The following is a 72,089-nucleotide window of genomic DNA, read 5'->3' as shown; positions in this document are numbered from 1 at the left end:
CAGCAATGGCAAATGTAAAGAACCTCTGATTCTTTCATATAGAAAAAGACCATGAAACCAGAAACCAATGGTTCATCCTAACAGTGGGATCTATGGAGTTCTAGCACTAGTGCAAGGAAATCAAAAGTATTAGAGCAGTGTTCTTCCTAAGCCTACACTACAAGGAAAGTGACAAAGTAGAGGAGTCAACCCTCAGAGGAAGGAGCATTTTTAAGAGTAATCTGATCTCTCCTCCTTTCAAAAATCTGAGGACTCCTGATCCAACTAGTAGGCAGAGGTAGAGAGAACCAGGATCACTTTTCCTGCACTGTTTTGAATCTGTAAACCAATCTTCTCATAAATTAAGTGGGTATATAAGTATATCTGCCATGAAGTTTACTTATGCATAAACTGCAGGTGGAAGAAAATAAGAACCTTCAAGGGAAACTCCTTCTGGCTAGGACCTGATACCCTTTACTCTTGTGAAAGACTTTCTTGATCCTTATTAGATCTCTTGTTGTATGTAATGAGGGCAGTGGGTGTAGCTTAGTGGTTGAGTACCTGTGTCCCATGTATAAGTTCCTGGGTTCAATCTCTGGTATGTCATGAAAAAAAAAAAAAAAAAAAAGAACAAGGGAAAATTTACTTCTCCTAAGAAAAAAAGAGATAAAAATATTGCTGGTGTCCACAACTGAATGGAATAATTGATTAAAGAAAAGTGGATATGTGGTGTGTAGGGAGGATAAGAGTAAAACCTGTTAAAGTGAAAGGGTGACATATTAAAAGAGCTTAATCATGCTTTTTTCCCAAAAAAGTTAGAACTTGGCTAAAGAGTTAAAAAGAGAACATCAAAAAACTATTGATTCATATAAGGCACTAAAGATCATTGGATTGTAATGATAAAATTTAAAACTTCAATAAAAAAGAGTTTAGGGGAAAGGTTTATCATAAGGATTCTATTTTGTTCATTAAATAAATGCTCTTGGAGGTCCTTTCAAGTCTATAGTTCTATGGACTTTATCTACCTTGATCTCTTACAACCATTACTCTACACATTTGCTATGATTCAAAAATAAATGGGGGAAGCAGATGTGGCTCAAGGATAGGGACTCTGCCTACCATATGGGAGTACCTGGGTTTGAACCCTGGAGCATCCTGGAGAAAAAGAAGTGAAAGTGTGCCTGCATGGTGAGCCAGTCCCCACCTGGTGAGCTGAGTGCATGCACGGTGAGTCAAATGGCCATGCGGTGAGCCAAGTGCCAGCGTGGCCAGTCGAGAGCCCATGTGGGTGCCTGCACAGCAACCCAAGTGCCCACATGGCAAGCTGAGTGCCCATGTGGGCACCCACACAGCAAGGCAAGAAGCCAAATGCCCACATGATGAGCAGAGTGCCCACGCAAGTGCCCTTGTGGTGAGCCAGTGCCCATGCAGTGAGCCAGTGACCACATAGTGAGCCGACTGCCTGGGCAAGTGCCAGCATGGTGAGTTAAGTGCCTGCATGAGTGCCCGCATGGTGAGCTGGTGCCTGCACAGTAAGCCAGTGCCCATGTGGCAATCCGAGTGCCTGCACAGTGAGCCAGTGCTGGCACAAATGAGTCATGCAGCAAGATGATGATGCAACAGAAGAGAGATGAAGGGTAGAGTCAAGGTAAAGTGCAGCACAGACCAGGAACAGAGGTGGCTTGAGGTGGTGCAATTGACAGGGAACTTCTCTTCATATCAGAGCTCCCCAGGATCAAATTCTGGGAAATACTAGAGGAGAAAAAGGAGAAGACAAGGCAAAAAGAGAAATAGATACAGAAGATTACACAGTGAATGGACACAGACAGGAAAAAGAGCAGGGCAGTGGGGGGAGGGGGCGGGGAAGAAAAATAAATAAATAAATCTTTAAAAAATAGTAAATGGGAGAAAAAGCAAACCAAATCTATCAATGTGGATTTTCTCATTGTAATTTCTGTGTTTCCAATTAAGCAGGCCTCAGTAAGGATTTAATTCCTTCACTGTCTTTAGAGCTTTCTTATTCAAGCACAAGGTTCTATAAAGCACAAGATATTTTATCTAATGGGGCATTTTTGGGACTTGCAATTGGCCTGAATGACATTGCAAAGACAGAGAGAGGACACTAAAATCCTGCTATAACCTACAGAATTGAGTGGGAGAGAGTGTAAACTACAATGTAAACTAAAATTCACGCTGAGTGGCAATGTTCCAAAATGTGTTCATCAACTGCAAAGAATGTACCATGCTAAAGAAAGAAGTTGCTAATGGGGGAAAAGTGGGAGGTGTGGGGAGTGGGGCACATGGGAATCCCCTATATATTTTTAATGTAACATTTTATGTAATCTATGTATCTTTTAAAAATAAACTAAAAGGATATTTTTAAAAAAGATATTTTATCTAAAGTTATTGTAATGTTGAAAAACAACTGAAAGAGATAGAATAATCCAGGAAGTGGAAGGGTCTCTGCTCCTCAGGACAGAATAGAATCATATCATGATAAATATGATTGTATGAATGTGTGCAATCACAGCATCATTTATCGGTGGGTCAGAAAACAAAACTCATCAGAATTGAGTTCTCTGATCAGATGCCAAATGAGCACACACAATTGTTAGATGAGGAAACCCTCTAAAGGCAGCACTGCTTTCAAGCCTCATTCCAGCTATCAAGACCAGAAAGTTAGCACCAGATTTTAGTCACATCTACGGTATCAAGGTCAAACTCATATCCTTTGCCACTACATTTACTTAATTTTATGATATGCTTCCTAAGGATCAACACCAAAGGCAAGTAACTACAGCAAAAGACAGTCTGTCTTTTCAGGGTTCAAATTATGATCAGAATTCACATACTTTTTTCCTGATCTCTCTTGATACTTTTTCTATACAAGATTGAGTTTATTACTCATCCAACTACATTGATATTATATGTTTAACATTTACCAACACTTCAAGATAACAAGGGACAGTCTTACTCCTATTGGAGGTTGATAGAAACAGGAGTAGTAATTAACATAAATTACTGTATTTGTTTGTGCCAATATGCTTAAGAGTCACCCATGATTGAATCTTAACAGAGACTTAGAGAGCTTCCTTGGTCTATTAGTAAAAATAGGACCTTGTAGTAACACTTAATTTAGTGTTACAATGGTGGCAGGGGAGGATTGGCATTGCTGTGGGGTGTCAGAGATGGGGGATGCCTGGGAGGAGGTTCCCCTGGGGCATAGAAATAAGGAATATGAATGAGTTTATGGGTTCATGGGGCATTGTCTCTTTGGGTGGAGATCCATACCATAAGCCAAAGAATTTTAAATTCCCATTATGGGGAGTTCTGCCACATTCTCTGATGGGACAGCAAGAATCCCCAGAGTACAGTGGCAGTGACTCATGGAGGAGCATGGACCACTGATGACTGTACTTATGAACCTTTTCTTTAGAAATTAAAACTTAGACTATTAGTATAAGTTGCCTAAGAGTAATGTCCTCAGAGCCTCCTTGTTGCTCAAATGTGGCCTATTTCTAAACCAAACTCAACATATAAATGCATTACCTTCGCCAGGCATGGGACATGACTGAATGGGAGGAGCCTCTCTGACACTGAGGGATTACTACCAAGCACCACCTAGCAATGCAACAGAAAAAAGACCTTGACCAAAAGGGGGAAATGGTAAAGAAAAATGAGTGTATATGGCTAAGAGACTTCAAAGTTAGTCGGGAGATCATTCCAGATGTTACACTTATGCACACCTCAGCAGGATCTCAGTCTCAGTTGTCATTTCCCTATGCACGGCTCTTCTGCCCCTTTATTTCAACTACTAGAGTTGATGGATGGATGTCCAAGAGACCTAAATCTTTGGGCTGTCCATGTTCCAACTGGGCCCCAAATCTCAACAGAGTTGAAACACTACTTTCCAGTTCATTGGACTCACCCAGACAACTAATAAGGGAGTGCTGGTGGACAACATCAATTCCAATGAACAGAAAGTGTCCACAACGGCAAGCAAGATAATCCCATCCATCTAAGGGATCTAAGGGATCTAAGCCCACTCTCAATTAGAGGTAGAGTGGGCAGCACCATCCCAGAATACTCAGGATTGGGGAATGAATGAAGGATTACAATAGACTTACTGTTATTCTACAGGTCGCCCCTGGAACTCCCAGCTCCCCAGTGGACTGATGCCTTAGGGCCTGAAAACACAGCCACACTCCACTTTTCACCGTGCTCTCTGCCAACACTCATGAATAGTATACTTTAAAGGAGCTTACCTTCTGTCTGCTGTCATTTCCCCCATCTCCACTTGGACTTGCTTGAACCACATTGTTCCACAAGAGTTGAGCCAGCTCAGAAGTACCCATTAACCTAGAGAGGAGGTCAAGGAGTAGCACAAAGAAGGCTGTGTGGAAGTGTGTCAAATGTTAGCCTTAATTTGGCTACATGGTGTGATATCATAACCCATTCTAAAGTCCCATGAGGAATATACACAGTCAAACTTGATGGTGTAGATTTGGTGTCTTCTCAATTGATGTCGAAGGTTTTGGTACAAATATGTTTAGTCCTGGGTCAGGGATGATGGGATCAGAAAAAATGAAATATTGTGTGCACAGGGAAAGCTAAGAAATGATCCAAGTTACATTGCATTGTATAATTGCATTTTCCTTTGCACAATTTTCCACTTCCTAAATGTAGAAAACATTCCAGTAGAGACTTGGCTTAAATGACATAAATTCAATCTGAAGAGACATTAATTTAAACTCATCATCTAGCCTTACACTTTTTTCCCCATACACTACTTGATTATCACATGTTTTAATTAATCATTCATATTTTAAGCAAGACTGCTCTAGTGAGGGTGTAAGTAATATGGCATGTCTGTGTAGTAGGGCTCCTGGTTTATTTGTGTACTCAGAGTATCACTATTGGTGTGCTTGTCTCCCTTCATCACACACAGGAAACCCAACAAACCTCAGTAACGTATGGTCTCTGGGTTAGGAACATTCAACCAACCTTCAAAAGCATCTCAGGAATTCAGACTGGTTTTTTTCCTTCCCCCTTCTCCCACCCTAATTTGGCTCCCTCCTCTGCCTGCTCATTGTGCCAGCTTGCTGTGTCAGCTTGTTGTCTGCTCATCTTCTTTAGGAAGCACCAGTAACTGAACCCAGTATGTCCCATGTGGGAGGTGGTTCCCCAACTGCTTGGCCATCTCTGCTTCCCCTGGACTGGCTCTTGATCTGCCAAGATCCTTTGTGGTCAAATACCCCTATTTCCTTTGCCATTGTAATTCTAGGTTATTGATACAGATACATTGTGATAGCCAAGGAAAAAACAAAACACCACTATTTTCCTGTTGGCAAAATGATTACTAATCTATGTAATGCCCTGAATCTGCTATGCCTCCAGACATAGGTTTACTGATTTCCAGCTGTGTGCAAACTTTCCTTTCCATCCTTCCCAGAAAGAGACCCTCTACGAGCTCAAGTAGATCAGCTGGGGTCCTTTTACCCTCTGGCCATCTTCCCCTGTTTGGGGTCTGTTTTTGCTGCTGAGGATTCTGAGTTTAGACTATGGGACTCACTTTGCTTTACATCATGCAGAATAACCTGGGATGGTGTGACCACCAATCCCCATGTAGTCCAATCCCCAACAATCACTAACAGGGGCAGAAATAGGAAATCTCCTTTCCCCAACCTGGAGCAGAATGACTCTTAGACAGAACTTACCCTCCACCTTCTCCTGCAGGATTAGCCTCCCCTGAAGGACTTGGCTTGAAACCACACCATAGCCAGCAAGTAATTCAAAATGGCTCAGAGACCTAAATGTAAGAGTTAAAAGTTTAAAACTGGAAGGAGACTAGATAGGATAAAATCTCTGGGACTCTGGATTAGGCAAGAGTTGTAAGACATCACATTCAAAGCATGAGCCATAAAAAAATGAATATATTGTACTTCATTAAAATTCAACCATTTGAGCTTCAAAAGACACCACTAAGAAAATAAAAACACAATCTACAGATTGGGAGATAATATTTGCAAAGTTCATTTCAGATAGTGGTCTTGCATTCACACTGTATAAAGAACTCTTTCAATTCAACAATAAAAGCACCCCAACTTTAAAATTCAGGAAAAAGCTTAAATGGGCAGTTACCAGAGAATACATATAAATGATTAACAATCATATGAAAAGGTGCTCAGGAATTACAAAGTAAAACTATAGTGAGGTGCCACTTTACAACCATTCCTTTAGCTGTGTGCAAACGGAGAGATACATACCGAGAGTTGCTGAGGATTTGGAAAATGGAGCACCCCTCTAATACTGGTGGGAATGTCAAATGGTGCATCCATTTTGGAAATTAGCTTGACAGTTTCCTATAATGTTAAATATAACCTTTCTACATGAACTAGTGACTCCACTCCTAGAAATCAAGAGAAATGGAAAAATATGTCCAAAGAAGATGTGTGCAACAATGTTCATGGCTTCGTTATTTGTAATAGTGAAAAGATGGAGGTTCTGAGGGGAGGGAGGGGGAAAAATAGGTGTAAAATGAGGGCATTTTGGGGACATTAGAATTGTCCTGCATGACATTGCAATGACGGATACAGGTCATATATAGTCATACTTTACATAATTTCTTGGGACAGAGTGTAAACTATAATCCACGGTTCATAGCAATGCTTCATCAATTGTAACAAATGTTCATCACAACACAGGATGTTGCTCATGTGGGGGAAGGTGTGGGAGGGGGAGAGAGCGACGGACATGGGAATCCACTATATTGCTTAGGTAATCTAAATTTTCTTTAAAAAAATAAAAGTAAAAAAAGAATTGCATTCGTAGTATATTCTTTGACTACAGCAGAATTAAGTTAGAAAGCAACAATAAAATCTCCAAATATTGTGAAACCATATAGTTTAAAAAACAAAAACAAAACCAGCAAAACACACCATATGGGTCAAAGAAGAAGTCGAATGAAAACATACAAAATATTTTGAGCTGAAGTGAGAAATAACTGAAAACCAACATATCAAAAAGTATAGGATGCACCTGAGGAAATCCTTAGAGGACTGTTTATATCACTAAGTAATTACATTAAATTTGATATGCCCTTGGCAAGGGGGGGAGAGAGCAGGGGGGGGGGGAGAGAGAGAGAGAGAGAGAGAGAGAGAGAGAGAGAGAGAGAGAGAGAGGGAGGGAGGGAGGGAGGGAGGGAGGGAGAGAGAGAGAGAGAGAGAGAGAGAGAGGGAGGGAGGGAGGGAGGGAGGGAGGGAGAGAGGGAGAGAGATTGAAATTAACAATGTCAGGATATAGAGGGCAGTGTCCAAAACTTAGCTATGGAAATTAAACGCCAGACCTCCCTTGCCTCCTGCCCTCTCCTTTTCTTTCCTACCTCCATTCTCTCTCTTCTCGCTGCTCTTTCCCATTTCTCCTCTGTCTTCGGCTACCTCTCTGGCCCTCAACTTCCTTTTATTCAGGTCCTGGAAAGAAAGCCTGTGAAAAAACAGTTGATTCGACAATGGTTTGTAACCACTAAAAGTTCCAAAACCTAAAAACTAAAGAAGGATGTTCTCTTTAGCACCTGTTAGAAAACATTTTAATTGCATAAGAGGGTCCCTCAAAATCATCTAAATTTTCCTTTCAGCAGAAGGGAAACCTTTCTTCTGGCCATGACCTTCCCTCCTAAACACAGCTTCTCCTGGGAGCAGAGTCCTGGCAGGACTGACAGGGGGCCCCGCGGTTCCGGACTCGCCCCTCGGGCTGCTCAGGCCCGTCTCCCCTTCGCCCCTGGAGGAACCCGTGGGTCGCGCCTGGAGGTCCGGCTGTCTGGTCTCTGTGGACACTCATCCCCTGCCCTGATTCCTCTTTAGGGCTGAGTTTAGGACAAACCCCTGAGGCGATTCCCCAGACGCAGGTACAAGGTCAGCACTGCTGCGGCCCTAGTGGCCCCCTAGCTCAGGATCCCATGAAACCTCGCTGGGCTCCTTGCCGAGGGGCAGAGCTGCACCCAGGAGGGCTCGGCAGGACGGGGCGCCCCAGGCTCGGTCACCCCTAAGGGCCCGCGGTTTCCTGCGGACTAGAAACCCCCCTGGGAAGGGGGAAGGACTGGGGACAAGGGGGAGGAGCGCTGAGACCTGGAGCAGCTCCTGCTCCCGGGAGCTTGGGGCTGAGCTGGACCTGGTTTCCCTGTAGGAACTTCTCCTCGCCCTGGACCTGGAGCCGCAGGCTGCAGCAGGGGTGGGAATTCGCACACACTGTTTCTTTCCCGCCCGCGTTTGGCTAGAGAAGGACTCTCTGGGCTGCTGGAGTAAGAGTCGTTTCCTTCCCTTAAAGGGATAAGTCTCCCGGGATTTGAACTCAGCTCGCTGGACGCAGAGTCCAGGGTGCTCACCGGGACACCCTAGAACCGCCAGCAAGGGTTAACCCCTGAGGCCTTGGAGGCTTGTGAGCCTCTTCCCAGCCTGTCCCCTCCTCAAGGACGTCCTTCCCGGTCACTTCCTGGGCACACAGGGCTCCCGTGGGCTCATCTTTAATGGGGGGGCGGGGGGTGTCACTGCGGGACGATGTTGTGCGGGGCCGGGGTCACCCATGTAAGGAAACGCCGGTCCAGAATGACTAATGTCAGACCCAGGGAGTCCAGCGAAATTGAGACCTGGGAAAACCCTTGACTTTGCAACCGGAATTCCAGGTGGAAGGACAGGCGCCCCCGCGTGGTCCCCGGAAGGGACCTCACCCAGGGATCGGCCCCCTAGGCCGGGGGCTGCGATCAGAGAAAACCTCCCTCAAGCCCTAGTTAGGCCTGGGGGAGCCTCACGCGGCCCCTGCCCTGCAGCGTCTCTCTCAGCGCCTTTCTGTCCTCCCGGCCAGGCCTGGAGTCTCAGCTCCGCGCGCTCTTGAGGGCGCCGCCACCGTCCCGACTCCCGGGCCCCCGGGGCCCCCGGCTGAGTCTCGGCGTCAGGGAAGAACTTGTCCTCTGTGCGCAGGATGTGCAGGGAGCCAGGTCCTAGGGTGAGACTGCAGGCAGTGCTGGCCTCAGTCAGGGGCAGAGGGGCTCTGCTATGATTGGGATTGAACAGCAACTGCCGCGGCCCTGAGGCAGGCGCCTATTCACACCATGATCACGGCTGGAACCAGTGTGGTCGGCTGTAAGTTATCATTTCATGTAAGTAGACAACGTTTTCTTCGGGGCTTTTTCCTCAATGACTAGATGGCACGTCAGGCTCTCTGTCTGTCCCCTTTCAGATTTCCCAGTTCACCCTCCTCCGCCCTTGCTTGAAGGGTTGAAGCCTCTGCCCCATCCTGGGTGAGGAGCTTAGAGCAGTTCTCGGCAGTGCCTGCTAGATGTTTCCATGATCAGGACACATGCCTGGTTATAAAACAGTAGTGGGTGTAAATTTTTAAAAGAAAGCTGAGGACTACAACAATGTAGAAAAAGAATTATACACAAAAATGTATTCCAGGTATGCAAGCTAGATCAATATGAGAAAATCAATTAATGTAATTCATCATGTCAACAGGCTATAAGGAAAACATCTGACAAAATTCAAATACTCATTTATGATGAAAAAAATTCTCAGCAATCTAGAAATAGGAACTTCCTCAAATGGATGAAGAACACCTACAAAAATCCTATAGCTAGCATCATACTTAATGCTGAGAAACTAGATGCTTTTTCCTCTGAGGTTAGGAACGAGGCAAAGGCTGTTCCCTCTTACCACACCTATTCAACATTGCACTTGAAATCCCAGCTAATGCAGGAAGACAAGAAGAGGAAATAAAGGTATACAGAATGAGGAGGAAGAAATAAAAAAAACTCTTTGAGGATGATATGATTTTCTGTATAGAAAAATCCAAAAGAATGGACAAGAAGAAAAAAAATTCCTGGATCTAATCAGTGATTGCGCCAAGGTCATAGGCTATAAGGATAATATTGACACATCAGTTGCTCTCCTAATACCAGCAATGGGCAACTGAAATTTGAAATAAAAAATGCAATGCAATACTATTTACATTAACACAACCAAAAAGTAAATACTTAGGCATAAATCAAACAAAATATGTACAGGATCTACAGATGGAATACCAGAAAACTCTAATGAAAAAATTTTTAAAATACCTAAATAAATGGGAGATGTTCTGTGTTCATGACTAGGAGGATTTAGTATTATTAGGAGGTCAGTTCTTCCCAATTTGATCTATAGAGTCAATGCAATCTCAATCAAAATCCCAGCAAGTCATTTGTGGATAGTGACAAACTCATTCAAAAATTTATAAGGAAAGGCTAAAGAATTCCCACTTTTGAAAACCTTTAACATCCTTCCGTTCTGGGGTAAGTTTAGTGCTAAACACTTAGAGTATACAGTTAAATTTTTGGCCTACCCCTCACCCAGGATCCTGGGACAGTATCCCTTCATTCAGAGTACTTATTGGGTACTTACTAGGTGCCAGGCCCAGTTGTTGGCAAACGGCTGCATCCTGAGCAAATTCAGGGTTCCCGAGAAGGGAACTCAATGTCCAAGAAGGAAAGGAGGGGCTAAAAGGAAAAAGACATCTCCAAACCCTTCAAGTTAAGTAGCACTAACGAGGGGCGATGTGTTCCCCTAACAGATCCTGAGGACTTTCCATGAGCACGTTCCATGGGGCAGGACTAGTGTTTGTCATGATCTTATTTGTACATGATATGAGTCTTTTCTTCATTTCAGAGAAGAAGGCATCCTTATACAGCTGAGCACCTAGTGATTGACAAAGCCCAGATAAAACAAATGTGATGGCAGAATGCTGAGTGTCACAAAAATTTGAGAAAAAGTAGAACCTGATGTGAATGAAACTAAAGGCATTGCCAATGAAGGTGAGTGGAGATGACTAATTAGATGGACTGCCATAAAGGAAGCTGCTTTGCAAACTTTATTTTATGAAACTATTTTAAAATAAAGGAGTGGGAGTAAACAGTGAACAGACACAAAACAGGCTTTATGAATCAGAAGACAGGATTGTGGGGCCTGGATTTACACCTTTACACAATGTACCTAACTGGGGAGAATGGCTTGATGAGGAATCCTCAGAGAAGAGGAATAGAACAGACAAATGTGGCCTTCTGAGAAGCAGGGAAGGGGGGTCCAGTCCTAAAAACTGCATTACTTCAGATGTAATAATGCGTGTGAAATCACATTGTAAATGTTAACGGACCAGAAAAATACAGTGGTTAGATACTACATATTCATAGTGTTTATTAAGTAATTCTGATTGAATTAGGCATTCTGAATATATCTTGTTTAATGATCCTAAAAAATATAGGAGGTGCCTATTATTTTACATGTCTCCCAGATGAAGGAATTAAGATGGAGGCACCTAAAAACATAAATAACTTGGAAAAGTAAAAAAACTAGCACATGGCCAACCCATTTGTGATCCTCAATCCCATCATCTTACTGACCTCCCAGTTTTAGGGAACTGTGGGTTTCAACCAGAGCTTAAGCGAGCAAGGGAGAGGTCCCATTCTTCCACCCAGACCACTGTCATGAAGTACAGGCCGACTGGAGCTTCCTATTCTTCTCTTCTTTCCTACCTTGCCAAGATGACCACTGGTTTCCAGAATCAGTGTTGGCTGTGAAGCTCCAGATGGCGGAGAAAGGGCCAAACCTAGGTCTGTAATCCCCATTATCCCACTGGTGCTGCAGCTACAATTGGAGGCAATTGTCCACCAGAGGGCTTGGCATCAGCTGCAGTTGCAAGACTTGCACGTATGACATGGGGTGGCTCATGTGTCCAGTCAGGGTTCTTGGGTGACAGGCATAGCATTTGAGAGCTGAAAGCAGAAGATGAGTTCAGGATGATCAATCTAAGCTCTTTACCACTCTCTAAACACCCTCTTATTCCTTCCTTATTCAGCACCCTGACCCTGTGATGTAGGCAACAATTGCAGGCACCACTGTGTACAGAAGGTGTCACCTTTCAGGTGGTACCTAGACATACTGAAATGAATGGTGCCCAGGCTGAATACAGTGGTGTAGAAAATCTCCTAATTGAATCTAGAGGGCCTTTTATTTGCAGGTGAAGACATACCTATTTTTCTGTTATTTTGAAACCTAGGCTCCTATTCTAGAGAGAATGTTCAAGACAGGCTGCAAATGATTTAAGAGAAGGAACTGTGGATTTCTACCTACAGGAATAAAAGAAAAGGGAAAAAGATGTTGGACATCCAGGCTTTTTTTTTTTTTTTTAATGCAGCTATGGGGGATTGAACCCAGGAGCTCATCCGTGTGAAGTAGGCACTCAACCACTGAGCTACTCCTGTTCTACCCTCCAGGCTTATTTTTTTTTATCCTCCCCTTGCAGCCTTTTCCTTGCTGTCTGCTCTCTGTGTCCATTTGCTGTGTGTTCTCCTGTGTCTGTATTTATTTATTTAATTCCCCTTCCCCTTGTGGCTTTGCTTGCTGTCTGCTCTCTGTGTCCATTTGCTGTGCGCTGTTCTGTGTTTTTGCTTGTCTCCCTTTCTGCGCATCATCTCGCTGAGTCGGCTCTCTGTGGTGCTTGCAGGCCGGGCGGCACTCCACGGCAAGCAGGCACTCCTGCCTTCACAAGGAGGCCCCGGATGTGAAGCCAGGGCCTCCCAGATGGTAGACGGGAGCCCAACTGATTGCGCCTCACCTGCTTCCCCCTCCAGGCTTTTTGAATCCTCGAACTTTGAGTTGGGCATTACTAGACCTTCACGTGAATTTTTCACACTTCTGGAATGTTTGGAACTTCCTCTTTTGTGGAACTTGTGACCACCCCTCCAACTACTCCCCCACATACATTCTTTGCTAGTTGGTGGTTACCAGCCCTGTAAAATAGCCATATGGATCTGCTTCCTTATTGGGTCCATAGGGGCTGTATTTGTTTTGGAAGCAGAATCTGTGGTTCATTACAGGTTAACACAAGGTACAGTTCTTATATTGCACACACATCCAGTGAGGTCTGCAGCCTTAACCCCTAATCAAATTGTTTATTCTTCTACAGAGAAATGAAAGCACAGTCTCAGCAAATGGACAAATAGTCTCACATCACATCAGACCAGGTTCAGAGGGAGCCTGGTCCCATGGGAGTGTACCCCATTGCCGTAAAAGGATGCTTCTCTCCTCCCCTCCACATCCCCCATTCTCATTAAGATTTCTTGAATGTTTTCTTAGAATTGTTTGTTATGATTTCATCTTCCTGGTAGCACCTTATATTATATCAGACTCTCATCATTCACACCTGGGTTCACACAATCTTCTTTTGCTTTCTCAGAACCTATGCTCTCCACACTATCAAATGCCTCTCCAGTCTTATTACCCTAAGGTCTGATTCTTACGTTGCTGTGCTACTTCTGAAAGCTCACCTCCACTGCCTGCTACACAAACCCTGAACTCTCCATGCTTCCTTTATAGTTCTTCCTAATTCTGCCCCCACTTGTCTTAATCCCAATCACTTCTCATGATGCTTGTATACAAATCCTCCCCTATAATCAATGCCTTCTAGCTTCCCTTCCTTTGTACATAAGCTCTTCTCTTGGCCTGCTGTACCCTCCATATTTCCTCAAGGCACTGTTTTTTAATTTTTATTCCTCTGCAATTTAATATCCTTGGTAAGCTTTTATGATAATTCACATTGAGCTGAATACTATAACATATTAAAAGAACAAACCTGTTTGGTGAAGGATTTGCTAACCACAGAACAGATGCCCTTAAAATTGGAAGCTGTGAGAGGGTCACTAGTGCAAGAATGTTTTCCTAGACACCTGAGACACATCCTGCAGTTTCTGCTCAAATGTCCAGTGAGGGGAGCTCACCCTTCCCATGAGCAGCCTTTGTACCTTTAGACAACTCTGGTGGTCAGAAACGGACCTGTACGTATGGCTGCCACCTGATGTCTCCTACTCTTCCTGCATTGTTCTTCAGTCAGCCCAGGAGTGTCACCAAACAAATCTGTGTCCCTCCCTCTTCTAAGTCCTTCAAATATTTGAAACTGGTTGCCATCCCACTGTGGTCTTTCATTTTGATATTGTGATCTGGATATTTAGAATCAAGATCTAAGACTGTTCTTAATTTATCACTACTTAATTTCATTTTGTCACTTTTAATCCTCTCTTCTCCTTTGCTGATACTTATTCAAATTATGTATTGAAGAGACTCTACATTTGTAGGAGAAAAGGGAAATATTTTCATCAAATTTCTTACATACTCTATCATACTGGTTTTTTTTTTTTTATGTATTAGGGAAAATCCCCTAATAAAATAATGTGTTGTACTGTAGGCTGTACTTGTGCTGTTTCCACAGGTTTTCTCTGTACTGAGAGGATGGGTGAGGGCAGAATGCCAGCAACAGGGCTCTGTGAGTCCAGTGTTCCCTCCACTCTCAAGCTGGGTGACCTTGATCAAGATAAAGACTCTGCTGAGCCTCACAACTAATGCAGAAATGCCACCATCTACTTACTGGTATCCATTTGAGGATGAAGTGAGTTAGAGCTTATTCAACATTTGCTTGGTAAGGGGCATCACTTACAATAGGTACAAAATAAATCATATTTAAATTTTCCTTTCCTACTTGCTATGATCCTAGGAAAAGCCTTTGCTGCTTTGTACCTCAGAGAAAAATTGGCAATAGGACAGAGGATGGCATTTTAAAAGGATGGTCACACCATGAAACGATACTAACTTTTCAACACTTTTTCATCACTGACTGAAGGAGGAATCTCTATAAATTTTATACCTGGCTTCACAATAAAACATTCAGATATCCTGAGAGAAATAAGAGTCTCTTATATTTCCTATAAGATGATTTAACAAATTAAGTCTCCAAACAATCTACATGCTTTCCTGAATGAAATCTTGAAAATATAGGCCAAATGAGAAGAAATGAAAATTGGGATATTAATTTATACAAACCACTTAGGCTGTGACTGCAAGGATCTCTTGGCCAACTAGAAGGATTCTTAGAGATTGAGGGAAGGGAAAATCCCTGCTCTGCTGAAATATTAGGTTATAACTCCATCTGGTATATGGCTCTTGATGGATCAGATGAGATTATAGCATTGAGACTGAACACACTGTTGAAAGTGGGTACCCACAAATGGTAGAAAAATGCTGTACAAAGGAAAGAAATCATGGCAGAAAGAAACTCTGGTCTAATTTTGGGGACCAGTAGTTCACATTTGCCAAAGGAGGCTACAGTATCATAATCGGAGCCTGGGACAACAGCAAAGTTACCTGACACACCTGCTATCTGTCCATAAAACTCTATCCTAGAGACTGAGTCAAAAACCAAGATGGGTCTACAGGACCTAACTCCAAGACCAAATCTCTCAGACTAGACAGAGCTATTGAGAAACAATATATGGAGAAACCTTGGAGGCCCTCAGATGTAGTTTCTTTATAATGAGAATACTCCCTGGCTACATCCAGAACACAGCAGGCTCCATGTTCATGAAACAAGGGGCAGGTGCTGCAGGAAGGCTGGTGGGAATTGGACAGGCCACGATGACTGGAAGAACTCAAATAACATTCATCCTTTGAGTCCTGCAGGACTTCCTTCATTTTGTCCTTCCTCAGCTCCCTGCTGAGCCTGATGGGGCTGGGAGGGCAGAAGATTAATGCAGAAGGGATAGGACAGCACAGTGATCCAGCTGGTCCATGCTGGAAACTGAAGACAGCAGTCACAGAAGGCGAGGAGCCATCCCTTCAAAGAGAAGAGAACAATCTCATCTGACTACGGCACAGTGTGGCTGGCGTGGAGGCAGGAAAGGCAGAGCCGCCATTGCTCAGTGCCAAGAAACCAAAGCTAACAGTGCTGAGGAGAGATGTGCAGCTCACCCTGATTCTTAACCATGCGGGAGAGAACAGCTGGTTTCTGTGAGTGCAAGAAATACCTGAGGCCGGTTAGTCCACATTGGGTCAGAGGGACTCTAAGTACCAGGAAGAAAATGGACAGCCTTGTTAAAAGACCTACATCATCCTTGGTTGTATTATTGAAAGTGGAAGGCCAGTAGTTTTTGTTCACCTCTGCTCTTAGAATATATGGCCACCTTGTACCTCTTTGTGCGTTCTTTCTGGTACTCTCCCCATATTTACCCTGTATATTACCAGCTCCTGATCATCCATTTTTACCTGGGAGCTGGTGATTCTTCTTCTTCTTCATCCTCTTCATCTTCAGGATTTCTGTCAAGAAATTCAGAAAGGTCCAGAGAAACATGAATAGTTCCCACTACAAACATTACAAACCCAATGTCCTATGTGGGTATGGAGACACGAATTATCTTGTTGGAGGTCAGAAGTCATGGAGAGACTGTACTGAAAATCTCATATTTCATCTTTAAAGGATTGGCCTGGCATGAACTTCTCATCCAATTGGCAAGCAGTCCCAAATCTCACCATCGTGATCTGTGTGTGGAATTGGGTGAGATGTGAAAAATGTCTTTTGTTCATCATCTCATGGAATGCTTCTCCAGCTTCCTTCTGGACTAGTCCAGTCACAAGGCTGAGCCATTGATCTCAGTGGCTCTATCCCAACCTGGCTCTCACAAAGAACCTCCTCCATTCTTAAATATATATATATATATTCAAAATTAAATATATATATACGAACATTCAAAATAAGCGCATAGTAAAAGTGTGGACTTACAAAATAAGCATCCATAACATCATACAGGAGCCCCATCCATCACCCCTCCACCATCACCTTGCGTTGTGATACATTTGTTACAAACTGTGCAAGAGTATGGTCAAACTATTCCTAGTAACTATATCCATATTATACATTAGGTATATTTTCCCCCAACACACCCAATTTTTTAAAACAAATCAATAAAATTGATTTGTTAAAGCATACAATGTATCCAAAATGTACAATCAGTGGTATTTCATGTAATCACATAGTTTAGCATTCATCACTTCATTATTAAAACACTTTCATTATTTCAATGATAACAATAATAAAGTAAAAATAGGCAAACAAACAAGGAAAATCCTCCCCTCTCAATCTCTCTATTTTCCTGGCTGTACATAGCTGCTATTTCTGACTAATCTTGCACAATTATATATTTGTTTCTTAAGCAGTTTAATTGAGATCTATTCACATATCATATGATCTATTCAAAGTGTATAATCAATGGCTCTTTTTTTAGCTGTTAGAAAACCCTTTGTTGTAAAATTCTAAAATAAGTAGAAACATAGATTGCAAGAAATTACAAATTTTAAAAGAGTGTAAGGCCAGTGGTATTTAATATAATCAATTATAAAATAGATAATATAGCAACAAACACTTATAAATGTAAATAAAAATCTTAATATAAAATTTAATTATAATGTAATTCTAATTTTTATATTACAACTCTAACTACTGGACATAATAATCTCTAAGAGTGAAATAAATTATTGGTTAAGTTATTTAATTTCCTTTTAGGCCATAATTCTTCCTGCATAATCAAATTCCTATCTGGGAATTCTTCACATCTTATTGGATTGAATTAAAGCAGAAAAAAATATGCCAACTCATAATTTTATGAGGCAGAAAAACTCAAAATCTTTTTCAACAGTAGTTGGGCTAAATCGTTAGTGATCCAGATGGATTATTTGAATTAATGGCCATGCATAAGAAAGGGTTAAATTAAAATGAGGTGTCCAAAAATATATCTCTTCTCCAGTCCTCCTCAATTAAAAGCAAGAGTTTATTTTGTTTGAAGAAAGTTAGAGAATACTGATCACAGGAATAATTTGCTAGTTGCACTGAGAAGTTATTGTTCATACACTATCATATTGTTATTGTACATTTGTCTGGTCTACTCAGCTCTTATGTGGTTATTATTTGCATGGAATCACTTTTCCCAACCTTTCCCTTTAAACTTGCTGTGTCCTTGCATCTGAGGTGGGTCTCTTGCAGACAGCATGGAGATGGCTCATAGTTTTTTATCCATTCTATCAGTCTTTATCTTTTGATTGGGGATTTCAGTCCGTTCACGTTCAGTGTTACTATTCCTGGAAAGGCATCACTTTCTTCATTTTGCCCCTTTGGTTCTCTGTTGTCATACCACTCTATTGTCTGCCTTTTTATCCTTTAGTTTACCCGTCCTAATAATTTTCATTTCTAAACTCTTCTCCAAATCTCTTGCCCTTGTTTTTTCCCTTCCAGCCTGCAGCACCTTCTTTAGTGTCTGTTGTAAATCCAGTGTTTGATAACATACTCTATGAGTTTTTGTTTGTCTGTGAAGACTGAACTCACCCTCATTTATGAAGGAGAACTTTGCAGGTTACAAAATTCTTGACTGGCAATTTTTCTCTTTCATTACCTTAAATACGTCATATCACTTCTTCTCTCCTCCACGGTTTCTGATAAGAGGTCTGCACTTAATCTTATCAGCATTGCCTTGTACCTGTTTTGTTTTTCTCTTGCAGATTTCAGAAGCCTCTCTTGATGTCTGATATTTGTCATTCTGAATACTAGGTGTCTTGGGGTAGGTCTGTTCAGATTTATTCTGTTTGGGGTGTGTTGTCCTTCTTGATTATTGATGTTTATGCACTTCATAAGGGTTGGGAAGTTTTCAGTCATTATTTCCTTAAAATATTCTTTCTTCCCCTTGCCATTCTCTTCTTTTTTTTTAAAGATTTATTTTTTATTTTATTTATTTATTTCTGCCCCCCCCCAGTTGTCTGCTCTCTGTGTCCATTTACTGTGTGTTCTTCTGTGACTGCTTCTATCCTTATCAGTGGTACCAGGAATCTGTATTTCTTTTTGTTGTGTCATCTTGTTTTGTCAGCTCTCCATGTGTGCAGCACCATTCTTGTGTAGGCTGCACTTTTTTCCCCCGCAGGGTGGTTCTCCTTACAGGGTGCACTCCTTGCATGTGGGGCTCCCCTTTGTGGGGAACAGCCCTGAGTGGCAGGGCTCTCCTTGTGCACATCAGCACTGTGCATGGGCCAGCTCCACACGGGTCAAGGAGGCCCGGGGTTTGAACCATGGACCTCCCATGTGGTATACAGATGCCCTAACCACTGGGCCAAGTCCGTGTCCCTCCATTCTCTTCTTCTAGGACACCAGTAATTTGAATGTGCATTTCACATTCTCATTCAATTTCCTGAGACTGTTCCATTTTTTCCCATTCTATTCTCTTTCTGTTCTCCTGTCTTTTCTAATTCAGATGTTCTGCCTTTGAAGTCACCAATTCTGTCTTAAAACAATTAAAATCTGTTCCCTTGTGCCTCTAATATATATATTTTTAAATCTACTCTTTTTAATTAAAATTTTTTTTCTCTCCCCCCTAGTTGTCTGCTGTGTCCATTCCCTGTGTGTTCTTCTGTGACCGCTTCTATCCTTATCAGCAGCACCGAGAATCTGTGTTTCTTTTTGTTTCATCTTCTTCTGTCAGCTCTTCATGTGTGCGACACCATTCTTGGGCAGGCTGCACTTCTCTTTTGCACTGGGAGGCTCTCCTTACGGGGCGCACTCCTTGCACATGAGGCTCCCCTATCGGGGGACAGCACTGCTTGGCAGGGCACTCCTTGTGTGCATCAGCACTGCACATGGGCCAGGTCCACACAGGTCAAGGAGGCCCTGGGTTTGAACTACGGACCTCCCATGTGGTAGGCAGATGCCCTATCCATTAGGCCAAGTCTGCTTCCCCTCTAATATATTTTTAATCTCATCCATTTTGTCTTTCATTTCCATAAGGTCTGTTACTTTTTTTGCAGGCTTTTAAATTATTCTTTATGCTCACCCAGTGTCATCTTAATATCCTTTATTTCTTTAGCCAAATTTTCTATAAATTTTGTTGAAGTGATTTAGGACATTTGTGTGATTATCACTGATTAATTTCCTTAAATTCTTTATCTCTTTAGTATATTTGATTTGTTCTTTTGGATGGGCCATCATTTCATGTTTCCTAGTATCCTTGTAAATTTTCCTGATATCTAGGGATCTGAATATTTTGGTAAATTTACTCTGATGGCCAAGTTTTCTCTCTTGCCTATTTTTTTTTTCCACAGCATTTCTTTGATATTTGGTTCAACTTATTCTCAGTCTACAAAATTGTCCAGCTTAAGTTTTCAAATTCAAGACAAGGACTCAGTAGTGGGCGCAGATTTTTCCCAGGTGTATACAGAGAGCATGAACAGTTTTTGTTCATGCAATTTCCAGACCTGCCAGGAGATGGCGATCGGTAGTGCACCATTCCACTGAGGTGTTTCAGTTTCAGCTTTCCTGTGGTCCTGTGCTGAATCTCCAGAGTGGTGATCCAAAGCAGGGTGTGCTGGCTGAATTCACTGAAGAAAAGCATCCAACCTCCCCTACCTTTTTACTTGAAACACCTAACAGGGAGGATGGTGTCTATTTCCCTCTCAGTCAACTGCAGTGAGCCAGGCATTTTACCCCAGCTTTAAATCCTGGGGGTGGTGGAGGGGAGCCCTTCCGGCTGCAACAGGGGCTCGGTAATGCACGTTTGTCATTTCAGCTTCTTTGTCTCTCTATCCCTCACCCTCCTGGGAGTTGTGTACCACTGTCCTGGTCTGCTGACCACCAAAGCAAGTCCATCAGAGCATTCAGCACCTACTCATTGTTTAAGGAGATGTCTAAGAACTTTGTCCTACTTCCCTCAGTACGTCCAAGGACTTCACAGGGACCTGCAGGTTGGCACCTACTCTTTAATCAGGGGAAATACTTTCTATGTAATGTGTTCCATTATGAACCATGATCGATCACCAGCTCTACTCTCTTCACTATTTAAACCCACTCCTAAAGTGAGGATGTCTTCCTTTCTGAAGTGAATTCATGAGTATGACCTCATTTGGTTGCTACAGAAACCATGCAGCACATTAAATGAGCCCATTTTACAGATGAGGAAACATGAATCCAGGATGGAAAAATCAATCACCCACAGTTAATAAGAGCAGTGCTCAGCTAGAGGCAGGGAGGCTTTGATACTAGCTGTTCACTCTAACAAGCACCCTGCTCTCACGTCTTTTTTCTGTCTGTTGACACTGGATGGATGCTGCCTTTCACCCTAAAGTCCAAGTTTCATCAGGGAAGGAGACACTTTTCATCTGTGACCAGTGTGTTTCTTATCTGTTCTCTCCCAGGCAGGCCTTAAATGTGAAGTTAAATACAGGACTTATAAATAAATATATATATTAGGTACAAATGTCTGCTGAGGAGGTGCTAAGGTATGGAGTTTCCTGCAGGTCTGGGAACTTGGAGCAGATCCAGGCAAGCAGGGCCTGGGGACAACCTACCTGTGCTGCGTTTACGGGCAAGGCGCTCTGCCTTCATACAGCCTCAGCCAGTTGCTCCAGGAAGCTCTGCTATTGGTAGTTGTGATTGTGAGTGAGCAGGTCCTGGATAGGCTCGCTGAGCAGGAAAGATGCCTGCCTGCCTTCCTGTAATTTCTGCTTTTTAAAATCTTCAATTAGGAAATCATATTCCCTGAGGTAGAAGAGAGAAAATTTAAAAGTGAAGGAACAAGTGAAATGTTATAAGGATTTTCACAGAGATTTCTACGTGTATATCCCCAACAGCCCTACAAGCAGAATTTTTGTCCACGTTTCCTGACCTGCACATTTTTCTGTGCACCCACCTTGTGGCATTGTATACTCCTAGCTATCTTTTGTCTTCTAGACCTCTCTATATTGTCACATAATGAGAATTTTTTGTCTAGTTAATTTTCCTTCTATGAAATAAATGCCATAATCAAGGGGCAACCATAAAGAGAGAACTTCACCACACCATGATTTTTAACCCCATAGGAGAGAGCAAGTCATTCCATAGAGTGCAAGTAATCCCTCAGACTAGTTAGTTCACCTTAGGCCATACTGCCTACCACATACTGTACCACGAAGAGCAAAGCATCAGGCCAAGATCATCTGGATGAGTGAAGGAAAATAGTACAATCGGTAGCATTGTTCCTCCTTGAAACTGGGGTCTTTGGCCTCTAAGATTTGTCTTTTATTTTTAGGTGCCTTCCCCATATTTTACCTCTATAATACCAGCCACTGATTATTATTAACTGGGAACATGTAGTCCCTGTATTTCTTCATGCATCTTATCTTCATGATTTTCGGGGAACAAAAAAAGAAATGTCTGGTCAGATTCTCACTTTACCGGTTAGAAAAATAGAGGCCTAAGTGGGCGTGAAAACAAATTATCTTGTATGAATTGAGGATATACTGAGAGAAGTGTACAGATCACTCTCATATTTGGCCTTAAAGAAATGGCTGCCATGTTTTCTGATACATGAGTCAATGAGTCCCTGCTCTGTTGATCACAAATCATGATACACTGTTCCTGAAATCAGGCAAAATGTTAAAAGTATCTTTTGTTCCTCATGTCAGTTGGTTCTTTTTAAGCCTCCTCTGGACTTTCCCAAATCTATCCTCCATCCAGCACAGGGTCTGTATGTCCATCTCAGCTTCACACAGACTTCTCTCTTCTCTCAGGAGAGAGTGTCACCCCAGTCCCACTTTCCTCCATACTTCCAGGTACTTCTCAGGGAACTGCCAGGCTGCACCTTCCATATATCAAGGTAAATGCCATCAAAGAAAGTGTCCCAGGATAGATCAATATCCCCCAAACACTTATATCCCATTACATCCTTAAAACAATCCAGAAGAGTAAGGTTTTTGTTCGTTTTTTTCCCTTCTTAGTATGCATTCATGATTATTATCTCTTTTTGGTAATACATAGCAGGACAGCTGCTAGCAACCAAGCAACATGTTATTTGAGCCATTTTACAGATGAGGAAACACAAATCCAGGAAGAGTAGATCAGTCACTCACCCACAGTTAGTAAAGACAGTGCTCAGGCTAGTGGCTGGGAAACGGCTGTTTGCCACAGAGCTCTATTCATGCTAACAAGCTGCCTCCTGTCACATCCTTCTTTCTGCTCAGTGATGGATGCTGTCTTCTGCTCTAAAGTCCACATTCCATGGGGGAAGAAGGAGACACTTTCAATCCCAGAGGACTTTGCATCTGTGCTCACACCCAGGTAGTCCTGAACCTGCCAAGCCCCCAGCTGTGAACTGGAACATGGGAGAGCTGGTACCCCTCACGTGTGGAGGGGTGGAGGGGTGGACCTGCTGTGAATCTGAGGACTTGGAGCAGCTCACTGGAAGCAGGGCTGGTGCCCACTTACCCGTGCTGAGCTTATTGTCAAGGTGCTCTGCCAGTCAGTGGCCCTCAGCCAGTTGCTCTGGAAGGCACTCTATCTGGGGATTGTCAGGGTCCTTGTGGGTGAGGAGGTCTTTGAGGTGCTGATTGAGGAGGTCAGAGCACATCTCCCTTCCTGTAACTTCTGTCACAAATGGATCAGCTCTTGTGCTTGATCCTGAATTAGGAAATGGTATTTCCTAAGGTGGGATAAAGGGGAAGTTTAAGAGTGGAAATGGGCTAATGGTCAGTCATAAGGGCTGCAGTAGATAATTCTGTATTTCTCCAAGAAGACTGCCAAGCAGAGTTCTTATAAATGTTGGGTGACCTGCTCAAGGTTTTTTTTGGCCCAGTGAATAGAGACTTCTGCAGCATTTTTGCCAAGTAGAGCTCTTTTGACCTCCAGGCCTTTTCCTCTCATTATTACCACGTGATATGAATTGTTTTTGGTTCAGTTATATATGTTGCTGTGAAATGCCTGTCAAGAGTCAATCTTAACCTGATTTTGACCACACAGGAGACAAGAAATGTTCTCTTTGAATACAAGAAATCCCTAACACTGGATCATTCACACTGGGTCAGACAGTCTCTATGTAACTGTCACATAATAACATGGAACAAGTAATAAGCAGTGGAAACCAGTAGAACTGCTAGGAAAACAGATAAAATTCTTAAAGGGCTACTTTGTGGTTGGCTAAATGGCAAAACTCAGGGTGAGTAGCCATTTTTGTTTTTTCCTGGATGGGAATTTTTTAGATGGCAAAATTACATTAATAACCCATGTGCATTTAGACTTACATCAGGATTACTGGCTTTTTTCTTTCCACATCCTGGTGCTTCTTTTGATTTTCTGCTAATAAATTCAGGCAGGACACGTTATACATTACTCAGTTCCCACCTCACAGGTACCCACCCAGGGGCCTACATATGCAAAGGGGTCAATATGAGAGCAAAAATATACAGACTTGCTGGGAGACTGTGGGAAACAAAGGCATGTTGTTTCCATGGAAGCAAGTTACTTCCTTGACCACTGAATCAAGCTGTCCCTTATGATTATCAGTGCAGAGCACAATCTTGGCTGGGTCAGCACACCTGCAGGCAGAACAATACCTATAGAACAGAACAACCTGGGTAACAGGATTTATGAGTATAGTTACTGATTCTTACAATAATAGTTCCAGTAAAGTTTGTTGGGTGTTCATCAATCATTAGTTAATATAGCATGAGGTAAGGGTAATAGGTAACTTGATTTTGTGCTGAATATCACATAGGTTAGGGATATATATACTAGCCCCCCAACTCAATAAACTTGTCTGATGAGCTTGAGAAATCAATGCTCTCAGATCCCCTGAACCCAATCTTTCTTTGTCTTTCATTCCCGATACCTCGGGTCACCGAACAAGACTCCGACAGGAGACCAGTAGTAGATTCAGTCTGTATAATAAGAGTACCCACTGGCCTCATCCAGAGGAGGGAGGACTTCCAGCTCATGAAACATGAAGGCCACATTACTGGGAGGTTCTTGGAAGTTGGGCAGGTCATGGCAATAGGAAGGACTCAAAGAGCCTTCATCCAATATGTCCGGCTGCAGTTCATCCATTTCCTTCTGTTTTTTGTAGCTTCCTACTGAGTGGGGTGAGGTAAGGAGGAAAGAATATTAAACCAAGAGGGATGGCACAGCACACTACGGCATCCCAGCTAGGCCTCTTTGGCAGGCCAGTTGAGAGTTCACTAAGGGCAGGGGACATCTTCTCAAGGGGAAAGAAAGCAATACTGCAATGACTAGAGCAGAGTGTAGCTGCTGAGGGGGCAGGAAATGAGGGCAGCCATTGCTCACTGTACTGGGTGCACAAAACGCTGATGAGCAGGTGGTCACTGGGGATTGGCAGGTTCATGGTTGAAAGTACAATGCTGGGAATGCTCTTTTGGCAATGTGTCAAGTAGAGGTTGCTGGTTTGGGGTGTTGGGTGTGGGGGGCATTCAGGACAGGGTGCACCTGGGGCAGGCTTCTAGGGAGTGAGTGTATGTTCATCTTGCCATAGTGCCTTATGTCATTGGGTGAAGACCCACATAATGAGTGGCACGGTGGTGGACTCCCATCCTGGGGAGGCCCACTATGTTCTCAAATAGAGGAACAGGAGTCTCTCGAGAGCATGGGCAGTGCCTAATAGGGGAGAGGAGACCAGTGTGTCAACCCTCAGGAACTATGAATGATGTCCTTCAAAGAGTGAAGAATTGTGGTTGCTGTGAGTGCCAGGGAGGGGGAAGGAGGAATAGAATAGATGGAGCAGGGGGCATTTTGGAGGTGATGGAAGTGTTCTACATGATCCTGCTATGATGGATACAGGCCATGTTGAATCGCATCAAAGTTTATAAAAGTGTATGGTCCAAAATGTAAACCATAATGTAAACCACTTACCAAGTGTATTAGTCAGCCAAAGGGGTACTGATGCAAAATACCAGAAATTGGTTGGTTTTTATAAAGGATATTTATTTGGGGTAGGAGCTTACAGAGACCAGTCCACAAAGCATAAGTTACTTTCCTCACCAAAGTCTATTTTCATGTATTGGAGCAAGATGACTGCTGACATCTGTGAGGGTTCATGCTTCCTGGGTTCCTCTGGGCTCAGTTCCTCTCTTTTCTCCACAAGGTCAGCTGTAGACTCTGAGGCTCTCTAGACTTTGCTTCTCTCCATAAGGTCAGCTGCAGACTATCAGGTGAACAGATCAGTCTCTCTCCCTGGGGTTTCTGCCATGTTTAAGGAGCCATCTCTACTCCTCTGTGTTCTTTTCCTGGTTCAGGTCCTCTGTTCCTGGGGCATGCTTCTCTTTCCTCTGCATGCTGACTTCCTGGGGTTCCAGCTGAAAACTTCAGCATCAAACTCCAACATCAAAACTCCAACATCAGAAATCCTCAACTCTGTCCTTTGCCATGCCTTTGCCAATGCCCTAATGATGTGGCCCAATCAAAGCCCTAATCATAACTTAATCATGCCCAGGTCTGGACCAGTTTAAAAACATAATTCAATATCTATTTCTGGAATTCATAACTATGTCAAACTGCTACACCAGGGTTGGTAGTATGTTTCAATATTTGCACATCAGTTGTAACAACGGTACCATCCACATATGAATGTTAATAGGGGAAGGGGGTAAAGGAGGAGGATGTTTGGTATATGGGAGTCCCCTGTATTTGGTTTTCTGTAACCTAAAACTTCTTAGAGGACAAAATGAAAAAAAAAAGTAAGACACTGGGGAAATAAATGAAAGAAAATATCACTGTACATATAGGACAACAGATCTTACAGTGATGAAAGGCAAAATGTAAAAAATTTTAAAAATATTTTTCATTTTTTATTATCCCAAAGTTTTATTTTTCTACTTTTATTATTTTTTATTTTTTCTGTATTTTTAAAACTATCATTATTACTTCATTTTCTTATTAATTGTATTTGGTTATTTTATTAGCTTCATTTTTGAGGAAGTTTTGGATCAGAGAAGGGTTAACACTGTAGCAGGGGAGAATCTTTGGTGTGGGTGTCATTGCTGAGAGTTACAGGGGAGCTAGGTCACCTGGGCATACATACAAGGCCTAGAAATGTGTTCAAATGGTCATGGGCATTGTCACAGTGGGTAGAGATTCACACAGTAACTGAAGGAATATAAAATTCCCATCCTGAGGAGCTCTGCCACATTCTCTAGTGGATACCAAGAATCCCCTGAGTACAGAGGCAATGACTAGTGCAGGAGGACTGCCCATTGACGGGCCTTTGATATTGATGACTGTGTGTATGAACCTTTACTCTTGACATTGAAAATAGTCTATTATATGGTGCCTAAGAGTTGCTTCCTGGGAGCCTCCTTGTTGCTCAAATGTGGCCTTTCTCTATAAGCCCAGCTCAGCATATAAATACATTACCTTCCCCCCAGCATGGGACATGACTCCTGGGGATAAGACTCCCCAGCACCAAGTGATTAATACCAACTCCCAACTAGCAATGCAACTGGAAAATGACCTTGACCAAAAGGGGGAAAATTAAGGACAAATGAGTTTATATGGCTAAGAGACGTCAAAGTGAGTCAGGCAGTTATTCCAGAGGTAACACTTTTGCCCACTACAGCAGGATCTCTTTCACTGCCAAAGTAGATAGTAACCCAAATAGCGGGGATTGTGAAGGTTCTGGAGACATCCAGACAGTATTGTCAGGGCAGATAGCCCAGTAGTTTGGTGCCTTGCCAGTGGACCCTACTTTGGGATTTATGCTCCCCAGAGTGACAGAGTTGGACTCAGTTGTGGTTTCCTTACATATGGCTCTTCTGTCCTTCTGTTGGAACCTATAATTGGTACTAGAGTTGGTAGGTGTATATCCAAGAGACTTAAATCTTTGGGCTGTCCATGTGCCAGCTTGAACCTGAATCTCAACAGGGTTGCAACACATACTCTCAAGTTCATGGGTCTCAACTAGGACAAATAACATGGAGGTGATGATGGCCAACCACCATACCAAGGAACTGAGAGAGTCTACAACTGCAAGGAAGAGAGTCCCATTTATTGGCCCTATGGGATCACAGCCCCCTCTCAATTAGAGGTGGAGTGGACATCACCATTGATAATCCTCAGAAATGGGGAATGAACAGTGGGCTAGAGTGGACTTACTGGACTATAGACTTAGTGTGATTCTAGCAGTGGAAGAAATTATATCATGGATGTGGAGGCACCACTGGTGGTTCCGAGGGCAGGGAAAGGGAAAAATGTGTAATATACAGGGCATTTGGGGGACTTGGGAATTATCTGGAATGACTTTGCTATGACAGATAAAGGCCATTGTAAATCTTGCCATAACCTGCGTAATTGGGTGGGAGAGAGTTTAACCTACAATGTAAACTTTAATCCACGCTTAGTGGCAAGGCTCTGAAATGTGTTCCTCATTTGCAATGGCTGTACCTCACTAATGAAGGATGTTGTTAGTGTGGAAAAATGTGGGAGGTGTGGGGACTGGGGCATATAGGAAACCCTATATTTTTTATGTGACATCTGTATAATCTAAGTATCTTTAAAAAATAAAAATAAAAATAAATGTATATATAAGGAAATTTAAAAAAAGATTAGATTACTTTAAGGATTGAGTGATTAAAGTTGTTATATTTTAGGAAGGCTTTATCTGCCATTTGATAACTTATATAATTGATTGGTCCACCAAGTGATTGTCACTACCTTGATTCTTATCACTGGTTTTTTTTTTATCAATTTTATTGATAAATAGAATGAATAATAAAGCATACAGTCTATCCAAAGTATAAATTCAGTGGTATTTGGTATAATCACATAGTTGTGTGTTCATCATTTCAATCATTATTAGGGCATTTTCATTATTCCAATAATAATAATAATAATAAACATGCAAAAAATGCTGTTGAGTCTTGCAGTGCAGGGGTACGGCACACAGCACACAAAGAGAAGCATGAGAGTGGCTCCAACCCTTGTGCACTCATGTTTTTTTTATTTAAATATAGAGGCTGAGTGAATACATATTCCTGAGATATTGGTAGACCTCCAGCAATCCTGCGTTTCTAGGGTTATTTCACTCAATATTGTCAAGTGATATGGATTCTCTTTCTAGTTGTTTTTCTTGCTATAAAATACCTGCCAATAATCTAAGGCAGATCATGTAGAAGCAGATAATCCTTTCATTCTGGTTTTATTCTGACAGGAAAGAACAGGTTATTTCTAAGAGTACAGAAAATCTCTGAGACTAATGAATTTATTTTGATTCAGAGTAATTCTAGGTTGCTAAACTTGAGAAATGAGTAAGACTGGGAAGGATATAAACAAAAAAGAGAAGACAATGTTCTTTACAGAGATACATGACATCACTGATATTCAGCAAATTGATCAGATTCACAGGGCCAAGAGACTGGAAGATAGGTTTATAACATACAGAAAGGGAGTAGAGGGTGGTGAGCCAGTGCTCTTGTGGGCAAAATCTTCTGTAAGTTGGAAGGGTGTAGTTATGCTGTGGGTGAGAGTGCCAGTGGGGCAGTGATGTGATTGGGTTGGGTGAGGCTGTTTTTGAGGGTAGTAGGGTGGGGTTGTTGGGATGGACTATCCATGGAACTGGGGTGGGTGAAGGTCAGAGGAAGAAGCAGATGAACTCTGGGGACTTGCAGGTCTGTCATTAAACTTACAATTGTGGGAATATTCTTTTGGCAAATATGCCAAGGGAGGGTCACTGGTGTAGGGTATTGGATCTGGGGGGTGGTCTATGGGACACGGTGCACCTGGGACAGGCTTCTGTAGAATATGTAAGTGTTCCTCTTGTCATAGTGTGTTATATCAGTGAGTAGAGACCCATACAATAAAAGAGAACCTATCAAACTCCAACCATAGGGAGTCTGCTATGTTCTCTATTAGAGGGAACTAAGGCAGTGCCTAAGAAAAGAAAACAGGCCAATATATCATGCCCTCAACATTATTGCAAGTAACTATGAATCTTTTTCTTCAAAAATTGAGACTTCGTGGTTATCATAGGTTCTGAGGGGAGGGGAGAGGGAGAATAGAAGAGATGGAATATAGGGCATTTTTAGAGTATTAGAATTGTTCAACATGATCTTGCAAAAATGGATACAGGCCACTTGAAATTTCATCAAAACCTATAAAAGTGTACGATCCAAAATGTAAACCAATGAGCATGATTTGTGGCAATTCTTCAATATTTGTACACCAATTGTAACAAATTTATCACTTGCATGTAATATGTTATTAGGAAAGAGGGGTAAAGCGGAAGGGTGCTGTGTGTATGGGAATCACTTATATACTCTATGTGCCTTTTTTGTATCCTAAAGCTTTTTTGAAGATAAAATGAAAAAATCAATACACTGGGGGACTATATGGAAGAAAATGTCAGTGTACATATAATACAATACATCTTACAGTGATGTGAGACACAATATCTAAAAATTTATTTCAAATTTGTGAAAATATTTTTGTACCTTATTGGTTATTTTTTAAATTATCTCATTTTCTTATTAACTTTATTTGGTTACATTTTTGGGTTCTTTTTGGAAAGGTTTTGGATCACAGCAGGGTCACAATGGGGCAGGGGAGGATGACTGGTGAGGGGTGTCAGTGATGGGGGATGCATGGGAAGAGGTTCACCTAGGGCATGCCTCCAAGGCATGTGAATATGTTCAAGTGTTCCTGGGGCATTGTCTTGGTGGGTGGAGATCCACACAACAACCAAAAGAATACTGAATTCTTATCCTGGGGAGATTCTGCTACATTCTCTAATAGGACAGCAAGAATCAGTGAGTACAAGGGCAGTGCCTAGTAAAGGAAGACAGACAATTACTCCAGGTTCTTGATATTGATGATCGTACTATGAACCTTTTCTTGTGAAATTGAAACTTAGCCTAGTATTATATACTGCCTAAGAGTTACCTCTTAATAACCTCCTCCTTGCTCAAATGTGGCCTCTTTCTAAGCCAAACTCAGCATATAAAAGCACTACTTTCCCCTGGCATGGGGCGTAACTCCCCAGGATAAGACTCCCTGGCACTGAGGGATTATTACCAAGTGCCAACTAGCCATGCATCTGGAAAAAGCATTCACTAAAAGGGGGAAATGGTAAATACAAATGAGTTTTTATGGCTAGGAGATTTCAAAGTGAGTTAGGTGGTCATTCAGCAGGATCTCATTGACTGCCCCAGTAAACAGTGCCTCAAATAGAGGGGCTCCTGAGGGCTCTAGAGACACCCAGAAACTATGAGCAGGTCACACAGCAAGGATTTTGGGATCCTGGCCATGGGACTTACTTTGGAATGTTTGCTCCCCAGTCTGTTAGACTCATTTATAGGTTCTCCACACAAGGCTCTTCTGCCCCTTTTATTTGAACCTGTAATTAGCACCATACTTGATAACTATCTGCCAAAGAGACTTAAATTTTTGGTCTATCCATATGCCACTTGAGCCCTGAATCTCAGCAGGGTTGCAAAACCTACTCTCCAGTTCATTGGACTAACCCAGGACAGCTAACAAAGAGATGATGTTGGACAACATCCCAAGGAAGAGAGGGTCTGCAAATTCAAGCAAGATACTTCAATCTATCTGCCATATGAGATCTATGCTCCCTCACAATTAGAAGCAGAGTGGGCATCACCATCCCCAAATCCTCAATATTAGGGAATGAGCAATGGACTAAAGTAGACTTGTTATTCAACTATAGACTTATTATTATTCTAGCAATGGAAGAACTCTTATCATTGGTATAAAGGCAGTGGCCACCAGAGTTTCTGAGGCATGAGAGATGGAAGAAGAGATGTAATATGGGGATATCTTTGGGGTATTGGGGTTGTTTTGCATGACATTGCTGTGATGGAATATAGGCCATTGTATATTTTGTCATAACCTACAAAATTGTGTGGGACAGAGTGTAAACTATAATGTAAACTGTAGCTCATGGTTAGTAGCAATGCTTCAATATGTGTCCATAAATTGTAACAAATGTACCACACGAATGAAGGATGTTGTTAGCATGGCAAAGTGGAGGAGGGTAAAGGTGGAGTGCATATGGGAATCCCTTATATTTTTTATAACATTTCTAAAGCTTCTTTAAAAATAAAAGCAATTTTTTTGAAAAAGATGCTATGATTATTCAGTTGCACATGGGCCTTCTTCTTCCTTATGATCATGATTTTCTGCAAATAAATTTGGACAGGGATAGACACATTAAACTGTTCCTTACTTATACATTATAAGTCCAGGGTACTATCTAAATACACGGCATGCTTATCTTGGTTTGAACATGGAGACTGTGAAATTTTCAGGACAATTCAGGTTGTGTCCTGTGATATGTGGACAGGTTTGTTTGACCAAGCTGTCAGACGGATTTCAGGACTGGGAAGATCATCAATTTTCAGGAAATTTAAATGGAATAGATTGGTTGTTGCTACATAGACAACAGGATCTATGATAATTCATGGGAAAGTGTTCAGAGGAAGCTCCTGACACAGGCCATGGTCATGGTGCTTAACTTCTGATATTTCCTAGTGAGGATGGAATGGGGCCCAGATCCTAGGAATCATGGAATCCACATCCCCAGAATTAGAATCAGGACTGCCAACCTCCTTCATCAGCCATATGTACTCCCGGGACATTTTTCCAGGATAAATATTAACGTTTCTGGAGAGACAAGATGCCCCATTAAAGAGGAGCTCCTGCCGACCCTGGCTGTACACATGAGGCAGTGGTGGTTGAGAGCTGGCCTTGGCCCCTGCACACTCCCCACTCTGGGCTGCCTCGTGAGCTCCACCCACCACTGGCCCAGAAGGTTAGGTCATAGGTGAGGAAGGAACATTACAAAGATGCCTGACCCAGCTGATGTCTGTTCCACCCATCCTTGTCCAGGGCTCTACTCACCATCCAGGGCTGTTCTTGTCAGGACAAAATGGCATCTTGTCCAACTGGGATGGAGCAGACACCTCAGGTTCTGGATCTGCTCCAAGGACTGAAGAGGTCCTCGAACTTGGGCCCAGTAGACCCGTCTCTGGCCCTCGGGGCACCTGAAGGCCTCTATACTAGAAACCATGATCCTAAAATCACACCTCTCAACTCCATAATGAGCTAAGAAATGTGATTTCATATTTAAATTATTTTCTCAGTGGATCCAATTCCAACATGTCTCTGGTGAAATAAACCTCAGGATCTAGGATCCAGTGGATGCAGCCAATTCCTTTTACCAGAGGCCTGAAATCAGAATCACTGAGGGACTAACAGGGTCACAGGGCTCCTCAGCAATGAGGGGCAGAGCTGCACTCAGGAGGGCTTGCCAGAACGGGGTGCCCCATGATTGGTTATCCCTAAGCATCTGCAGTTTCCCTGCAGTCTAGAATTCCACCTGGGTCCCTGGAAATTACTGAAGCAGAAAGTGGAAAACACTACTGAAGCAGGATAGAGAGGAAATCAATAAATAGATCTGGAACATGGCAGAAAAACTGCCATTAACACCTGTCCTCCAGTACCCCCAAGATGGCTGCTGGAAACCCTCATGAGAAATCCCCTTAAGAAAGAGATTTACTCTGGAAGCCCTGGATATTCTCCAAGGACCTTATCATTGGGCCTTTTTGGGGTGGGGGTGGATGGGTGGGGGTAGTTTAAACAGCTGAACTGGTTTAAAAAGCAAGTGGCAATTTCCCATGTCCACCTGCTACCACCAAAACCTCCCCCCAATTCCATGCACCATCTGACCCCTCCACCCAGGCCTAGCACCCCTCTACCCTGCAAAGCCCCACTCAATAGTATCCCTATGCCCCTAGCATCTGGCACAGGTGCACCTAGAGCAGGTTGCTAGGGAGTGTGTGGGTGCTCATCTTGTCATACTGTGTTATATCATTGGGTGGAGACCCATACAACGTGCAAGAAGGTGTTGTACCCCCATCCTGGGGAGGACAGATGCTTTCAAACAGAAGGAAGAGAGTCTCTTGAGAGCATTGGTGGCATCCAACTGGGGAGGACAGTCTAGTGTGTCAAGCCCTTAGCCTTACTGCGAGTATCTATGAATCTGGTCCTTCAAGCAGTGAAGCTTGGTTGTCACTGTGGGCCCCAACGGGAGGGGGAGAGAGGAATAGAATAGATGGAAGAGAGGGTAACTGGGGTGCAATGGAATTGTTCCACAAGATCATGCAATGATGGATATAGGCCATGTTAAATTTCACCAAAAATTTATAGAAGTATAGTCTAAAATGTAAACTGTAATGTAATTAAAAATTTTAAAAAGTGTACAGTCTAAAATATAAACCATAATGGAAACCAAAATGGAAGCATGGTTAGTAGCTTTGTTTCATTTTCTGCACATCAACTATAGCAAATATAACACCCACATGTAAAAAGATCATTGCTGGGGAAGGGGGAAAAGGATTTGATGTTGGGTATATGGGAGCCCCCTATATTGTATATGTGACTTTACTGTGATCTAATACTTTTTTAAAGGCAAAGTGAAAAATTAAAAAAAAAAAAGGATGCAGACACTGAGGAAGGAATGGAAGAGACTGCCTTGCCTCTGTACATACAGGGCAACACTGATTAGAGTAATGAAAGGCAAAATATCAAAAACAAAGTTTTATATTTTTCATTTTTTAATACTCCAATTTATTTTTTACTTTATTTTAGTTTTTCTAAGTCAGTATGTATTCTATTTCTGATTCTTAAACCTATCATTACTATTTCATTTTCCTACTAATTGAATTTGGCAATATATTAGGCTTCATTTTTGAAAAAGTTTTGGATCATAGAGGGGTTCAACTATAGCAGGGGAGGAGCACCTGTGTGGGATGTCATTGATGGGGGCACAACATTGGGAGGGACTTCTCCAGGGCATGTATGTAGTGTATACAAAGTTGTTCAGATATTCATAGGGTATTGTCATAATACATTTACACATGACAACTGAGGGAGTGCTGAGTTCCTTGTCAGGGGAACTCTGTCACATTCCCCAATGGAACAGCAGCAATCCCCCAAGTGCAAGAGAGACCAGTGAAGAAGGATGGTCCAATGGTGAGCTCTTGATACTAATGACTATGCTTATGAGACTGTGCCTGAAATTTCAACTAGTCCTAGAGCTGCAGGGTGCCTAAGAGTTACCTCCTGAGAGCCTCCATGTTGCTCAAGCGTGGCCACTCTCTAAGCCAAACTCAGCATGTAAATGCATTTCTTTCCCTCCAGCATGGGACATGACTCCTGGGGATGAGCCTCCCTGGTGGTGAGGGATTACTACCAGTCACCAGCTGGTGATGCAACTAGAAAAAGATGTTGAATAAAAGGGGGACAAGGTAAAGATAAATGAGTTTATATGGCTAAGAGACTTCAAAATGAGTCAAAGGTCATCAGAGGGGTTGTGCTTACACACATCTCAGCAGGATCCCAGAGACAGCCAAAGTAGATACAACCCCAGGTACCGGCACTCTTGAGCTACAGAGACACACATGTTCTATGGTCATGGCAGATGGCTCTGCAGTTCAGTGCCTTGCCAGTGGGCCCTACTTTGGAATTTGTGTTCCTGAGTATAATGGAGCTGGACTCAGATGTGACCTTTCTACATATGCCTCTATGGTCACTTTTACTGAACCTATGATTGGCACTGGTGTTGGAGTATACTCAGGAGACTTGAATCCCTAGACTGGCCATGTGCCAGCTGGGCTCTGAGCCTCAGCAGATTTGCAACACCTACTCTCTGGTTTGTTAGACATACCCAAGTCAGCTAACAGGGAAATGAAGATGGTCCACCACCATACCAGGGAACTGAGAAGGTCTACAACTGCAAGCAGGAGAATTGCATCCATCAAACATCTGGGATCTAAGCCCCTCTTGATTTAGAGGTGAAGTGGACATCACCATCCCAGGATTCACAGGATGGAGGAATAAAATATGGATTAGAGTGGACTGACTGGTATTCTACTATAGAATTATTGTGACACTAGCAATGGAAGAAATTGTATCATTGATGTGGAGATAGTGGCCACAGGAGGTGCTGAGGGCAGGGAGGGGGAAGAAGAGGTGTGATGTGGGGCATTTTCAGGACTTGAAGTTGTCCTGAATGATATTTCAGGGACAGATGTAAGACATTTTATATCCTGCCATAACCAACTGAATGGACTGGGGGAGAGTGTAAACTACAATATGTGGTTTTTATTTTAAAGATGTATTTTTTATTTCTCTCCCCTTCCCCCCTACCCCCTGCTGTCTGCTCTGTGTCCATTTGCTGTGTGTTCTTCTGTGTCCACTCACATTCTTGTCAGCAGCACCAGGAATCTGTGTCTCTTTCTGTTGGGTCATCTTGCTGTGTCAGCTCTCCATGTGTGTGACACCACTCCTGTGCCTGCTGTGCTTTTTAGCAAGGGGTGGCTCTCCTTGTGGGGTGCACTCCTTGCTCATGGGGGTCCTCTACATAGGGGACACCCCTGCATGACATGGAACTCCTTGTGCATGTCAGCACTGCATGTGGGGCCAGCTCACCACACAGGCCAGGAGTACCTGATTTGAACCCTGGACCTCCTATATCATAGGTGGATGCTCTATCAGTTGAGCCAAAACCACTCCCCTACAATGTAAACTATAATTCATGTGGTGTAGCAGTGCTCCACAATATATTCACCAAATGCAATGAATATGCCACAGTGAAAAAAAAGAAAAAAGCAAGCAAGTGGAAAGCCAAATCAGTCTTCCTGCCTTCGCCCTGTCCCGGTGCCTGTCCCTGCCCTATTCTGGCCTTCTTCGCTCCCACTTAGATCAATATGAAAGTCAACCTGGGGTTTAATAATTTCTAATGGAGAATTGTATTCTATAAATCAGCCCTCTTTATCACGTTTCAGCCCCTTCCTCTCTCTGGGACCCATGATCTGTTATTTTCTCCCATTTCTCTCCCCCCACCTTAACAAATTACTGGCCTAATCAACATGGCTTGCTTTTGAAATTCATTTCTTGCAGCTTAGTCAGGAAACCTGGACAAAATCTGTGAACACTACTGTTTCTGTCCAGCACACATTTAGTTTAGAAAATGACTCCCTGGGCTGTTAGAGTAAGATTTGTTTCCTTGCATTAGAGGGACAGGGTCCACTGAGATTTGAACTCAGATTGCTGGATTCACAGTCCAAAATGTTCACTATTAGACCATGGAAACACCATTAGACCAAGGAGTAAAGCTCCTTCCTGATGCTTTAGAGGTGTGTGAGGCTTTTCCCAGCTGGACCTGTTCCCAAGAACTTGGCTCCTAGGGCACTTGCTTTCCTGGTCAGACAGGACCAACGTGGGGCTCATCTGTGATGGGATAGTTGCCCATGACTGACGTCATCTCTGCCGGTGTCTTCATGCTTATGTAGCAGGGAATGAGATAAAATCCATATGGGGCTTAGTGACAGGGAAGAGCTTTTCAGCCCTCTAATGAAGGCTTATGCTCTGCCTCAGTTTACAGGCATTCCTGGTCTCAGGTAACATTGCTGAGGGAAAAAGTGGTTTTCCTTTCCTTTGCAATTTTCCTTTTCCCAGGGCCCAAGAAGTGCTGATGATTGGAAAATGACTTGAACTTACTGGGATCTGCCTTCCCTAAGCCATGGGCCACGTCCAAAGAAAATCAACCTAAAACCCTATTTGGACCTGGAGGAAGTCTCACACAACCCTGGTGTTCAGCGTCTCTCTTGATGCCCTTCTGTCCTCCTGGCAATGTCTGGAGCCTTCAGCACCATGTGCTCTTGGGGGCGCTGCCAACTTCCAGCCCCTGGACCTCCAGCAGACTCTAGGCATCAGGGAAGGCCTTGGCCACTGAGAGGAGGATGTGGAGAGCTGCCAGGTCGTAAGGGTCAAACTACAGGACCTGCTGGCCACAGTTGGGGAGGGAGAGTTCTCTCTCAAGATTGGGATTTGAGCAGGAACTGCCACAGCCCTAACACAGGTCCCTAGTCACACCATGGTCACAGCTGGAACCAGTGTGGTTGGGTGTAAATTATCAATGATGTCAGTTGACAACAGTTTCTTCTGAGCTTTTTCCTCAATGACTAGAGTGGCATCTCCATCTCTCTTTCCCTTCAGATTTCCCTGTTCACCCTCCTTCCCACTTGACTGTGCCCAGAGGTTGAGGGATTGAGGCCTCTTCCCCATAGTAAGTGGGAAATATAGACCAGTTCCAGACAGTACTCTAAATGTTTCCATGATCAGAACCTATACCTGGTTCTAAAACAGATGTGGGTATGAATCTTACAAAGAAAGTTAGAGGATACAATAATGTATAAAAAGAATTATACACAGTGACCAAGTAGAATTTATTCCAAGTATGCAAGTCTATTTCAACATAAAAAAATCAATTAATGTAATTCATCATATCAACAGGCTGAAAAGAAAACATCTGACAAAATTCAAATACTAGTTTATGATGAAAAAAATTCTTAACAGCCTATAAATAGAGTGGAGCTTCCTTAAGTTGGTCAAGAATATGTGCAAATGATGATGGAGGAGGTTGTTGTTATGGGAGGAGTGGGGTGAGGGGGTGGGGGTTATATGGGGACCTCATATTTTTTTAATATAACATAAAAAAAATAAAGACTAAAATTAAAAAAAACAAGGAAGGCAGATAAAGCAAGTTCAATATATGAATAAATGGCAAAAGTGAGTAAATGGAAAAATAAAGAATATGTACAAAAATCCTGTAGCTAACATCAACATAATGGTGAAAAAAACAGATGCTTTTCCTCTGAGGTCAGGAACAAGACAAAGGATGTACCCTCATACCACACCTATTCAACATTGTACTTGAAATCCTATCTAATGCAAGAAGACAAGAAATTAAAGGTCTAAAGATTGAGAAGGAAGAAATAAAAACTCTTTGCAGATGAAATGATTGTCTATATAGAAAAATCCCAAAGAATGGACAAAAGAAAAAAAACTCCTACAACTAATAAATGACTGTTGCAATGTGACAGGCTATAAGGATAATATTCAAACATAAGCTGCTTTCCTTATATCAGCAATGGACAACTGAAATTTGAAATTAAAAGCAGAATACCGTTAAATTAGCACATCCAAAATGTCAATACAGGCAGAAATCTGACAAAATATGTACAGGATCTAAAGAGACAATACTAGAAAACTCTAAGAAAAAAAAGGAGAGATATTTTATGTTCATGGATAAGAAGCCTTAGTATTATTAAGATGTCCATCCCTCCCAACTCAATTTATAGATTTAATACATTCCCATTCAAAATCCAAGCAAGTCATTTGTGGATAGTGACAAAATCATTCCAAAATTTATGAAGAAAGGTAAAAGAACTCCCTCTTTTGAAAACCTTTAACATCCTTCCATTCTGGGGTAAGTTTAGGACTAAAAACTTAAGAGCACACAGTGAAATTTTAGGCCTGCCCCTCCCACGGGGTACTAGCACAGAGTCCCTTCATTCCCTGAGCACTTGTTGGGTGCCTGCTACTTGCCGGACACAGCTGTTGGCAATGAGATGCAATCTGAGGAAACCCAAGTTCCCTTTATGGTGTGACCCACATCGAGAGGTATCAAGAGGGGACAGAACTGTTGAGACAGCCAATTTGTGTCCTTTCCATCAGCGTTTGCTGGTTCAGATCTGTGGACTGAGGGTGAGAGTAGCAGGTAAAGGAAAGAAAGGGCTATGAATGACTTCAGCCTGAGAGGCTGTGGCTATCACCCTGGGGACAACTTTCAAGGCAATAAGGTGGGAAGCTAAGGGTCTTGAGATTGTCTGCTGGAGTCCTGCACTCACTTGGCCTTCTTGTCAATGCCCAAAATAGTCCAATGACATGAGTCAGTGTCACTGGCACAGGGTTTTTTTCCTTCCCATTTAAAAAAAGCCTATTTCTGTTATTCAGATCAAATAAACTCTATAGATTTGTCCTCAAGTCACTGATTCTGTCCTCTGTCATCTCTACTATTGTACCCCTACACCAAGGTGTTTTTAAACCCTTGCTTATTATATTTTTCATTTTTACTTTTCATTTTTGTTTATAGCCACACAAGCTTTCTTACACTTAGTGTTTGCATGATAATTTTCTCATCATTTATTTTCAATGTATCTGGCTCCTTGTATTTAAAGTGAGTATCATAACCTTAATAATAATCCTGCCGTAACCCACTGAATGGACTGAGAGTGTGAACTACTAATGTAAACTATCATCCACGCAGTGCAGCAGTGCTCTAACATGTATTCACCAAATGCAATGACTGTGCCACACTGACGAAAGAGGGTGTTGATGTGGGAAGGGTGGGGGTTAGGGAGTGTGGTATAGAGGAACCTCTTATATTTTTAAATGTATCACTTTGTGTGATCTATGTATCTTTTTAAAAAAGACAATAAAAAATTTCATTTTCAAAAAAATAATAAAGTATCTTTTAAAAAGCTGTAAAGTCACCTTAATTTTTTAGGCAACATTAATTCATTCTCATTTTATGAAACTATTGATATGGCTTGGTTTAAGTCCACCATCTTGCTATTATTATTTTCTGTTCCATTTATTCTTAGTTCTTTACTTCATACATTTTTTTTCTTTTTCAGGAAATTTCTTTGAGTATTTTTTAGCATTTTGCATTCCTTTTTATTTAGTAGATCTTCTTTACCTTATCCCTTCCCTCTAGCATTTTATTATAGAAATTAAAATAAAAACTGAGGTGAGGTCTTCAATATTTTTTATGAAATTCCCTTAATTAGATCACACAATTCATCCTGTGCATTTCTATTTTCCACAAAATAGCAGGCAAAAATGTTGCTAAATTACTGCTGCTACGTAATGCACATCCCCTGTTTCCAGTTTCCAATGTTTTCACTTTTGTTTAATGTTTCAAAAGTGGAAGCCTCTTCCAAATTCTTACATCTTTCATCCACTGTCTAGTTTCAAAGTTACTCCCACATTTTATGGCAGCACATTTCCAAAATCTATAATTCATTTTCTATTGCTTTATGATAAATTACTGCAAAGGAAGCAGCTTAAAATAATAAACATTTAACATTTCACACAATTCTGTGGGTCAGTAATCTGGGAGCAGGGTAGCTAGGTGGTTTTGTCTCTGGATATGAGCAATATAGTTCACTTGTAGAACTAACTCCAAAACCAAAGTGGGGAGAAGATGAGAAAATAGTTTGTAAGTGGTGTTTGTTTAGGAAGGTAGAATTAACATCATAACAAGTGGCAGGTACAAAGAAAATAAATATGACAATAGAATAAGGTTGTTGATCATCAAGGCACAGAATTTTGAAATGGAAAGATATCTTTTAAAACTGATAAAATAAATACAATATATTTGACAAGTTAATATGTTTTTATTCCAACAATAAAACTAGCTATACTATTCTTCCTCAGTAAAAAAATAACACACACAGATATAACAATCACACAGACAAAGAAAAACAATAAAATGGAGAAATACACAGTAAATATAGTCCAATACATATGTAGGCTAAAGATAGCCTACAGCACATGAGTTGTAAATATAAATGGGAAAATAATGTTTATATTAATGTATATCCATATGCACCAAAACCCATGAACATACTGAATTAAAAACACATGAGTCCATAGTGATAGTCAAAACAAATTTAATTGTAGGGAAAGGGGAGGGAAAGCTATTTTTTTTTACAGCAGAATAACAGCAAATAGAAGTATAGAAGAATGACTAAATTAGAAACTTACCAACAACCAAAAACAAAGAGTAATTGTCAAGGAGCACTGATGATCAGTAGATGCCAAAAGATTTAAGAGAATATTATTACAGAACAGGATATTAACTCTTCTCAAAGTACCTCTCTCCAGATTACTTGATTATAAGGAAAATAATGTACCTGTACAGTGCAGAGTTCTGCTAGAGCCCTCCTTACCAAGGCGACCAGATCTAGGACCACAGTAATGCTGGTGGACCCAATGGACTTCCTCCATCAGATAGGATGACTTGGAAGCACATAATCTTTTGAGTATTCTTACCCAAAATGTTAATCTGAATTTAGTCATGAGCAAAATAATCAGAAAACTCCCGAATATAGAACATTGCTTGAGAAACCTGACCTGGCCTCTTCAAAAAGTCAACATCACCATGAACTACAACAACAAAACAGTGAGGACACACCTTTGGTTCAAAAGTACTAGAGAGTAAGTCCTGTGGTTTTAAACCAAAAATGTATCTACACCTTTTTGTTGTTGTAGTTGTTTGTGATATTGGCTGTTTGAAGAGGACAGGTAGGTTGTCTTGTCGAATGGAATATATTCTGTAGTTGTCTGATAATCTCCTGATTAAATTTAGGTTAAAAATTTTGAGCAAGACCACAATGTTGTTAATGCGGTGTGCTTCCTAGCAATCCCATCTGCTGTCAAAGGATGTCCAATTTGACAAGCTATTTTTTCCACCAGATCCTTACTCCAATTATAAATAGATTGGTGTGGAAAGTATCAAGGATTAAGGCCTCTCATACATGTCTGTCAAAATTGACATTGGTCACCCTAAAGAGTTATCACATTTGAAGATGGGACGAGGAGGATGATTTTTCCAATCCATGTAACTTTTTGGACTAAAAGTAAGGAGTGGCTGGTAGTTGTGAAATTGATTCTTGGTGATGAATGGCTCCACCTGTCTGTCTGGACTTTAACATGAACTGTTGTTTCATACTTTTTCATCAGGCAATGAAGGTACTTTTTTAAAAAATCAACGTTCATTCAAATTAGTGGTATCTTCCAGCAGTACTTTGTATCTAAAACAGAAACAAAATTAAGAAATAAACAAGAGTCCTTGCTAGTTACCACTGATAGCTGAGATGAACTGATAGATAAATTGTGATAGAAACCAGATGTGTACAAAACTGCTATTGAACCTATGAGTATATAGGGGTTACACTGCAGGATGGTTCAGGGTTTGGTGACAGCCACAGATTAAAGGAAACATGTGCCCCTTAATTTACAGTCCAGACTGTGGAGCAGGATGGGAGCCACCCACACCATACCAGGAGCTAGAGATGGCACTTCTCATCACTGCTATGAAAGGAAACAAAGCAGAGTTCAGAAAGCAAACAGGAGATGGAGTTGGTAGGATGTGGCATGGGCCATCTTCATGCAAAATAGAGGTAGGACTTTGGAGTGAATAAAAAACTGATAGAATAGTGGGAGCATGAACTATGATGGCATATAAAGAGCAAGAAGGAAAAAGTACCCCAAAGAACCACAGATGTGTGATTACCTCTGTCTGAGTGTGAAGGCCAGGGAATCGGCATGCTAATCTCCTCTTGCTGAGCAGCAGTTTTCTTTTCAAAATCTTCTGCTTCAAGGCACTGGTGGCATCATTGTGGCCAATGACTTTGCAGCCATGATTGTTGGCTGCTGAATTCTCAAGAGAATCACACTCCAACTTGCAAGAGGTTTTCAGACCTGTGGAAGCAACAAAGCCAATTATGAAAAATAAAACATGACCAAACATGTTTTATTCATAATATCTCTGTGACATATTTTTGGTATCTAAGAGAAGGCATCAAAAACATGTCTGGGAACCAACAAGGCCATCTGGAAATTCCTGGGGTGAGGCATAGCTAGTAATAACACTTCAGTATTTTCCTTATACACAGACCTCCAAGAGGGCTGGAGCAGTAGCCCCTCTCAAGCATATTTACACTTCCACAGAGAAATGAATGCACAGTGTCAGCAAGGGGAATACACAGCCTCACATCACTTCAGGTCAGGTTCAGAGAAAGCCAGGTCCCAAGGGATTGTACCTCATTGGCATAATAGGATGCTTCTCTCCTCCCCTCCATGCTTCCCATTCTCATTAAGATGTGCTGAATGTTTTCTTAGAATTGTCTGTTATGATTTCATCTTCCTGGTAGCACCTTTTATCAGATGCTCATCACTGATGCCTGGATTCATCTCATCTTTTTTTACTTTCTCAGAATATACTATCTCCACATTATCAAATGTCTCACCAGGATGTGAGGGTGATCTGGCTGCGGCATCTGTCACCCCATTGATACCAGTGTTGATTTGGCTGATCTGGCTCACTGGGCAGGTGTCCCCTTCCTCCCTCACTTCCTCATAAGTGTCCCTCCCTAAGCTGTGCCCTTGGTCAAGGAGGACAACCTTCCCCGCTGGAGGGGAACTATTCTTTGGTCAAGGGTGTATGGGTGGCTGTGCTCCCCTGCTGGAACCTCTAAACAAGCTCTCAAATGTCTCACCATTCTTATTACCATAAGGCCTGATTCTTCCCATGTTGTTATACTACTTCTGAAAGCTCAGCTCCACTGCCTGCTATACAAACCTGAACTCTCCAGGGTTCCTTTACAGTTCTTCCTAATTCTGCCCCCACTTGTCTTAATCACAATCACTTCCTGTGACACCTGTATTCAAATCCTCCCCTATAATCACTGCCCTGTTTGACGTCTAGCTTCCCTCTCTTTGTACATAAACACTTCTCTCGGCCTGGTATGCCCTCAGTATTTTCTCAGGGCACTATTTATTCATTATTTGTCCACAGAAATTTAGTGTCCTTGGTAAGCTTTTATGATAATTCTTATTGAACTGAACAGTATAACATATTAAAAGAACAAACCTGTTTCATAAAGGATTTGCTAAACAGAGAATAATTGACTTAAAGTTGGAAGCTGTGAGAGGGACACTAATGCAAGAATCTTTTCCTAGACACCCAAGGCACATTCTGCAGTTTCTGCTGAAAGCTCTTGTGAGGGAAGCTCACTCTTCCCACAAGCAGCCTTTGTACCATTAGACAACTCTGATGTTGGAATGGATCTGTACACATGCTGGCACCTGACATCCTGTTCTCTTCCTGCATTGCTCTTTAATCAGCCCAGGAGTGTCACCAAACAAATCTTTGTCCCTACCTCTTTAAGTCCTTCAAATATTTGAAACTGATTCCTATCCCACTCTTTCATTGTCCAATCCTATTCTCATGTTCTCCTACATTTCAGACCCTCATTGATTCTGGGGCAATCCTCAAGGTATTTCCTACTAAAAGATAGTTCCCGTAGTCTAACAGTTCTCCAGGGAGATGGATCTTGTCTTCTGTGGGGCACTCCATTAAAACTGATCAGCCTCTGATCACAGTGACTTTCCTAGCAGCTTTCTGTCACTCCTTCCTACAATTAAAGGTTTGCTGACTAACCGCCCCCATGCATGCCATCTCAAAAACACAGGTGGAACCAGTATGCCTACTTGGGGTCTTCTGAGAATGATACTACAGTTATGTATTGAAGAGACTCTGCATTTGCAGGAGAAAAGGGAAATATTTTCATCAAATATATACTCTACCATACTGTTTTTTTATATTGGGAAAAATCCCCTAATAAAATAACGTGATGCTGTAGGCTGCACTCGTGCTGTCTCTGCAGGATGTCCCTGTACTGAGAGGATGGGTGGGGGTAGACTGCTGGCAGCAGGGTTGTGTGGGTCACATTGTGTGCTCGACACACTGTTCCCTTGTCATTGTCAGTGATCCCCATTCCAGGAGGGAAACTTCTATAATTTAGACTTTCCATTCATTCATCTCAGCCTCTGTGCACAGCTGAATTTGGATTTCCCTGGCTCATTTTTAACGATCTTGTGGTGTGGCCAAGCCACATAACACACAGCTCCCTTCTGAGATGTGCTTCTGAGACTTTCCCATCCACCTCATGGGATCCAATCCTGCCTGAGGGTGTTTCTAAGAACTAAGTTAGAGACCTCACTGGGACTGTGAGGGAAAGTAGGAAACCCTTGGGGACTGGAGTGGTGAGAAGAGAGATGGGCCTATCAGCCCTCTTGATACTTCCATGGAGAGCCTCAGGGAGCCATGGTTCAGCCCGGAAGGACAGAAAATGCTGCAGGTTTAGCTCCCAGGGAGAAAATGCTCTGAATATGAATATATCAGGAGTTGGGGAATTTGTGTGAGGGGCTATTGGAGTTCTTTTGTTCTAGACTTCCAACTTTTTCTTTACATAGAAAATTACTGCAAAATAACTCAAAACAGGAAAAAATGAAGGGTTGAAACCCATCCTGCTTTTGCTTGGCAGGTGCCTCAGCAGAGAGCAGTGAACAGAGCCTAAGCTATGGATTCAGGCACACAGAGGCACATGTTCCCTCCACTTCTAATCTGAGTTAGTTTGATCAAGTTAAATGACCCTGCTGGGCCTCAGAATCTAACACAGAAATGCCACCATCTACATATTGGAATCCATTTGAGAATGAAATGAGCTATAGCTTATACAGCATTCACTTGATAGGGGGCATCATTTACAATAGGTGCAAAAGAAATGTGTAGTTAAGTCTTATTTCTTACTTGCCGTAATACTGAGAAAAGCCTTTGCTGCTTTGTACCTCAGGAAGAGGTACAGGCTAGAGGATGGAAATTTAAGAGGATGGTTCCACCATGAAAAGTGACTAACTTTCCAACTTTTTCATCACTGATGAAAGGAGGATTCTACACATTTTATGGCTGACTTCACAACAAAATATATAGATATCCTGAGGGAAATAAGAGTCTCTTATGTTTCCTGTAAGATGATTTGCCAAAATAAGTCTCTAACAATCCACATGCTCTCCAAAATCAAAATTTGAAATACAAGCCAAATGAAAAGAATGGAAAGTAGGGTTCTAATCTCCACATCTCTGAGGCTGTGATCTCAAGGATCTCTCAGCCAACTAGAAGGAATCCTTGAGAATAAGGAAAGGAAAATCCCCTGCTCTGCTAAAATATTAGGTTATAGCTTCATTTTGTATGTGGGTTGTTGATGGATCAGATGAGATTATAGCACTGAGACTGGAGACATGGTTGAAACTGGGGACCCACAAACGGTAGAAAAGTGCTGTACAATTGGAGGAAACCATGGCATACATAGAAGACGGGGAGCTAGATTGGAGCTCTGACTTTAGTAAACAACTGGGAACAAACAGGATTGTGGTATTCATAACAAGGTATCCAGATATCTTCAGGAGGATGTAAACCACCAGAGGAAATAGAGGGTAAGGCCTGGAAGCAGGAATCACAACAGGAGTCCTCCAAAGAGCTGGCAAAGACGGCAGTCACAGCGTTGTTGTGCTGGGCAGACACAGGTCAGGAATGCAATGAATAAGAGCACTGAAGGAGAGTTGAGAAGACCTTCCTAAAGGTGGAGGAGTGTGCCCGAAATGTGCTCTGAATGTGTGGTCATGATGCCTGCAAGATGGCCATGGCAGTTTCCCCACTGTGGCCTAATGTGGGGCATCAATGGCCTGCATTTGCCAACGGGGGCTAGAGGTCAGATTTGGAGGCTGGAAAAACAGCAAAGCTACCTGACACACCTGTATTCTGGGCATAAAATTCTATCCTAGTGTTTGAGTCAAGCCAAGATGGGTCTACAACACCTACCTCCAAGCAACACCTCTCAGTCTAGACAGAGGTATTGAGAAAAAAGTATTTAGAGATTCCTTGTGGGCCCCAATATACTTTCTTTATACTAAGAGTACTTACTGCCTACATCCAGAACACAACAGGCTCCATGTTCATGAAACAAGGGGCAGGTGCTGCAGGAAGGCAGGTGGGAATCCAACAGGCCAGGATGACTGGAAGGACTCAAATAATCTCCATCCTTTGAGTCCTGCAGGTCGTCCATCATTTTGTCCTTCTGTGGCTCCCTGCTGAGCTTGATGGGGCTGGGAGGACAGAAGATTAATGAAGGAGGGAGAGGGCAGCACAATGATACAGCTGGTCCTGATTGGAAACCTCAGGAAGTATGAGAAAAAAAGGGGGCCATCCCTTCAAAGAGAAGAGAACAATCTTCATCTGACTATGGCACAGTGTGCCTGGCACCAAAGCAGGAAAGTCAGGTTAGCTATTGCTCAGTGCCAATAAACTAAAGCTGAAAATACAGAAAACAGATGACAGGCCACCCTGATTTTTAACCAAACAGGAGAGAACAACTTGTTTTTGTGAGTGCAAGAATTCCCTGAGACTAGTTGACTTTGGGTGAGAATGACTCTAAGTACCATGAAGAAAATGGACACCCTTGTTAAAAAACCTATATCATCATTGATTGTGTTAGGAGATAGTAGTTTTTGTTCATCTCTGCATTTAGAATGTGTGGCCACCTTGTACCTCTTTGTGTGTCCCCATATTTATCCTGCATATTTACATATACTACCAGCACCTGATCATCCATTTTTACCTGAGAGCTGGTGATTCTTGTTCCTCTTCATCTTCTTCATCTTCATGATTTTCTGCAAACAAATTCAGAAATTTCCAGAGACCCATGAATAGTTCCCACTTCAATCATTACAAACACAATGTCCTATATGGGCATGGAGACATGAATTATCATGTTGGAAAGTCAGAGAGTGTACTGAAAGTCTCAGATTTCATCTTTAAAGCAGTGTCCTGGCATGACCTTTTCATCCAATCAGCAAACAGTCCCAAATCTCACCACCATGACATCTCTGTGTGAAATTGGGTAAGGTGTGAGAAATGCCTTTTGTTCATCAGCTCACAGAATGCCTGTCCAGCTTCCACCTGGACTTCTCCAGCCACAAGGCTGACACACTGAAATCAGTGGCTCTATACCAAGCTGGATCTAGCCTAGAACTACTCCTATTTTTTAAGGAGATGTCTGAGAATTCTGTCCTACTTCCTGCAATACATCTGAGGACATCACAGGAACCTGCAGGTTGGCACCTCCTCTTTAATCAGCAAAAATTCTTTCTATGCTATTTGTTCCCTTATCAACCATGAACAACCACAGCACTACTATCTTCAGTAGCTAACCCACTTGTAATGAGGGTTTCTTCCTTTTTGAAGTGAATTCATGGAGATTACGTTGGTCATTGCTACAGAAACCATGCAACACATTATTTGAAACCACCTTACAGATGAGGAAACACGAATCCAGGAGGGAAGAATCAGTCGCCCACAGTTAATAAAGGCAGTGCTCAGCTAGAGGCAGGAAAGCTTTGATGTTAGCTGTTCATCTAACACGCCGCCTGTTCTCACATCCTTCTTTCTGTCTATTGACACTGGATGGAGGCTGCCTTTTGCCCTAAAGTCCACATTCCATCAGGCAGGAAAGAAACACTTTTAGTCCTGCGACCAGTATGTTTCTCATTTGCTTGCACCCAGACAGACCTGAGCCTGTTGTGGCACCAAATGTGCCTAATATATATTAGATACAAATGTCTCCTGTGGAGGTGCTAAGGTAGAGAGTTTCTTGTGGGTCTGGGAACTTGGAGCAGATCCTTAAGCAGGGCATGGGGCAAACTTACCTGTGCTGAGTTTACAGGCAAGGTGCTTTGCCATCATACATCCCTCAGCCAGTTGCTCCAGGAAGCTCTGTGTCTGGTAGTCATCCTTGTGACTGAGCAGGTGCTTGAAGTGCTCTTTGAGCAGGAACGATGCCTGCCTCCCTTCCTGGACTTTCTGCCGTAACTCTGTTAACTCCCTTGCCTGATGTTCAATTAGGAAATCAAATCCCCTGAGGTAGGTGGAGAGAAAATTGAAAAGTGAAGGAACAAGTGACATGTTTTAAGGGCTTTCACAGAGATTTCTATGAGTATATGCCCACCAACCCTCCAAGCAGAATTCTCACCCATGTTTGCTGACCTGTGCATCTTTTCTGCCCTGGGCATTGTACATTCCTAGCTATCTTAGCTTTCTAAACCTCTCTCTATATTGTCACATAGTGAGAAGCCTTTGCTTAATTTTCCTGCTATGAAATATATGCCATAACCTAAGGGCAACCATAAAGAGAGAACTTCACCAGATCATGATTTTTAACCTGACAGGAAAGAACAAATGGTTTCTGAGAGTGCAAGTAATCCCTCAGACTAGTTAGTTCACCCTAAGTCACAGTACTCCTATATGAACCACAAAGAGAAAAGTGTCATCATCGAAGAGTGAATGAAAATAGTACAATAAGTAGAGTTGTTCATCATTGCATCCAGAATCATTGACCTCAAAGATTTGTCTATTCTTTTTTCAGGGATCTTTCCCATACTTTACCTCTATAATACCTGCCACTGATCATTATTACCTGGGAACAGGTTGTCCTTGTATATCTTCATATTTCTTATATTCATGATTTTCTCCTAACAAATGCAGAAATGTACAGTCAGACATTAATAGTTCTCACTTGACCCATTAGAAACATAGAGCCTCAGTGGTCATGAAAACAAATGATCTCTGTATGAGTTGAGCATACACTGAGAGAAGTGTGCAGATCAGTCTCACATTTGGCTTCAAAGAAATGGACCTAATGGCTTTCTGAGCATGAGTCAAAGGTTCCTGCTCTGTTCATCACAAATCATGATATACTGTGCCTGAAACTGGGAAACGTTAAAACTCTCTTTTGTTCCTTACATCTCTGGGTTCTTTTCCAGCCACCTCTGGACTTCTCCAGATCTACCCTCCATCCAGACACAGGGTCCCCATGTCCCATCCCACCTTCACATAGACCTACTCTTTTCTGTCAGGAGAGAGTAACGCCCCAGTCCCACTTTCCTCCTTATTTCCAGGGACTTCTCAGGGAACTGCAAGCCCTCAGCTGCCATATATCAGGGTAATGGCTCTCTAAGAAGTGCCCCAGCATACACCAATATTCTCCAAAGCATGTTTTACCTCATTACATCTCTAAACCAATCAAGAAGACTGAGGTTTGTATGGCTTTTTTCCCTCTAATTGGTGTGCATTCATGAATATTAACTCAGGCAACTTACAGTTTGAGCCATTTTACAGAGGAGGAAATGGAAATCCAGGAAGGATAAGCTAATCACTCACCCACAGTTAGTAAAGACAGTGCTCAGGCTAGTGGCTGGGAAACTACTATTTGCTAGAGGGCTCTATTCATGCTAACAAGCTGCCTCCTGTCACATCCTTATTTCTTCCCATTGACACTGGATGGATGCTGCCTTCTGCTCTGAAGTCCACATTCCATGGGGGATGAAGGAGACTCTTTCAATCCCATGATCCCCACCACAGTGGGCTCCTCATCTGTGCTCATAGCCAGGTACTCCTGATCCTGCCAAGGACCCAAATGAGAACTGGAACATGGGACAGTAGGTCTCAAAGTCACATGTGGAGTGGTGGAGTTGTGGATCTGTTGTGAATCTGAGGATTTGGAGCAGCTCAATGGAAGCAGGGTCGGTGGCCAACTTACCTGCGCTAATCTTACTATAAAGGCGCTCTGTCAGCCTGTGTAACTCAGTCAGTTTCTCTGGAAGGTGACGCATATGGAGGTTGTCAGAGTCCTTATGGGTAAGGAGGCCCTTGAGACGCTCATCAAGAAAGTCAGAGACCCATCTCCCTTCCCGTAAATTTTTTCGCAACTGGCTCAGCTCCCGTGCTTGATATTGAATCAAGAAATGGTATTTCCTAAGGTGTGATAAAAGGAAAATTTAAAAGTGTAATAGGCTAATAAGTCATAAGGGCCTCAGCTGATACTTCTGAGTATTTCTCCAAGAAGAACTCCAAGCAGAATTCTTTTAAATGTTGTGTGACCTGGTTAAGAATTTTTTTTGAATTTTTACATATACCAGACCAGTTATCACAGGCTCCTCTGACATTGTCAACTGGCAGAGATCTTTTGACCTGAAGGGTTTTTCTCTTATTATTGCCACATGATATGATCTATTTTGTTATGGTTATATTTATTGCTATGAAATGCCTGCAAAGAACCAAGGCCAACAATGCAGACATGAGATAAGCACTTCAACCTGATTTCAACCACACAGGAAATAAGAAGCAATCTCTGTAAATATAAGAAATTCCTGAGACAGAAGAGTTCCCATTGGGTCAGACTGTCACCATATAACAGTCAAATAACAACATATTAAAAGTAATAGAACCACCACGAGGGACCTGAGAGTGCCTACAACTGCAAGCAGGAGAATAGCATCCATCAGCCATGGGAGATCTAAGCCTCCTCTTGATTTAGTGGTGGAGTGGACATCACGATCACACAGTCTACAGGATGGAGGAATAAAATATGGATTAAAGTGGACTTACTGGTATTCTACTGTATAACTATTGTGACCAGCAATGGAAGAAATTGTATCACTGATGTGGACAAAGTGGCCATGGTAGTTGCTGAGGGCAACATTCTTTGTGATCTATGTATCTTTAAGAAAAAGACACAAATTGTTTTTTTAAAAGTTAGATGGAGAAGCACACTAAAATAAGTAACAGGAAGTGGAAAACAGTAGAAGAACTGCTAGGAAAACAGACAAAATTCTTAAAAGGCTACTTTGTGGTTGACTAAATGGCAAAATCAATTATAAGCAACAGATTTTGTTTTTCCCTGCATGGAAGCTCTCTAGATGGAACCATTACATTAATAACCCAAGTGTATTTAGACTTACGTCAGGACCACTGGCTTGTTTCTTTTTATATCCTGATACTTCTTTTGATTTTCTGCAAATAATTTCAGACAGGGCCAGATATATTACTCAGTTCCAACTTCACACATACAAACTAAGGGGCCTATATAAGCAAAGGAATATAAATATCCTCTAAAACACAGGAATATTCCAAAGGGTGTACTACAGCAGGCCTCAGGATGAGTCTCAGGAGATGTGTTGGGCATGATTTCCAGAACTGTCAGGCACACTGTCCTATCCCTAGGTGTTAGATCATTATCACAATGTCATTGGCACTGAGAGTCTGAAATAGTTAAATTGTCTTATTTCCCAGTGACATTGGGTAACTTTGCCACCGGATTTCTAGAGGAATTGCTCCCAGGCTCAACCTCTGCCTCAGCAGATATCATGGTGTGTTTCATTTAAATGAGAATATACCCTGAGACTGGAATGATGGGTGCGTTCTACAAACCCAGAAACAGGAGTGAGTCCTTCACAGTCCATAGAGGACAAGATCCTTGCCCATTCGTGGATCCAAAGGTGATATGACTCATCCTAGGTAAAAGTGGTGAGCACAGGGCTTATGGCAGCTACCTGGGAGACCAGGTGTCAATTTGTTTTCTACAGTGGGAATACTCACTGGCAGCACTCAGAGAAGAACAGACTTCCTGCTCATCAGACATCAAGGTGGTGCTCCAGGGAGGCTGGTGGGCATCAGGAAGTTCATGGCAAAGGAAATCACTCAAACGTTGTTCATCACGTGTGTCCTGTTCGGTTTCATTCATTCCCTCTGCTTCTTGCTGCTCCCTGAAAAGCCTGATGGGAAGTGGCCAAGACACAATTAAACCAAGAGGGGCTGCAAACCACAACATCCCACTGGCCCTGAGGAAGACTAAGGAAGGGTCACAGGAGGCAAAATGCCATATCCAAACAGGAAAAAGAAAATAATCCCCCTAAAACTGGGGCTGATTGATGTTGGGGCAGGAGCGGGAACAACTGACCACATCATCTCAACTATCCATCCATGTATGCTAGACTCATGATGCAAAGCACACATGGAAAGCCAGAAGAGGGGTTTCAAACCTTGTGCATAAATTTCACTTAATTTTATAAATTTTAGGCCCAGGTTATACACTTTCCAGAGGCCTTGTAAACTCCCAGTATGATTTGCATTATAGGCCACTTCTATTCAGTATTGTGACACTGTGATGATTTTGCTGGTTACTTTTGTTGCTGTGACATAACTGCTAACTGCTAAGGTACAAAAGCATCTCTCATCCTAGTATTATGACACCAGAAAGAATTGATGATTCTTAGAATTCAAGAAATCCCTAAGATAATTTAGTTCCCCTGTATTTTGACTGACTCTGGGCTACTATACTTGAGAAATTAATAAGAAGCCTAAACCAATAGATAATCTGCTGAGAAAATAGGGAAAGATCCTTTTACGGATACTTTGTGGTCAACAGAATGGATGAAATAGGTATATGCACTTGATTTTGTTCTCCCTGGACCTAAAGTCTCTAAATGGCATCATTACATAAGCAACCTGTGATTACCAGCATTACCTGGGGCCCATGGACTCTTGTCCTTTTTCATCCTTATGATAGCTCTGATGTTCTGAAAATAAATATGGATATGTATAGTCACGTTAAACAGTTCCTTCTCCACACATTACAATGCCAGGACAACATCCTGATCTTCTAGGTCATTTTATATGAAGTTTTCAGGACTCTGGAACCTTTGGAACTTCCCCTTATGTGGATCTTGTGACCATCCCTCCAACTATCCACATCCATATACTTTTTTGCTACATGGTAGTTACTAGCCCTGTAAATATTCCATATGGCTCTGAGTTCCTTATTGGGGTCTTTAGGGGCCAAATGCGATTCTGAGGCAGAATCTGTGGTTCATTACATGGGTCAACACAAGGCTCAATTCTTACGTACACAAATCTCCAGGGATTCCTTGAGCAGTACCCCCTAATCAACTATATTTAAACTTCCACACAAAAATGACTGCACAGTCTCAGAACGGGGAACAAATAGCCTCATATAACTTCTGGTCAGATTCAAAGGGAGAAAGGTCCCAAGGGAGTGTATGCCATTGGCATAATAGGATGCTTCTCTCCTCCCCTCCATCCCTCCCCTTCTCATGAAGATTTGCTGAATGCTTTCTTAGAATTGTCTGTTATGATTTCATCTTCCTGGTAGCACATTATATCAGATTCTCATCATTGATGCCTGGATTCATGCAATCTTCTGCTTTCTCAGAACCTACCTTCTCCACACATCAAATGCCTCACCAGCCTTAATACCCTAAGGTCTGATTCGTACCGTGTTGCTATGCTACTTGTGAAAGCTCATCTCAACTGCCTGCTACAAAAAACTCTCCATGCTTCCTTTATAATTCTTCCAAATTCTGTCCCCACTTGTCTTCATCAAAATAGCTTCTTGGGAAGTGGACGTGGCTCAACTGATAGATCCTACCATATGGGAGTCCAGGGTTCAAACCCAGGGCCTCCTGGCCCTTGTGGTGAGCTGGCCCATGCACAGTTCTGATGCAAGCAAGGAGTGCTGTGCCATGTAGGGGTGTCCCCCACATAGGAGAGCCCCATGCACAAGGAGTGTGTCTCTCAAGGAGAGCTGCCCCACACAAAAAAAGCACAGCCTGCCCAGGAGTGGTGCCATGCAGAGAGCTGATGCAGCAAGTTGATGAAACAAAGAGACACAGATTCCCTGTGCTACTGACAAGAATCCAAGTGGACAAAGAACACACAGCAAATGGACACAGAAAGCAGACAATGGCAGGGGGGTGGGAAGGGGAGAGAAATGAATTTTAAAAAGATCTTTTTAAAAAATTGCTTCCCATGACTCCTGAATACAAATCCTCCACTATAATCACTGACTATGGGCCTTCTACCTTCCCTTTCTTTGTGTATAAGGTCTTCTCTTGGCCTGCCATGCTCTCCATATTTCCACTGTTAATTAAGTCTTTTTTCCTGAACAATTTAGTATCCTCGGTAAGTTTTAAAGATAATTCATATTGAGCTGAATAGCATAACACCTTTAAAAAACAAACCTATTTGGTGAAGTTTTAAGGGATGATATTAAAACTGGAAGGACTGAGTGGATCAGTAGAGCAGGAATCCCATTCCCAACTGATTTCTAGGGGAGCTGATGCTAAGTTCAACCTCTGCCCTAAGCAGATATCATAGTGTTTCCAGGTTTAGGTGAGAATATACACTGAGACTACAATGATGGGTGCAATCTACAATCCCACATATAGGAATGAATCCATCAGAGTCCATAGAAGACAAGATCTTGGCCATTGATGGAGGTGGTGTGGTGCAAAAGCCTTGGCTCTGCCTTCAGGGAAAACTGTCAACATGAACCATGTAGTGGTGATTATTTTCAGAGACTCAGCTGTTTAGCCAGGACTGGAAAAATGAGTACTAAAGACAGGGATTCAGGACCAAGTACACTTGGAAACATCTCCAGGCATATACATAAGACTGTCAGTCTTCTTGGGGGAAAAGATACTGTCCAGAAAAATTTTTAAGAAAATTGAAAAGAGATGTGCATTCTGGGGTTAAGAAGATGGTCAGAAAGATGCTACAGTTCATGTGGTGTAACTGTAGCAAAGAATATGCCATGAAACTCTCATGTCCCTCCCTCAGACCTTCATTGGTTCCAACAGCCTGTATTTACAAGACAGCACCAGCATGACATAGAAGTTGCTGGAGAAGTAAGAAGAGTACAAAGATACCTGACTCACCTTATGCCTGTACTTAAAACACAGTCCTAGAACCTGATTCAAACCAACATGGGAATAAGCAGCCTGTGGCCAAAGATGATTTAACATCTTTGCAACAAAGGCAGTAAGCATGTGGAATAAAGAAGCTGCCTGGGAGACCTATTTTCAATTTGTTCTCTACAAGGGAATACTCACTGGCTGCACTCAGAGGAGAGCAGACTCCCTGCTCATCAGACATGAAGGTGGTGCTGCTGGGAGGCTGGTGAGCATCAGGAAAGTCATGGCAATGGAAAGGAGTCAAATTGTCTTCATCAAGTTTGTCCTCTTCAGTTTCATTCATTCCCTCCACTTCTTGCTGCTCCATAAAAAGCCTGCTGGGGTGTGTCCAAGAGAAAATTAAACCAAGAGGAGCGCCAAGCCACAGTGCCACACTGGCCCTGAATGGAAGGCTAAGGGAGGGTCACAGAAGGCAAAACAGTCATATCCCCAAAGAGGGAAAAGCAAATAATCCCCTTAAACCTGGGGCTGACTGCAGTGGGGACAGGAAAGAGGGAATGACAGACCTCATGGATTCAACTATCCAGCCATATATGCTGGAATCATGAAGCACAGCACACGTGGAAAGCCAGAAGAGTGGCTTCAAACCTTGTGCATAAATTTCTCTTAATTTTCTGTGCAAAAGCCCAGTAAATACAGTTGCCAGATGCCTTGTAACTTCCAGCAATCTTGTGCATTATAGGTCTCTTCCACTCAATAATGTGACAATATACAATTTCTTTCCTACTTCCTATGCTTGCTAAGAAATTACTGCAAAGAGGCTAAGGTCAAAATGAATCTCATGCTAGTATTATCAAAAGCAGAGAGAAGGGAAACGGACTTTGGCCCAGTGGTTGGGGCCAAAGAGCGCAAGGAGTGCACCGATAAGGAGAGCCACCCAGTGCGAAGGAGGGAGCAGCCTGCCGAGGAATGGCGCCGCCCACACTTCCCGTACGGCTGAGGACAACAGAAGCGGACAAAGAAACAAGACGCAGCAAAAAGACACAGAAAACAGACAACCGGGGGAGGGGAGGGGAATTAAATAAATAAAAATAAATCTTAAAAAAAAAAAAAAAAAGCAGAGAGAAGAGATGATTCCTAGAGTTCAGGAAATCCCTGAGATATTTTAGTTCCCTGAGAGAAAGACGGCCTCTGGGCTACTATACTTGAGAAATTAATAGAAAGATTAAGCCAATAGACAATCTGTAGAGAAAACAGAAAATTTTCTTATTACGGATACTTCATGGTTGGCAGAATGGAAGAAATACACATCATCATCTGATTCTGTTCTCCCTGGACCTAAGGTCTCTAAGTGACATCATTGCATAAACTACCTATGATTATCATCATTACCTGAGGGCCATGGACTCTTTTCCTCTTTCATCCTTATGACTGCTCTGATTTTCTGCAAATAAATTTGAATAGTTACAGTCAGAAATAGTAGCACCTTCTTTACACATTACAAACCAGGATCATAACCAAATACTGGAAAATAAGTATTCTGGTGTGAACAGGAGATGGTGGGAAGAATATTCTAGAAGGATTCAGGAATTATCTTGTAAGATATGGACAGATTTACTTTTCTCTTCACTGAGTCCAGAGAAACACAGAAACATCTTTTTCCTCAGGGGTTATGAAGAAACGGTCCAGCTGCTTTCTTGAGGTGTGGCTGGTGGATTCAGCATCTGCCACATGAGATACCATGATTGGTCTTGGTTTAAATGAGAATATGCATGAAGACTAGACTGACTGATGCAGTCTCTACCTTCTCAGCTGGGAGAGAAAATTTTGTGCCACTAAGAGGACAGGATCCATGGGCACGTGTGGGGATGTGTGTGCAAATGAATCCCACTGTCAGCCCATGCTCATGGAGTTTATGGTCTGGCACTCAGATGATGTCTCTGCAAGGATAAACCAACTTAGAAAAGAGACAGACTGGGGCACAGGTCTGAGGAACAAAGGGGGTAGATATGTTCCAAAATTAGAGTTGAGAGTACTGACTCCTTGGGCACCAATATGTGCTCAAGGTACCCATTTCAGAGATGAATATTCACAAGAATATTTCAGGGGAATTGAGATGTCCCATTTTAACGAGGGAGCTCTTGAAGACACCTGCATGCATGTGGCAGTGGTGCCTGCGATTTACTTGATCCTTTCATTTTTCACACCCTACCAGTTTCCTCTACCCTCCAATACCCAGAGAGGGTGGCATGAGATGGGAGATGAGGAAAAGTTTGAAGATACCTGACTCTGATATCTGTGGTTAAATCATTTCTAGAGGCAGAATCAAAAGGAGATGGTTTGACAGGGGCACCTACAAAACCACATGGCTCAGCCTAGACAGAAGTGTTGAGCTCAAAGAATGTGCAGACTCCCAGAGGGCCAGTAGGAGATTTTTCTCTGTCATATGAGTCCTCATGGGCCTGATCTAGAAGAGAGAGGACTTCCAGTTCATTATACATGAGGGCCAATTTCCTGGGAGGTTCCTGGGAGCTAAGCAGTTCATGGCAAGAGGAAGGAGTCAAAGAGCTTTGCTACATATTGGATAGGATCTGTGATCATTTTGGGGGAAGGGGTGAAGGTCCATGTCCAGTGCTGGCCTTAAGGGTAAGCTCCTGACATAGGCCATGAGCATGGGGTTTACCTCCTGACACTTCTTAGTGAGGATAGACTGGGGCTCAATACCTAGGAATTATGTAAACATCTCCCAAATTAGAGTTCAGGCTGTGACCCTCCTTGGATAGCCATAGGTACTCCAGACATTGCTCCTAGATGAATATTAGGAACAGCATTTCTGGAGAGACATGATGCCCCATCTTAAATGGGAGCTCCTTCCTACACAGGCAGTCTATGACATAAGTCAGTGGTGTCTGAGAGTTGGTCTTGGATCCCTGACAGTTTCCCTCAGGGCTGCCTTGGAAGCACTATCCACCATTGACCAGCAAAGGCTAGGTGAATTCAAATCAGGAAGAGTGCAAAAATGCCTGAAACAACTGAGGCCTGTACTTAAGATGTATTCCTAGATAGACTTTCAAATCAAGTTGGTCTCTAGCACGTAAGAGAAGACAAAATATATCACAGCCTAGATGGAAATGGGGAGAAAAGATAATAAAAAGCCTTCTGAAAGTCCCATGGAAATTTATGCTCTTTAAAATGGAGTACTCACGGGCTTCATCCACAGCTAAGTCAAATTTATAGTCATCTAACAGGAAGCCACTGCTGCGGCGAGGCCCAAGGGAATCAGGCAGGTCATGAAGACTCGAGGGAGTCAGGTAACATTCCTCCACTGAGTCCTGAAGCACTTCATTCTCTTTTTCTGCCTCTTCTGTTTGACTCTTGAGCCTGGTAGAGTTGACAAGACAGACTTGAAACCCAGAAGATTACACAGCACAGAACCAGCTGGTCCTGACAGTAGGCATAAGAGAGAGGTCACAGAGGCAGAGGGTAGAGCCATTGAACATGGAAGAAAAAATCCTCCTATGATGAGGGCAAATCATGGAGTTTTAAGGGTAGGAGAGAGTGAGAATTGGTGATGAGTACACTGTACACTGGCCACAGACTGATGGAGGGGGCTCAGCTCCCTCTGTATGGTACATAGTCATGACATCTAGGAGAGGGACTTCAATTTTCCTTGTTTTATGTGCAGAGGCCTAAGCAATACTTGCCCCTAAGGCACTGTAGTTGTTTTCAGACCAATGCATCCTAAGTCTCTTTATCCAAGCATTTTCACATATATGATACATGTTCTGTAGCTACTACCTTTTCTATTAAAAATCTGCCAAAATTTAAGTAAAATCATGCTGCAGGCAAACATACATCTCATCATACTTTGACCCACCTAGGACAAAACAGGTGGTTTCTGTGAGTACAGACAATCTCTGAGGCAATTTACACTAGTTCACCTCAGGTCTGAATGACTATACAGTACCATAAAGAAAAAAGAAGGCTTATTTGAGAGAATAATATCATCATTGGTTAAGGGAATGAAATCTGTTCAACAAGCACTGGAATCTGGGACTACTCTCGATTTCTTTGCCTGTTCATTCTGGGAGACTGTCCATGATTTTCCTGTTAATTACCCTCCCCTGATCATTCACTGTTACCTGGCAGCCGGTAGTAGTCCTTCTTCACCCTCCACAGCCTCAGGATTTTCTGAAAACAAATGAACAATAGCCTGGTCATACATGGAATAGTTTGAATTTCCCTTATTACAAGCACAGTAGCCTAAGTGATCATGGAAACAGAATTATTTTTGGATGAGTTCAAGGCACACTAAGAGCACTTGACTAAAAGCCCCCATATTTTGTATTTCAAGAAAGTCAACGGACTTGGATTTCTAATCCTTCAGGCAATACCTTCCTGATCTGGATCCTTGTCATGGCATGTTGTGTATCCAATTGGGCAAATGTTAAAAATGTTCTTTAATCATTCCTTAAATGTCTTCCAGCTGTGTCTGCCATCCTGCCACAAATCTCCTTGGCAAACACAGTACCTCCATGGCCATCAGGGCTCTAACAAAGACCCATTACTTTCTCTAAGGTATGGAACAATCATCCTGACACATGTCTCTCTACACACTGGGCCTTCCTTGAGACTTTTTGTTTTAAGATTTATTCCATCTATTTCTCTTCCCGCCACCCCTAAGTTGTCTGTTCTCTGTGTCCATTTGCTGCATGTTCCTTGTCCGCTTCTGTTGCTGTCAGCAGTTGGGAATCTGTGCTTCCCCCTGTGGCGTCATCTTGCTGTGCCAGCTCTCCATGCACCCTCCTTCCTGCTGGGCAGCTCTCCTTACAGGGCACACTCCTGTGTGTGGGGCTCCCTTAAGCGGGGACACCCTGCGTGGCATAGCACTCCTTTGCATGCATCAGCGCTGCACATGGGCCAGCTCCACACAGGTCAAGGAGGCCAGGGTTTGAACCATGGACCTCCCATGTGGTAGACGGATGCCCCATCCACTGGGCCAACTCTGCATCCCCCTAGAGACTTACAGATCTACTTCTACAGGGTTCACATGGGAAATTCACTATGGAAAGTGCTCCAGGTTTAACCACATCGTGCTACTGCATGAAGCACCTAAACGAACGCCAAATAGAGGCTATTTCTACTTTTCTGAAGGAAATTCATGACTATTACACATTTCATAACCATGGAACACTAACTGTGCCATATTATACTTGTGGAAAACCAAACCCATGAGGATGATTCAGCCCCTTCTGCACAGTAAGAAAGGATGGGGAAAAATTCTCAATGTCTTCATTCCAGCTTAGGGCAGAGTTAAACATCTCTTGTTTCCCCAGAGTTCATAAGGAACTTCACTCTGCTTTCTAGAAGTTTTGTTGCAAGACTTAGGCTCTGCCCATTGAGATATTCTGATTGTTCTTGGTCTAGATGAGAGTATCCAATTACTAGACTGAGGGTTGGAATCAACAAACTTTCAAATGGAAACAACTTGGTTGGTGCTTCACAGATGATAGGATCTGCGGCCATTCATGGTCTTGGGGACAAGGTCTATGTCATAGGCCACAGTCGTGGGATTAACCTTCAGACACCTCTGGGCAAGAAGAGATTGGATCCTAGAGCCTGGGACTCATGTAAACAACATCCCCCAAGTTAGAGTCAAGATGGCCAACCTCCTTCCCTAGCTATATATTGTCCAGGGATATTGTTCTTAGAGGAATACGAGCTGCAATATTTCTGGGGAGACAAGGTGCCTCACCTTAGAGAGGAGTTCCTGCTGACAAGGGCTGTACATGAGAGGGACTGGTCGCTCAGAGTTGGTCTTGGCCGCTTCCTGCTCCTGACTCAGGGCTGCCCTGTGAGCTGCACACACCACTGGCCCACAAGGTGAGGCAGGAGCAGTGCAGATGCCTGCCTCAACTGATGCCTGAGTTTCACATTTATTCCTAGAGCCTATTTTCAAATCAACATGGGTCTACAGAGCTTATGTGCAAAGACATCTCTCAGCCTAGACAGAAATGGTGAGCACAAAGAATGAGAAGCCTTCTCAGAGTCCGGGGGAACTTAATTCTCTTTAAGATGGAGTACTCACGGGCTTCATCCACAGCTAAGTCAAATTTATAGTCATCAAACAGGAAGCCACTGCTGCGGCGAGGCCCAAGGGAATCAGGCAGGTCATGAAGACTCGAGGGAGTCAGGTAACATTCCTCCACTGAGTCCTGAAGCACTTCATTCTCTTTTTCTGCCTCTTCTGTTTGACTCTTGAGCCTGGTAGAGTTGACAAGACAGACTTGAAACCCAGAAGATTACACAGCACAGAACCAGCTGGTCCTGACTGACAGTAGGCATAAGAGAGAGGTCACACAAGGCAGAGGTAGAGCCATTGAACATGGAAGAAAAAAGTCCTCCTATGATGAGCGCAAATTTTGGTGCTTTAAGGGCAGGAAAGTGTGACAATTGGTGATGAGTACACTGTACACTGGCCACAGACTGTCTGATGGAGGGGGCTCAGCTCCCTCTGTATGGTACATAGTCATGACACGGAGAACACAGGGAGAACTCGGAGAGGGACTTCAATTTTCCTTGTTTTATGTGCAGAGGCCTAAGCAATACTTGCCCCTAAGGCACTGTAGTTTTTTTCAGACCAATGCCTCCTATGTCTCTTTATCCAAGGGTTTTCACATAGACAATACATTTTCTTTAGTTACATTCTTTTCATTAAAAACCTGCCAAAATCTAAGTAAAACTGTGCTGCAGGTAGAGATACATCGCATCGTGCTTTTACCCACCCAGGAGAAAAGTGGTGATTTCTGTGAGTACAGACAATCTCTGAGGCAATTTACACTAGTTCACCTCAGGTCTGAATGACTATACAGTACTATAAAGAGAAGAGTAGGCTTATTTGAGAGAATAATATCATCATTGGTTAAGGGAATGAAATCTGTTCAACAAGCACTGGAATCTGGGACTACTCTAGACTTCTTTGCCTGTTCATTCTGGGAGACTGCCCATGATTTTCCTGCTAATTACCCTCCTGTGATCATTCACTGTTACCTGGCAGCCAATAGTAGTTCTTCTTCACCCTCCACAGCCTCAGGATTTTCTGCAAACAAATGACAATAGCCTGGTCATACAGGGAATAGTTTGAATTTCCCTTATTACAAGCACAGTATCCTAACTGATGATGAAAACGGAATTATTTTTGGATGAGTTCAAGATACGCTAAGAGGGAAACGGACTTTGGCCCAGTGGTTAGGGCGTCCGTCTACCATATGGGAGGTCCGCGGTTCAAACCCCGGGCCTCCTTGACCCGTGTGGAGCTGGCCATGCGCAGCACTGATGCGCGCAAGGAGTGCCTTGCCACGCAAGGGTGTCCCCCGCGTGGGGGAGCCCCACGTGCAAGGAGTGCGCCCATGAGGAAAAGCCGCCCAGCGTGAAAAGAAAGAGCAGCCTGCCCAGGAATGGTGCCGCCCACACTTCCCGTGCCGCTAACGACAACAGAAGCGGACAAAGAAACAAGACGCAGCGAATAGACACCAAGAACAGACAACCAGGGGAGGGGGGGAAAATTAAATAAATAAATAAATCTTTAAAAAAAAAAAAAAAAAGATACGCTAAGAGCATTTCACTGAAAGACACCATATTTTGTATTTCAAGAAAATCAATTCAATTGGTTTTGTAATCCATCAGGGAAAATACTCCCAATCTGGATCATTGTCATGGTATGTTCTACCTCAAATAGGAAAAATGTTAAAGTTGCTTCTTTTTATCAATGCTTTGAACTTTACCAGCTATCTTCCATCCTCCCATAGAGCTGGTTGCCAGACACAGTAGCTCCATGACCCATCAGGGCTCTAACAAAACCCCACTCCTATCTTTAATGTATCAAAAAATAATCCTGCCTCACCTCTACACATTTGGGCATTCATGGAGACATACAAATTTGTTTCTATGCTTTTAATACAGGAAATTTATCATGGTAATAATTTCATATAACCCCCCCATACTACCACGTCAAGTACATACACTCACCCAAAACACAGGGTCTTTATACTTTTTGAATTGAATTCATAAATATTACATTTTTGCTGATATCATAACTGTGAAACACACATTCAGATCCATATTGCAGGTGTGGAAACCCAAATTCATGAGTGAAAAATCAATCCCTGTTGCACACTCAGAAAGGATGGGGAAGTTTGGTATCTATTCCAGAGTTCCTTCAATCTCACAAACGACCTCTTTTCACAACCTTACTTTGGTCAATTAAACCTCTTTGGGTGCTTCTTACTTCCCCAAAAGCCATGCTCTATCAAATAGTGAAAGAGACATAAGGAATACTGTGACCTCCAAACTAGTGATTTATTTTCTGTGTTCCTGCACAGGCAATCCTGATTGCTTTGTGGTCATAAATGGCCCCTGTGAAGGCAGACAGCAGATAGAGTTGTCCTTTCCAGAGGTGGGGAGATGTGGCTCTCTTTTGACCGTGACAATCAGAGCAGCTCTGTGTCCTCAGGGCCTGTGGCCAACTTACCTGACTGGAGCTCATGGTAGAGGCACTCTGCCAGCTTGCCTCCTTGATCCAGTTTCTCTCTAAAGTTCGACCACTGGGAGCTGTCAGGTTCATTGCTGGTGAGTAAGTCTCTGAAGAGCTGATGGAGTTTGTAAGAGACATCTCTCCCTACTTGCAGTTTCTGCCTCATCTGGATCAGCTCTTGCAGTTGATCATGAATTGGGGAAATGTGTTTCCTACAATGGGACATGAGAGAAAGTTTAAGAATGCAAAGAGGTGAATAATTGTTTTGTTTGTTCATTTGTTTGTTGTTTTTTAGACAGTATCAGGGATCAAACCAGGCACCTCACACTTGGAAAGTAGGCGCTCAACCACTTAAGCTACATTCATTCTTCTGAATGACTGGTTTTAATGATTTAAAAGACTTCTTTGAGAATATTCCAAAACTTTCCCATAAAAATTCTGTCTCTTATTTGCTGAAATGCATGTTGCAAAGAGAATGAAAAGTTTAAAAAAGCAAAACACTAAAAAATGGCCTTCTCCTTATCAGAGACATCTCCTAAAAGATTCTGTGAGAACTCTCCACCCCCACCCTCCACTTCATTCTTGTGAAAACAAAACCAGGTGGTTTCTGAACTCCACTTCATAACGATGCCCCTTCATGTCCTCTCTCCTCAGTGCAAGCCCATTTCATGACTTGATCAAGAGTGTATCATGTACAGAGGGGACAGAGAGCCAGACAGACCTGTGGGAGAGGTATGGCTGGTGTGAACTGGAGAGTTGAAAAGACAAAAGGAAGGGTCAAGAAAACATTGTTTTCAATGAAAAGACAAACCATGGTCAGTCAGAAGTAAGATGAAAGGAAGCTCTGAGTAACAAATGCAGTCCATAATTTACCTTAGGGCTATTTAATTTTTTGATAAATATCTGGCCAATCTGTACTTGGCTTGTACATTTCTGCCCTTGCCCTTGCTCTCTTTCTCTCAGCTGAGCTGCCCCATGGCAGAGCTTTATCCACCTTCCCTCCTTACCTGAGCCTCACAGCAGGTCCAGGCTTCTCTGCCAGCTCCTCCTCCTCAAACTGCAGCTTCTCCCCCAGCACAGATTCCAGGATGTCTTTATATTGTCTAGGCTCTGAGAAAAGAGAGACATGACTGCCTCAGTGGAAGCTGGACATGCTGCCTTCAAGGGAGGAGGTAGGGTCCATCCCTTAGTCAAAAATAACCCAAGGGCAAGGCTCAAAGCTGGGGTTTCCATTTCTTTATTATGTAATCTCCAGCGACATGGCATGATTCCTCTCCATTTTAGAGATGAGAAGTGAAAATCTAGCCCATTGACACTTAAAGTAACTGGAAAAGGCTGATTCAACTGCAATGAATCAAGCCAAGTTCATGTTCCCTCAGGTCTCATGGTGAATCCTGAGCCCCTTTATCAAGGCTCATCACCTCTTAGGTAGAGCAATAAGCAGAGAGCTAAAGGAGAGTATTGTGGCAGACTGGGAAGGCCCCCAAAGACAATTGGTTTTGTTCTACTGCAAGTTTCAAGAATTTCATATATTACACAGATAATATAGATTATCTAGAAACTATTATATAGACTATAAGGCTCAAGACCCATAAGTGCCGAGAACAAATGGGGCCAAACTCTACTTCATTTGCTTTAAATTACAAATAGAAGAAATAATAATGAAGTATTATACACCATGCCTGACTCTGTGTGCGATCTTTAAAAAATTTAACTAATCTCTTTGTTTAAAAGATTTAGTGAGGTAGATACTATTGTAGAACCATTTTAATAGGTGGGGAACTGAGGGTCACAGAAGATAAACAACTTGAATCTGAACCCAGGAACTCTGGCCCAGGCTCCATGCTCTTCTTCACTGCACTGTAACCTTCACGCACAGTTCATGGGAGATATGTTTCTTCTTCAACTGCATTTTCCCCCCAACATTTATATTATGATTATGAAAAAAGGACAGCAATAAAACTCAGTTTATCCATTCCTCAAAGTGTTCCACTTAGTAACATACTTTAACTTTCCTGATTTTCAGCCATTTTCAATAAAGCAAATCCCCTTTATTGGTTTATACAAAAATAATTGTAGGAAAATGAAGCCAATTCAGGTTCAGAGTTGACAATGAATCGAATGACATTGATTCATTCTGTTGTGCATGTCCCCTTGTTCTCATTATTCCTTCAGACCAATGGGTTTCCAAATGTGAAGGATGACTTTGGGGAGGGAAGTGGCTTTCCCCGACACCGTGACCTGGGCTTTCCTGGGCTTGGTGTCTCCTCCACTTAGCCTAGCTCTCAGCTTGCCCATGTGTCCTAGCTCAGATGCTGAAGGCCCACCCAGAGCTCCTGGCTGCTCTGAGGCATGGAGGCTCCCCAGCTCAGGGAGAGGCAGGCAGGAAGTACCAGATACTCTGATTCTCCCAGATTCACACTCAACCACACCACAGAATGGAAAATGGCTTCCTTGGACTTAAGTGGAGGGAGACACTGCCTTCAGAACAGGACTTCCTTCTCACAAGGCAGAGATGCACAAGAAGTTCAGTGAGGAGCAGTCTCCTCTTTAAACTCCTTTAAGGCAAGCATGGTGTCCTAATGTGACATTCCCACAGGGTAACAAAAACAGTGCTTTGCCAATGGGGTCTCCGTAGAAGGATCAGTTGATAGAAGAACATTAGTCCTAGGATATCTAGACCAACAGTGATGTCATATCACCAGTATCTGATTCAACAGAGCTTTCTAGAGATATTGTGCCACCTATTACTAAGAAAAACAACAGTTTTGTGCCTACTCTGAGAACTCATAAAGTGAGATCTGAATTCTTGTTCTTTTACTCGCACTGCTAACTTGGATTTTTAGTTTTACTTCTCTGTGCCTCAGACTTTCCACTCTCTGCAAATGGAGAGAAAAATACATATTATTTCAACCTAAAGATTGTGGCCTGGATCAAGTTCTTTTTGAGGTAGGGGAGAGAAGAATAAAACCTGGAGGGTCTTTATGTTATCACAGGGAAGACAGAAAGTGCATCATCACCCTGGGAGTCTGGACCCTATAGGACTTACTGTATTTCTGTAGCTGGTTGGCCAGGGAGTATGCAGTTGCTTGGGATATAAGGAATTTCTCTGTGAGGTCTCTGAAATCCTGTTTGCTTTTGGCCAGCTGGGAGCGCAACTCCTGGTTGATTTCCTGGATGCTCATTTCTGTCCTGGGAGCACAGGAAGTGTGGAGAGAGACTGCCATGCTGAAGCAGGTAGCACAAGAGTGGAGGCCAAGACTGGGGAGAAAGTCAAGCACATGATGGATTAAAAACAAGTGAAATCAAGTGTTGAATCAGGAAGGAGAGATGAGGATACTGTAATTCTTAACTTACTGTTAGGAAAACTTTGATCAATTCTCTACAGCTCTTGAAGGTCCTTAACACACAAAACAAGTTCAAGATGCCACAGCACTGAGCCTTAGGTACTGCCTGGGGTTCAGCCTCCAACGGGAGAGCTGGAGGGAAGGCCCAGTGCTCCAGGTAACTGCCTGCAGGCTCAATAACAGAATTAGAAGGTGGGGGTGTTGTGGAGTGTTGGGAACCTATACCTTCCAGTTGCCTAGGGCACCTGATACTGGAGGCCAACTGGTCCCCTCTGAAGGTCACCATCCAGTGGGTAACCCCTTCACCAGTCCCTCTCAGTTCATGTGTGGCCTTGTGCTGATACAACCCAGCTAACACTTGCCAAAAAATCTAGGCATTTCTCACTATTCATTCTTGTATAGACATAATATCAAGCATTCCCCAAATCCTTATTTTCTTTAGGCCTTCCCTGAAGTCGTGCCACCTCCTTTCAAAATTGAAACAGATTTTAAGGCTTATCTTGGGAAAAATGGAAAACTCTCAGACTAACATTGTTCTTCTCTGGGCCTTCTCTATTTTACCTACCTTCTTAAAATTATAGGAAAAATAGCAATAAATTATATAAAAAGTGAATGAATAAAAACTTCTAAAAATGTTTACTTTACTTTCTTTTTCTGTATCCTAATATCATGTTTGTTTCTTTTTGAACTATGGGAAACTCAGTTGACTTTTCATTATACTCACCTACATACTGTCAGCCTACCACCTAACCCTAAGCTCATTCTTTCTGAGTGTGATGCTTTGCTTTTTCACGTCACTGAACATTACAATCCTTACTCTTCAATTCTGTATTTTATTCAGGCCCCACAAGATGTGTTTCCAAGATATCTGAGTCATTAAAATAGTCTATCTTTCCTTAAATACTTGTCAGCCCGATGCTATTTGTTTGTTTTTTAGTACACCCATATATTGAATAGAACAGGACTCAAGAATAGGTGTAAGGACTATTTCATGGTAGGATGTCTGAGTTGGACTAAACCTAGAACATGGTAAGATCAAGTCATAGCTCTGGGGTGGTTGGTGATCCCCAGGGAATGTGAACTATGGGGCTCAGTGTCAGAGAAGGTTAAGGAGAGGTAGGCAGGCAGAGGATAGTGATCCCCTGGATCACTCTTCAGTTGATCTTTCTCTCCACACTTTCTAGTCATCCCCTTCCACCTGGGTTTTGTAAGCCTGGCTCACAGATCAATCCCCTGGGGTATCCTTTGTTTATTTGAGATGCTGGATTTACCTGAGATGAAGGTGACATGGGTGTGACCATGAGCCTTTGAGCAGTCATGAAAAAGGAAAAAAGCAGTCAGGAATAGGAGGACTGGATCAACTACTTCCCCTACTTTCTTTTTAAATAGGAGGTACCAGGCATTGATCCCAGAACCTCATATATGGGATGAAAGCACAGAACAACTGAGTTATATCTGCTCCCCAATAGGAGTTGTTTGTTGGTTTGTTTGCTTTTTAGGAGGCGCTGGGAATTGAACCCAGAATCTCTATGGGAAGCAAGTGCTCAACACTTGAGCTATATCCTCTCCCCTGCATCCACACCTGCCTAATAATATATTTTTGTCATTTCTAGATTTGGCAATGATAAATTAAACTACTAAGAAACATCAAGGAAAAGATTGTTGTGTAGGGTATATTGTGTGAACCCTGAAACTTGAGCAACTGGTCATATCACTGGTATGTTTAAATTTTTAAAAATTTTATCATTTCAAGTGCTTATACCATTTTTCTTGATCACAAGTGGATGAGATTTCCTGTTGCTTTAAAACCTCCTTTACATGGTAATTTTAGTCATTAAGTTTTAGTTCCACTAAGGGATGTGAGATGGTATTTCTCTTTCGAGTTCATTTATTTCCGTGATGACTAATGCATTGAGCATTTATTCAAGTGCCATTGGCCCTTTACATATATTCTTTGCAAGGATCAGTTCAAGTCTTTTAACCCAATTATTTTATTGTATTGATTATCTTGCTGGGCTTCATGATCTATTCTACAAATTGCTTCTTGGGAAAAAAAATATTTTTTCTATTTGGTGTCTTATTTTCTCATAATGGTGTTATTTTTTTGACATAAACATTTATGTGTGCATGTGTCTGTGTGTGTGATAATTTATGGAAAAATTCATTGCCTAATGTAATGATGAAAAAGTTTCCTATATTTTCTCTTGAGAATTTTGATAGTTGTAGTTTTTCCACCTGCTCTAATCCAGGTTTAGGGATTTTTGTGTATGTGGTGAGAAAAGGGCTGATATTTTTAATACAACATTTAGCTTTCCTACCCTCATTTCCTGTAAAGAGTTAACATTTTCCATTGAATAGCATTGGTCCTTTCAGTGAAAAGCAATTGACCGTGTTTGTCTGTCTATGCCTGGACCTCTCTGGTCCATTAATCTGTAGGCTACAGTTTTTGTTTTTGACAACAACACACTATCTTGATTTCTCTAGTTTTATGAAAATTCTGATATTTGATAGTGATTCCTTTTGCCATGGAAAGACTTTAATATTCTTAAATGCTTTTTTGCATTTATTGAAATGATCATGTGTTTTTTCTCCTTTATTCACTAACATGAAAAATTGTATCACTGATAACTTTAAACATATAAAAGCATATAAGCTGTATTTCAGGTTATATGGTTTTTGTGCATTAAAACTATTCTATTGGTTATATAGGGGTATACTTGACATACAATAAAGTACTCAAAGTTGAGGTCAAAAAATTAAGAAATTTTGACACATATTTATATGCATGCATCATCAAGAGTGTGGGTACATCTATATCCCCAAAAGTTTCTTCATATTCCTCAGAAACCTCCTCACACCTTTTCCAAACTGCAAAAAATCACTCTCCTAATAGATTCATATCCATTTTAAAAAGTTTTCTATAAATGCAGTCATTCATTATACACAGTCTTTTGTTGGGGATTTCTTTCAGTCATAATCATGTGATTCATCCATGTTTTTGTTGGTTTCCTCTTTTATTATCATTGAGAAGTATCCATTAATAGGTACATAAGAAATTGTTTTCTTCATTCAAATGTTGGTGGATCTGGGGGTGATTTTGTGAATTAAATAGAAAGTGCTAAAATCCATTTTGCATGGATATATATATATATATATATGCTTTCTTTTCACTGGGCAGAGTGGCTTTATCACATAATGGGTGTATATTTAACCTTAAAGATGGTCAAACTGTTTACTGATGTGTTTATACAATTTTACTTTCCCATTGGAAAGGGTAGCAGTTCAAGTTCATTTACATCCTTGTCAGTACTTGGTGTGATCAGTTTTCCAGTTTGAGATATTTGTAACAGTGGGTTTTAGTACCTCATGGAAGTTTAAATTTGCATTTACTTAATGACTAATGTTGTTGAGTATCTTCTTTTGTTGTTGAGTATCTTCCTTTCAAAGTATATCTATATATATTTTTACCTTTTATTAATTTTCTGAAAAAGAAACGAGGTTTAACATTTGAAAATTACTTCACCATAAAAAGGTCTCATTTTCAAAGAGAATGTTTTTCTCTGTTGGTAAATGTACATGAATGAATAATGGAGATCTTAAAAATAATAGTTCTAATGGTACAAGCAATTATTTTTTAATGCATTTTTTAAATTAGAGAGGTGAGAACTTACAAAAAAATTCATGCATAATGTGCAGATTCTCATGCATCAACCTTCACCAACACCTTGCATTTTTGCGGCACATTTATTACTTATTATGGAAGAACATCAAAATATTACTACTAAGTATGGGCTAAATCTTACATTTGGTATATTTTTCAATATACCTCCCTAATAGTAACCTTGTATTAGTATTGTACATTTTATAGTCCATGAGAAAATGCTGTCATATTTCTACAATCTTTTGTCTATTTAAAATTGTTTGTGTGTGTGTGTGTCCTTCTTATTGAATTTTGAGAGCTCTTTATTGTTCTAGTTAGAAGTCCTTTATCAGCAGTTCCTTCTGGAGACCTCAGCAGACAACATTCTCAAACTAAGCCACCATGGAGCCAAGGTGTAGCTTACATCCAGGAGGCTGAAATCTGGCTGATATTCAGAGTCCTGGAAGGAGACATGTCATCCAGCTGTGGAAATAACCAGGAGGACCAGGAAAAGCACTGAGGTGAGGCCCCAGGCAGCACTGATCAGTTCCTCCTATCAACCCTCCTTCAAACATTTCTCCTGCCTTACTGTTTCCTAGACAGAGAGCACCCTGGGTTGATTAAGTTCATAGGTGACTTGGCTAGTTATGTGTCCAAAGGTTTGCCCAAGCAAGCACTGGCCTGATGGTCACTGGGAGGGTACTTTGCAGATTTTAATCTTTAGTCAGAACTGTGCTTTGTTGTTGATTACCTCTACAATCCACAAAGGAGATAGCCTTCAGCAAGGAGAAGAGTCACTCCCAACACTTTGAAGGCCTTAAAGGGAGAACTGATGATTTCAGCAGTTAGGAAAGAACCATTTCTA

General features: G+C 42.2%; 1 protein-coding gene across 1 annotated transcript; it reads right to left on the bottom strand.

Moving 5' to 3' along the window:
- Positions 1–41,190: 41,190 nt before the first annotated feature.
- On the bottom strand, positions 41,191–67,483 carry LOC131273138 (NBPF family member NBPF6-like). The gene is made up of 19 exons (XM_058275374.1): positions 67,287–67,483; positions 65,245–65,347; positions 64,235–64,449; positions 62,755–62,803; positions 61,793–61,968; positions 59,847–59,895; positions 58,910–59,085; positions 57,097–57,148; positions 55,903–56,081; positions 53,520–53,571; positions 52,592–52,767; positions 51,955–52,006; positions 50,754–50,968; positions 49,632–49,686; positions 48,865–49,073; positions 47,778–47,829; positions 47,084–47,265; positions 42,833–43,020; positions 41,191–42,350 (listed from the first exon to the last, which is right to left on the bottom strand). Exons 1-19 carry the CDS (start codon positions 67,462–67,464, stop codon positions 42,321–42,323), a joined length of 2,388 nt encoding a protein of 795 aa, XP_058131357.1. The 5' UTR covers positions 67,465–67,483; the 3' UTR covers positions 41,191–42,320.
- Between the last annotated feature and the right edge of the window lie 4,606 nt (positions 67,484–72,089).

Source organism: Dasypus novemcinctus, chromosome 13, assembly GCF_030445035.2.
Source record: "Dasypus novemcinctus isolate mDasNov1 chromosome 13, mDasNov1.1.hap2, whole genome shotgun sequence".
Taxonomy (NCBI): Eukaryota; Metazoa; Chordata; class Mammalia; order Cingulata; family Dasypodidae; genus Dasypus; species Dasypus novemcinctus.
Note: the sequence above shows the minus strand (reverse complement) of the source record. Positions and strands in the feature narration are given on the sequence as shown.

Coding starts and splice junctions, on each gene's coding strand:
- LOC131273138 (XM_058275374.1), bottom strand. CDS start 67,464: ATGGCAGTCTCTCTCCACACTTCCTGTGCTCCCAGGACAGAAATGAGC. Junction 47,830..48,864: donor TGCCTGTAAACTCAGCACAG/GTAAGTTTGCCC, acceptor ATTTGTTTGCAG/AAAATCATGAAGATGAAGAA. Junction 42,351..42,832: donor GCCTTCACACTCAGACAGAG/GTAATCACACAT, acceptor TTTCTGTTTTAG/ATACAAAGTACTGCTGGAAG.